Source organism: Glycine max, chromosome 2 (assembly GCF_000004515.6).
Source record: "Glycine max cultivar Williams 82 chromosome 2, Glycine_max_v4.0, whole genome shotgun sequence".
Classification (NCBI taxonomy): Eukaryota; Viridiplantae; Streptophyta; class Magnoliopsida; order Fabales; family Fabaceae; genus Glycine; species Glycine max.
The window spans coordinates 32,172,292-32,244,380 of NC_016089.4; the positions used below are offsets into that span (position 1 = coordinate 32,172,292).

Consider the following 72,089-nt stretch of genomic DNA (forward strand, 5'->3'; position numbering starts at 1 on the left):
TGGGGTGCTTTATTTTTTACGCAGACAACTGAGGATGTGGCTAGAGCTGTTGTCGCTGCTATGAATTCTCAGAGGCCATGTATGGTATATTCATTGAAAAATGATCATGGTGGCAGCCAACTTCAAAGGCTGCAGTATCAAGTTATGAAAATGATAAAATGATTTTCTAGCCCTCTAGAAGTTAAATATACAAATTTAAGTTGGTTGATGTTGTTGGATTTTTGGTCCTTGTTTTTTAATGTTTTTTTTGCTTTGTTCTTCCTTCATCCTAATTGTCATATTCAGGCCCTGCAAAGTCAATGTTTTTTAAGAAAGTTTGAAGGCCCTGATAAATTTAAGTTGGTTGATTCTGTGGGGTTAACACATGACGTGTCATTTGAATTAAACTTTTTCGATAGGTTTAAACTAGGATGGTATGTGATCTTTGTGACATCAACTCCAAAGCAAGGTGTGAGCTTCATTCTAGTAACATTCACTCTGAATGTCTAGCATTCTACATTGGTTATTAGAACGACCGATGTTGAATGTTTCATCGTGAGATAGGAATCTACGACGGTTCAGTACATACCCGATGTAGAATGATGATCATTCTACATCAGTTGTCCTGACAACCGATGTAGAAATCTGGCATTTTAAGACGGGTTTGGAGACTAGCTCGTCTTAAAATGGGCAGATTTCTACATTGGTTGTCCTAATAACCGATGTAGAATGTCAAAATTCAGCATCGGTCATTTAACCATCATTGTGTTTCAACGACTCTGGGTTACAAAGACGCGTGATAACCGATGTAGAAAGGCGCCGATAACCGATGTAGAAAGCCTATTTTCTAGTAGTGATCATCGGCCTTTTAGATTTGAAGTTGCTTAGTTGATGCATAACGATTTCATAAAGTTTACAAAGGAGCATTGAGAGAAAATTCAAAATAACCCTTTCTAGTCTAATAACATGTCTGAATTCACATCTCATTTAAAAAGATGGAATAAAAAGGTTTTTAGATGTATAAGGAAAAGGAAAAGGAAAAGCTTGCTAAAAAAGAAATTGGACAACTTGGATAGAAAATGAAATTTCTCCTTTAATAATGAGATGGATGTTGAATATAAGAGAATATAGGGTGATTATGAGTAGGTTCTAGCTGAACAGGAAATTTGCTGGTTCCAAAAGTCTAGAGCCAGGCGTTTGAGTAAATTGCCAACTATGCAATAGATTCATGATACTGTGAAGCATATGGGAAGCTTGAAAGCCCTTAGCTTAAACAACAACTTTCTGACTTTGGATTGCATTTAAAACACATTCCTTTAAGATGTGATAACACTAGTGTCATTAGTCGTACTAAGAATCCTATCATGCATTCTAGGACAAAGAATATAGAGATTAGACATCATTTCATTAGGGATCATATTCATAAAGGTGATTGTGACATTGAATTTGTTGATACAGACTCACAACTAGTTGACATCTTTATCAAACCTTTAGCAAGAGTTAGGTTCTATCATCTTCGTAATGAGTTTGGCATTTTAAACGAGTCTAATCTCACATGAGCCAATATGAGAGCCTATATTCACTTCATGTACATATTTATTTGCATTTTTATGTTTGTTTTGTGCCTATATTTGTGACTTTATTTTGATACAAACTTTTTGACTTTGTGATGCTAAAAGGGGGAGAAAGATATGAGTGATTTGTGTATGTACCTAGATGCTATGATTTGAGAAGATGGTACTAATATGTTTGCTAAGCATGATGTAAAACATATACAAGGACAAGGAAAACATCAATACACATCATTTGGTTTGGCATGATCAAAACCAGAAAGGGGGAGATTGTTGAATAAAAAATTGAAGACTTGAAGAATAGTCTTAGGTTTATGCTTTTAATCATTTTACAATGCCAAACAAGTTTTAAAAGATGTGCTTTTGTATTAGATGTTTTTAGACAGGCATGATGAGTGATTTAGTCTTAGTTTTCTTATATCCATGCTTAGTTGAAATCAAACATGGTAGATTAATGAATTGATCTCAAAGTTTCTTAGAGAATGAGTTCAATATAGTGTAATCAATTACAAAGTTTAGTAATCAATTGGAAAATATTAAAATAAGCAACAAAACTCACTTCTACTTGAAATTTGGCAAGAACCATCGAATTAATCGATTACCACATTTGATAATGGATTATTCCAGAATCACAAAAGCTTGAGAAGCTCTCTGTGAAATGAGATAATCGATTATCACATTCTGTAATCGATTATCACGTTTTTGAAAATGTAAAACAAAGAGGGATTTGAACGAATTAATCGATTACCATATTTTATAATCGACTAAATCAGTTTTAGATGTTAAAATTATAAATATTTGCACTTGTTCTATCTCATTAGTGACTCTTGATATGATCTTATCTTTTAGAAAACACATTCTAAGAGACATTAAAGTTGATTAAGATTCATCCATTCTTCATCATGAGTTGATATCTAAGGAAGAGTTTGAAGATGTTGTGATCTGCACTTTAAGGTGTATTCAATCTAATTTTGATTTCTTTCTAGATTCTGTTCATGGTTAGGGTTACCAAGGGTTTGTGTGAATTGATAGTGTTTCAACTCTTGATCTTTCTCTTGTATGGTTTAAGGCAAGAGTAGAGTTTTAGGGAATTGCATGTGCATAGTGTTTATACTTGGTTGTCTATTAGTGAAAGTTTTAAGGGGTCTTAGAACAATTGGATGTAGGTCTTCTTGAAAACTGAACCAATATAAATTTTGTGTGTGATTCTTTCTTTCTCTAAACCTTAGTTTTACGAATCAATCTTGGTAATGGAATTGATGTGAAAGGTCCATAAAACTCTATTTTTCATATGTTCTTGTATTCATTGTATGAAAATATTTCTTAACAAATTTTTTGAGAAAACCTTGATTACATGAAGGGGTGGGGTATTTCTTAATTGAATCAAAATAATGATTAGGTAAAAGTTTTGAAAAGAATCTATTCAACCTCTTCTAGATTTGTGATTATTTGAACAACTTCATCCCTTTGTGAGAAAGCTTGGGGGGCCTTTCCAATCCAATTTTATTCTTGGGCGTCTATGTGGTGATAATATAGTTGTAGCTCAAGAAATTTTTCATTCAGCGAGGAAGAAAAGAGGAGCAAAATGGTGGGTAGCTATTAAAATGGATTTAAAAAAGGCCTATGATAAACTTATATGGAATTTTATTGAAGATACTCTGTATGATATTGGGATGCCGAAAAATGTCATTAATCTAATTTAGAATTGTGGCCTCTATAAATTTTATTTAGAATGGAGAAGCTTTGGAAGATTTCTAACCTTCTTTAAGTATCAGATAAGGGGATCTTATTTCTCCATACTTGTTTGCTTTGTGCATTGAAAGGTTGTTTGTTGGATTTCCTCTGTAGTTACTTTTTGGTCCACTTTTTCTTTATGCAAATATGTTCAAGGGAAATCTGGTTTGCTGGAAAATGCACCGGATCGTCAAGTATTTAAAATTAAAACGGATGAATCTGAGTATCAAACTCAGGGAACTAGTCTTAGACAGGGTTATATTCAGAAATAAGGCATTGTTGAAAAAAACATTGCTAATTGATGATTTAGAACAGAATTAAACTAAGTCTAGGCTAAAAACAGTAAAAATGCAAGTAAGTAAGATTAATAGCAGTAGGTAAAGATGTTGGGTCTTTCTAACAAACCAGTTGATGTATATAAAGATGTTTCTCTAATCAATCATGCTTTTATGTTCTATGTTGTGCCCTAAATTACTAAACCTCGATCCCTAGTTAGACTGAATCAATCCAAGCTTCATCCTCAGATCCCTCTTGTTGGACTAGGCTTAATTAAGATAGCCCTCCTAGGTTTAGACTAAATTAAACTAAGCTTCATCCTCAGATCCTTCTTGTTGGACTAGACTCAGCTTAAATAGCTTACGAAAGTTTAAACTAATTTAGCTTAAGCTTTGTCCTCAGATCCCTCTTGTTGGACTAGACTTAGACCAAACAGCATTATTATAACAACATATTTAAAACCAAAACTTAATCCGTAGATCCCTCATTTAAGACTAAGTTTCAATTCTGCTTCATTCAAGTTTTAAGGCAACAATACATTTCCCAATGCTAAAGTCACCTAACCAACCACACAAATGGTTGATCAGACTAAGAGCATACAAAATTTAAGCACTGAAAGAAGCATTGAACACAAGAAACACAATCAATTAGATATTGAAGTAATTACATCAACTATTCTTTAGAAATCCCCAACAAGGGTGTTTAGCCAACCATTACAGAAAAACCCCTAACAATAATGAGATTACAAAACCTAGGTATCTCTGCAAAAGCTGCTCCTCTTGCTGCCTCCAGAGTTCCTTTCTCGAAATAGGCACCGTGGTGTGCCTTGGAATTCTGTGCAAATCTTCTCCTTTTGGGTGTCAAAAATCTGTCTGTAAAATCTCTACCCTAATTCTGCACAAGACAGGCTTTAAATAGGCTCTGAATCCGCGACGTTGCACTTAGAGCGAGTAAGTGGATTTGAACAATATAAACAGAGACATTATGTGTATATACAAAAATAGTGTGTGTATGCTATTTACTTTGACCATTTCAATTCTTACCCAGTGCCTCCCCCAAATTTGAAATATATTTACCTTGATAATTACTCCCCCAAACTTGGGACAAATTTGCTTTGAACCACGCTTCCTGTGATGATGCTCTCCTACAATCTAAGCCAAGGTAGCAGGAGATAACACTGTATAGGCTCAGGGTTCAATCAATCAATAATTCATTCAACTCAAACTGGTTGCAAGGGATAAATCATTCAAGCACATGGTCAGCTTTTTGGCTAAATGGCTATCACAATCAAACATGGCCTTTATCATCCTCAATTTCATGCATTCAGTCCATACTTCAGAGATTCACGCAAAAATCAGTACTAAATGATAGTCGTTTCTCTCAAAATTTAAGGATTACACTCTCACCAGGATACGGTCAATGCATTCCTTCACAATCAATCTAACAAACTGACTAACATTTTCAGTCATAATTCCAATCACATGCTCATTCTCTTCTAATGGCTGCAAGCTTGATCAAAACAATTATCTAATCATTCCAATCCACTCAAATCATACAGTTGCTCATTCAAATCATTCTCAAACACTCATTTCATACAAAACAATCCACTGCATATCGTTTTCAATCAGTTCTCTGTTCAAACAAGCTTTTTTGTACATGCAAACAACTCAAAGTACTAAAATTTAAAGAACGGAAACATAAAAACTGAAATTTAAATGACTGAACATAAATCATAAAATAATTCAAGTAAACTAAAATGTTCAAAATGCACAAATTTAAATGTCCTGCTTCTGTGGTTGCTCTTGTGCATGCTTATTAAGATCCAACACCTGAGCAACTGGTAAATCCTGAGAGGTAGGTTTCTCTAACTCACATGTTGGTGAAGATGGTATGGCATCATCAGGTATAGGTGCTGGGGATGGCTCTGGGATCTGGTCTGTGGAAGTCTCCTCCTCTTGAGCCATGTGTACACTTGCATCAAAATAAAAGGGCTCAGGAGGGGTGAGCTCATCCTCCCCCTTTGTTGCTTCTACTGTTGGCTGCTCTGGTTCAGGCTCCTGGGCTGCGGAGGCCCCACCCCCTCTAGAAGGAGAAGGCTAGGCTCTTGGCTAGGCCACCTGCGCATCAAACTCATCCATGTTCATGATGGATGGCAAGCCCAAGCCCTAAAGGCTCTGCATGATGATGGACTGCCCCCTGTGTAAGCTCTGGAGCATGGAGTGCAGCATCTGTGGTGTAAATGAAAAATCTGAAAGTCCTTCAGATAAAGAAGTTGGGAGTGGTATCTGTGTAGATGTTGGAGGAATAACTGGAGTCTGAATGGGAGGTACTGGAGCTGTGGAAGAAGGAGATGTTGTCTCTGGTGGTGCTGAAGTAGTGAGGACCTCTAATCTCTTACCCCTGGCCTTCCTTGGCCCTCTAAAGGTTACTGTTGGATCATCAAGATTCCAATAGTTCTTCTTAATATATGCCAAGTTAATGACAGAGCTCAAGTTCTCCAGGGATCTAGAATCTGATTGGACTCCTCTGGCCTTGCATAAAGTTGTGATCAAGGAAGGCAGGGAATCCAAGTCTGGATGTATCATGTTGTGTAGAAAGAGAGATCTGGTGGGAGATAAGGTACCCCAAATTCATATCCATCTTCATAATGATGCCATAAATTAATTTGGCTCTGTCTAAGGTGACATCAAAGGTGTGGGAGGTAGGAATTAGGTTAGAGAAGGAAAGAACACTCTATGTTTGAGCTAGAGTGGTCATGTTCTTCCTCAATATCTTCAATGGCTGCTCATCAGCATTTAGCTCGAATCCCCTCCTTGGGATACAAATCTTAGTAGCCAACTCCTGAGGATCAGGCCTCAGGAGTGCAAACCTAGAATAAGCACACAAATTCTCCCCCTCCTCAAGAATTACTAGGGTCTTCAGAAATGTGTTCAAAGTATCCTCATCAAATTTCACTAGATGACCTCTCACCCTCACCTGCTTAGGTGATTTATCCTCGGGGTCATATAGGTTCGCATAAAATTCCTTCATAATAGCAATGTTTATGCAGCTATCAGCAAAATTAGTCAACTTCTCATCTCAATGTCTTCTCTCGAGTTCCTCCTTGAACTCGTCAAACTCAGTGTAATAAACTACCACATTCCTCTCTGGTAGTAGTTTTCTAGGCACCACAATGTCTGTATATCTCTCCCAAGCTTCTTGAGATGTGAACCTGGATCTGTCATATCTGGCCTGGGTAGGTGTAGAAGGTGCCTTCCTTTTCTTAGATGCCATCTGTAAAATATAAGACAAAACACAAGAGATTAGCACAGTTTATTTTCACAAAAACATAAAAATAAAACTGAAATTTTGACTGGGCACTTAGCACAGCAGGCTGAGCTTAGCATGCCTCATGAAATTTTACTCAGGCGCTAAGCGCAACAGACTGGCGCTTAGCCTGAAGATACAGAAAATATTTTTTTCTACAGAATAGGCTTAGCGCACAGCTGAGCTTAGCCTAAGTCTACAATTTTCAAAACTGAAGAGAGTTGGAGCTTAGTGCAGCATGGCGCGCTTAGCTCAGGCTCATCAGAATGACACTCAGGCTTAGCGCACAGGGCGCACTTAGCCTAACTACAAAAACTTAAAAGACAGTGAGAGAGTTGAGCTTAGCACAGAAGGGCGCTTAGCTCAACACATAACAAGGGCTTAGCGCATAGACGCTCTTAGCCTTATTCAAAGAAAAACTTACAGAAGCAAAGTGGCGCTTAGCCTGGCAGGTCAGGCTTAGTGATGAACAAAAATTCTCAAAATCATAATGTCTGAACACTAGTCCCGCGTAGTGCACATACGCGCTTAACGGGCTTATCACTTACGCTCATCAATAGGGATGAACGCGCTTAGCGCGACATGGTCCGCTTAGCGCGTTCATCTGGAAATCCAAAATTTTAACAGTTGTGATGAACATGCTAAACGCAGCAGGCGCGCTTAGTGCGTTCATCGCGATTTCCAAACAGAACCACAGGGTCTTCACCCCTTTCAGCCACATTGCCCTTAATGGGCTTCTAAGTTACTTAAAATCCTACATTGACTAACCCTAAAACTAATAACTTTAACCTAACAACATACAACTAAGAAAATAAGAAGTCATCTATCCTAAGGTTTGAAGAATAAAAAATAAAAATGGAAATGTATCCACTTACTTGAGTTGTGATTGAAATGAAGCAAAGAAGATGAAGAGAAACAGTACATGCACGCATCAGAAAGTACACAATTGCTCAAGGTTAGGAAGGTGTAGAGGTTTGGGTGCAAAGGTAGCACCCAAAGTGCCTTCTGCCTTTGATTTTTAAAAACTGAAATTCGTATGCGCGCTTAGCGCACAGCTACGCTTAGCGTGCCCACGTGACATTTGAGTTTAAAACCCAAGCGCTTAGCCTAGCCATACGCTATGCCCAACTTGAAGTTATAAAGTCCTGTGAGCATCTGGGGCTTAGCGCAGCAGCCTGCACTTAGTGCTTTCTGCAACACGAAAATTTTCTATAATATGCGCTTAGCCTGAGATGTGAGGCTTAGCGTACCATCAAGTTTCAACTTACAGAGAGTAGTTCAGGCTTAGCGCAACAGGCGTGCTAAGCGCACTTCCAAGAATTCAAAACCCGTAAGAGATCGGCGCTTAGCGCTTCCTGCCCCGCTAAGCCCAGCTTAAAAACTAAAGTTATAGAAAGGATCTGGGGCTTAGCACAGGATAGCGCGCTTAGCGCTGCTACAGTAAAAATTTTCCAGAGAAGAAGTGGTGCTTAGCGCATCATCCATGCTAAGCCCGCTGGTTAAAGTTCAATTACCATGAAGATGTGGGACTTAGCGTAGTGATGTGCGCCTAGCTGAACTATTCAGCCAACCAATCAGGGGTCTTTGTGCTTAGCGCGAGCAAGCTTGGCTTAGCGCATGAAGACTGAGCGCTTAGTTGATAGACAATTGCAAAAAAATTTCTGGAGTCTTTTCTGTCTATCTCTTCACACAAGCTTAAAACCCCTTGTTCATTACTAAACAGGCTGAAATTAATCACAATCACAAGCAAGGTATCCTAACTACATGCAAGAGATAACAAATGAAAAATAGAAAAGGGAAACAAAAGTTGGGTTGCCTTCTAGTAAGCGCTCTTTTAACGTCACTAGCTTGAAGCATCGTCCTGTTATCCAGGATCCAACAGAGTTCCTACTTCAAGGACCTTCTTCTCAGGTCTCTTTTCCTCCATCACATGCACTTTAAGACAAACATTTTGGCTAGGTGGATCTTTGTCCTCATGGAACAAATCAAAGTTGATCTTCTGATCTTCTATGCCCATCTGCAATATCTTTTTTCCCATGTCCACCACACAACTTACAGTAGACATGAATGGGCAGCCAAGAATGAGAGGAATGTCAACATCCTCTTCTATGTCTATGACAACGAAATCAACTAGAAATATAAGGTGTTTAACCTTCACCAAAATATCTTCAATGACTCCATATGGCCTTGTGATGGATCTGTTAGCTAACTGGAGGGTCATGTGTGTGGGCATAATCTCTATCTCTCCAAGTCACCGGCACATGGAAAGAGGTATTAAATTGATACTGGCTCCCAAGTCTATAAGAACTTTGCCTACAACAACCTCACCAATAGAACACGGTATCGTGACAACTCCAGGATCTTTGTGCTTGGGTGGAAGAATGCGTTGAATAACAGCACTGCAATTACCTTCCACAACAATTCTGTCACTATGGATGTACCGGTTCTTCTTGGTTAACATATCCTTCAAAATTTTGGCATAAAAGGGCATTTGCTGAAGTGCTTCTCCAAATGGCAAAGTAATTTCTAGTTTCTTGAAGATATCAAGAAATCTGGCCAAATGTCGCTCTTTATCTTTCCGGGAGGGTACCAACGGATAAGGTACCTCCTTGCATTCAATAAGAGTAGCCTCTTTCTTCTTTTCTATGTTAGCCTCACTCTTGCCTTTCTTCTTCTCGGTCTCAACAACCTTCTCTTTTTGTTTTTCATTTTTCAACTTTTTTCTTTTATTTCTTTTTCTTTTTCTTCCTTCTTCTTTATTTTCTCTTGACAGTCTCTTATTGGTGTCTCTCCTTCTTCATCACCTTCTGCTTCCTCAGCAATTTCTTCAAGTTCAACTAAATCATCAACCAGTTCCAACGCCAGCTCATCAGCCAGCTGTTATTTAAATCCCTCCAGCTTCTAATAAGCTCTACTTTCCTCTGCTTGAATCTCCATTTTGCTTCTAGTCATCACAACTTTAAACTCCTCTTTAGGATTTTTCTCTGTGTTTGTTGTAAAGCTGTTGGATGGTCTTTCAGCTAACTGCTTTGCAAGTTGGCCCACCTGGACTTCTAGATTCTTAATTGCAGACTCAGTGCTCTTTTGGTTAGACATTGACACTTGCATGAATTGAGCTAGAGTCTCTTCCAGCTTTGTGGTTCGGTCATAGAGACTTGGCATCTGTTGTTGTGGCCTTGTAGATGAACCACCCCAGTCTCTGTTGAATTGGTTACCAGGGTGATTTTGCCATTTTCTCTGATGTTGATATTGCTAGTTATTTTGAAATCCTAGAAATCCACTTATATTGAAATTTCCTCTGGGCTGATTCCCCATATAATTGACTTCATGTGCAATTTCCTCTTCATCAGGGATACAACATCCAGATTCATGAGCTCCACCACAAATTGTACATCCTGCAACCTGCAAAATAGAAGAATGCAAAGTTTGTGCAGAATGAAGCTGAGTTGGCAACTTACTGAGTGTTTCTGTCAATGTCTCTAGTTGCTTGGATAACAACTTGTTTTGTGCCAACAGAGCGTCCTGTGAGGTTAGCTCCAATAAACTCTTCTTGGTAGGAATGTGGGCTCGGTCTCTCAAAATGGCAATGTCACTAGCAGCCATGCTTTCAATTAAGTCCATTGCGTCATCGGGGGTCTTCATTTTGATCTTACCCCCAGCTGAAGTATCCAAGAGCTGCTTAGATTGTGGTCTCAACCCATCTATAAATATGTTAAGTTGTATTGGTTCTGAAAAACCGTGAGTGGCAGTCTTCCACTTAACGATTCATTTGGAAACTGGTGGAAGGAAGAGATAGCAGCTTTGCCTTCTGCAGTCTTCGATTCAGGGAAATATTTCTTTAAGAACTTTTCTACTACTTCATCCGATGACTTCAGACTGTTTCCTTTGAAAGAATGAAGCCATCTCTTAGCTTTTCCAGATAAAGAAAATGAGAATAGACTCAACCTGATTGCATTCGCAGGCACACCCGCCAACCTAATCGTATTGCATATCTCTATATAGGTGGCTAAGTGAGCATAAGGGTCTTCATTGGGTAAACCATGAAACAAATTATTTTGAATTAGCTGTATCAATGAAGGAGGATATGTAATTGTCTGAGCTTGAACTTCTGGTTGTGCAATACTAGTGAAAAATTATGGCACAGTAGAACTTGAATAATCCTCCAGGGTTACTCTTCTTGGCTCTTTAGCCATGATTGGGGCTTCAACAGGTTCTATATGATAATGCCTTGTAATAGGAAAACTAGAAGATGCCTCGGAAGAGCGAGGTTCTTTTTCTGGAGTTGCCGCTGCTTCTAAATCCTACAAAAAAAATTTGATTCTTTCTGAATTACACCTTCTACAGGTGGCGTTAATCTCCAAATCAATGGGAATCAAATCACCTGCAGTAGATCTTCTTTGCATACAAGAAAATAGAACAACAATTATCCAGTTCAAAAGAACAACGAATGTACGGTAACTAAAATATGAACAAAAGAATCAATGAATCAAAGAGAAAAATATAAAGCAATGTTGTAAAACTGAACTAAACTCTTCTTGAATCTAGATCCTCGACAACGGCGCCATAAATACTTTGTTAGATTTCCCCTACAGTTACTTTTTGGTCCAATTTTTCTTTATACAAATATGTTCAAGGGAAATCTGGTTTGCCAGAAAGCGCACCGAATCGTCAAGTATTTAAAATTAAAATGGATGAATCCGACTATCAAACTCAGGGAACTAGTCTTAGACAGGGTTAAATTCATAAATAAGGCATTGTTGAAAGAAACATTGATAATTGATGATTTAGAACGGAATTAAACTAAGTCTAGGCTAAAAATAGTAAAAATGCAATTAATTAAGATTGACAGCAGTAGGTAAAGACGTTGGATCTTTCTAACAAACCAACTGATGTATATAAAGATGTTTCTCTAATCGATCATGCTTTTGTGTTCTATGATGTAGCCTAAATTACTAAACCTCGATCCCTAGTTAGACTGAATCAATCTAAGCTTCGTCCTCAGATCCCTCTTGTTGGACTAGATCCAGCTTAAATAGCTTACAAAAGTTTAGACTAATTTAGCCTAAGCTTTATCCTCAGATCCCTCTTGTTGGACTAGACTTAGACAAAACAACATTATTGTAACAGCATATTTAAAACCAAAGCTTAATCCGCAAATCCCTCATTTATGACTAAGTTTCAATTCTGCTTCATTCAAGTTCTAAGGCAACAATACATTTCCCAATGCTAAAGTCACCTAACCAAGCACACAAATGGTTGATTAGACCAAGAGCATACAAAATTTAAGCACTGAAAGAAGCATTGATCACAAGAAACACAATCAATTAGATATTAAAGTAATTACATCAGTTGTTCTTTAGAAATCCCCAACAAGGATGTTTAGCCAGCCATTACAGAAAAACCCCTAACAATAATGAGATTACAAAACCTAGGTATCTCTGCAAAAGTTACTCCTCTTGCTGCCTCCAGAACTCTTTTCTCGAAATAGACATTGTGGTGTGCCCTGGAATTTTGTGCAAATCATCTCGTTTTGGGTGTCAAAAATCTGTCTGTAAAATCTCTACCCTAATTCTACATAAGACAAGCTTTAAATAGGCTCTGAATTTGCGACGTTGCACTTAGTGTCACCCTGGCGCTTAGCGCGAGTAAGTGGATTTGAGCTTAGCACCATTCATGCGCTGAGCTTGGCTGAGGACAACTGTTGCGCTTAGCACACTGATTTCACACTTAGCTCGCGACCTTGATATTGATGCTCTGTCAGATTCTTCTGTCACGCTAAGCACACTAAAGCTGCACTTAGCGGTGGATGCGCGCTTAGCCTATTGATGAGCTAAGCTCAACTGTCACTTTTAGCACTTCATGACTTAGCCTCTTTTTCACCTGAAATTGCACATATTTCATCTTTAAATCCAATGGAAATATTCTAGAGACAGCTTTAACAAAAAAACAAGATTTATTTACAAACTACTACGAAATAACCATAAATTGGGGGAACTATACAAGTTTTGAAAAATGTTTTCTATACAAAGGTTAGTAGTATAAGACGACTAACATTGTTCCAACTTATTTTTGTTGCAATGGATGAAGGGGTTTAGAAGCCTATTAAAATCACTCGAGTAAGGCCTTTTACCTCTCTCATCTGGATTTTGGTGATGATTTGATTTTGTTTACTGAGGCGTCCTCAAAGAGGGTTCATTCCATTTAAAATATTATGAATTTATTTTGTAAGAGATCTAGATAAAAAAAATTAATTTAGATAAGTCTAGGATGTTTTTCTCTAAAAATGTTAGGAGAAATCTCAAACAACGTCTTAGTGATGAAATAGGGATCCCTTGGACTGAAGACTTGGTAAATATTTAGGAGTTCCTATTTTTCATAACTGTGCCTCTCAAAGTTCATTCCAATTTATTATTGTTAAATTCAAACAAAGGCTGAGTGCTTGGAAATCTAGGACTTTTTTTTTTCCAGGTGGAGTTATCTTGGCCAAGTTAGTTTTGCAGACCCTCCTTTCTTATATGATGCAAACAACTTTACATCCAATAAGTGTTTGCGATGAGGTTGATAGAGCTTTTCGTTAGTTTATATGGGGTCGATAATGAAAATGGTAGGATGATACACTTGGCATCTTGTGATAAAATCTATACTCTCAAAATCAAAGGTGGATTAGGCCTTAGGAAAATGTGGTATTTTAACAAGGTCTTCATGCTAAGAGCTAATTGGAGAATATGTGGCCAACAACCTCCAATATAGGAAACTATTATTCATTCTAAATATGGATGTGGAAATGGTCAACTTTCTGTTATGAATGATAAAAAGCCAGGAAGTAACTTTTGGAGAAGATTGTTGTAACACTGAAAAATTTCAACTCTGTCTGTGTGTGATTAGTCCTTCTTGAGAAATTGTTTGTGTTTGTTTTGACTGTGAACTGTAATTTAATTTAAAATCATAGTGTTATGTTCTTTTCTATGAAGTAATTAGTCATTAATTAATTGGTTTCTCTGTGATTACACTTACATATCAGTGTTTGCCTGCAAATTACACTGCAGTCGATTAATTTTTTAAAAAAAATAAATAATTGGATCTTTGGAATTTCCTTATTTACTTAAATGAATAAACTTCTTAAGAATTAAGTTTATTAAAATTTAGTTGATAAGTTTTAATTATTAAAGTTGACAAAAAAATATTTTCAGTGCAGGAAAATTATTTTCACGATGTAGGGTTACATTGTGTAAGTTAATTACACAGTGTAAACCACATTTTAGCCATCATTTCATGGCATCAACACAAGTAGGGCTGACCATGCTTGCACCACACTCTCACCCAATCACACGCACTCACCCATTCAATCACTTCACCACTCTCTTTTTCTCTATACCTCACTTCACACATTTACTTCATTTCTTATTTTCAAATCTTGGTGACTTAGCAAAGAGTGAACTAAATGCTCTCTTCTTTCACCTCCTATTTAGACCAAGAAAGATAAACACTCTCATCTCCACCTCTCAATTTTCATGGACACTACAAGGCTAGGGTGATCACACTTTAGTATTCAACACAAGTATTTTGTGGTGTGCAAGACCAAGAGCTTGCAACCTCACTCTCCTCTCATTTTTGTGATCTGAAGCTTAGGGTAAAAGGGCCTTTGTGATGAAATCAGCTGCCCATGGTTGACTATGGGAGGAGGCAACCATGGTGTATTGATCCTTCAATGCATTGCATGCATCAAAGTGCTTTCTTTTTTCAGTTTTTCCACTATTTTTGTAAAATTGTGTTCTTTTCTCTTTTCATGCATGCTCTCTTTATAGTTTTTCTTCATGTTTGTGCTCTAGAAGAGCTCATAGTACAAAGGAGACTCTATCCAATTTTTTTTAGATTTTGAAAAACAAGTTTGGATTCTCAAAATTAGGCTATGAGAAGGGAGGAGGTTGGTTGTAAGGTTTGATCATTTGGACCAGTCTCAGGGTTTCAAGCCTAGAATAAACTCTAACTGTTGGATTTTCATGAAACTTATTTTTTTGGGCTCCAGACACAATTTGCAACAACTTTTATGTTGAAGCTGTTGAGAGAGGAAGTCATTTTGAGGCCCATCTGTGACATGCAAGATGACTGACTTGTTGTGCAAGGAGTGTCTAACAGTGCTCAATTTTTTTTGTAAATTTTGGCTTCTATGGTTATCATCTGAACAAAAGGTTTACTTTTTATGAAACTAGATAAAAAAATATTAATATCCATATAAATTACTAAAATATAGATTTCATCTTCATTTTCTAAAGGTTCAAGTGAAATAGAATTTCTGCAGGAAAGATAGTTTTAGGTCAGGGAAAAGTCTTAAAAAGAAAATTTTACCGGGAATAACATAGGACGAATTTTTGTATAATGTTTACCTTTTTGAAAAGAGGATCATGTTAGCTTCAAAGTGTAAAAAGTATAAGTCTTTTTGGTTTTGGGAAAAGGTCGAGATTAACAAATCTTTGAACTATGTCCAAACTGGATTTTTCTCTATCTCACTGCCTTAAATTTTTGTGTTTTTTTTGAAGATTTTTATGATAGTTTATTTACCTTTTTGGAAAGATGATAAAATTTCCTTCAAGTATGCATAAAAAGTTTTCATTAATAAAATTATTTGTGAAATTTTACAGAGGCTTGAATCTGATAGTTTTCTAAAAGCTAGGGTTTTTAAAGCATGTTGATTATTGTTTAAATTTTGACTAAGTGTGGATGATTTGCCTTGTTAATTTTTGTCTAAGTGTTGTGTGATAATTTGTTGATTTCCTTGTAAGTATAATTTGTTTGTTTACATTTGAAAGACCCAGGAAGTGTGAATCCGGGCACCTGTAACTTTGGAATGCCAGATTTTAATTGGAGATCGGGAGGTGAGACCTTGGACATTGTTGTGACTTGGTGTGCTTGCAATGGGGGATGGTAATGATTTGTGTGTTAAGACCCGTGTGTGGTAGTTATAGTGATTCAGGCACAAGTCCAGGTGTCGATTAGGATCTCGTTCTAGTGGGCATAGTGCATCTCAAAAGATGTGCACCTTTGTGTGTATAATGCAAGGACGAACTCAAGCAAGAGACCCGATGTTTACTAGAACCCTATTTTAGTGGATGTTGTGTGTCTCGAATGGCGCACAAGTTTGTGTTAGTTCACAAGGACTCAAATATGAGTACCCCCATGTAACTATAGTATTTTCTCCGAGAGACCAATGCGCTTGAGAGACATGCAAGGGGATGTGGACTTGCGGTGGAATGCGAAGAACTCCTTCAAGAAAGTCCTATGGGGGGGCATGCTGGAAGTTGTGAGAGTTTGTTAGACGATTATCGATTGGTGATTTCCATTGTGAGGTGTGGAAGGGGCCCCTGTTGCTGAGATGTGAAGTTTGGATGATTCTCGAACTTGGTTCGCCTTTCAATGACATTTTGTACCTATGCAGTTAGGCTCCACAATGTTGATAAAGTAAACCCTTGGTGAGGAGTGGTTGAGGAGTAAGTCCTGGGAGTTAGGATTGCCTTACAAAGTGGTACCTGGGGTATGTTCATTGACTTGTTGTTTCTTAAGGATATGATGCTGAGTTTGTAGTCACATTTTCCACAATGTCGACTTAGCAATTCCGACAAATATTGTGAGGCATAACCAGTCAGTGAGAGCCTTGCCATCGTACCACAACATAAGGTGTCCTCTCGACAATCATTCGAACTAAAGAGTTGTAAGACCATCGATTTTTGGGACTTCTAGTGGCAGCTAGCCAATGTGATATATAAACATATATGTTGAGTTAGTGAAAAGGTGACGCCTTAGAAATGCGTGTGAAATCCGGTAGATAACCACATTGCAGTGGTTAGTAGTCTTGTGTGTTTTGATTTGTGTTTAGGTCTTTTTGTGTTTTGGCTGACGAAGCGGAAAAACTCACCATTATGTTTTATTTATTGGGTCAGATGGAGTTAGGACTTCTCCTCGAGCTTGATTGTGGGATTGGGAGATGGTTTCCAGACATGACACAGGGTGTTGACCACTTTATCAGGTACCTAAGGTTCACTATGATGTCCCTTTTTGACTTCGAGGAGGCATTAGAGTTTGTGGAATACTTTTATATGGTGGGTGCAGCCTACACCACCCTACTATCGCCATGTCATTCCTATGGAGATCATAGAGGTCTCCTCTTTGTCATCTTTATGTTCTTCATCATCTTCTTCAAATGCACCGGACTATATGCCAAGGCCACTTGATGCCAGGGAGGATTACGAGAATGCAATGTCAACCTTGCTCGCCCTAACACCCATAGAGGAGGACGATGAGATCGAGGAGGACCCATAGATGTTAGAGGAGGAGCTACTAGAGGCGACAGATGAGCCTCTTGATCTTATCATGGAGGATGGTGCAACGGTAGTAATGATAGTCAGTGGGGAGCTTCCCCAGGGAGGAGTAGGGTGGCTTGTAAAGGAATGCAGCAAGGAGGATCCTAAGGAGGATTCCAATGAGGATAGGTGGGGTGTTTCCTCTAGGGAGTCCTGTTGTTAGGGACCTCTTAACTATTGATTATTGACTCACCTCTCTTTGCGTACAGTTTCTCTCATAGGATTGGGTTAGTGGTGACTACTCTGGGACTGAATGTCTTTCTTTCTTTTGCATATGTATGGGTAGACTTAGGTTCCAGATATTTTATATGTACTTGTGGTCATAAGCTTTTTATCAATGTATTTTGGGACTTACCCACGCTCTGGTGTATCCTCCTTATCAAACTTAGTACTTATTGTAATGAATCGCTCTTTATTATATATTTCAATAGCTTAAGTTTATGAGACTTCTCCTTTTCTTCATTTAAAAAAATGTATGGTTTACTTTTGAAGTGCATTTGTTTGTATCGAACGATTTATATTTCCGTCATGACTTGTATGCATAAAGGATTAAAAAGAAAAATCAATGCTCACATTTTCTTTCCACAAATGGATTAATGAGCATCATTGCATTAAAAATGAGTTTGCTTTAAAAGAAAAGTGTTTGTTTATTTATAATAAATTTTAGGATGTAACAATTGTGCTCAACATGGGTTGTTTTCTGCAGCAAATGTTGTTCTCCATAAAATTTTGGAAGGGCAAATGGCTTCTTGGTAATGGAGCTTTGACTAGAGCCTTTATTGCTTCTATCCCAGATTGTATGTTAGATGGAAATTTGGTTGAGTACGTCAGCACTAATAGAAATTGAAAGATAGACAGCTTTAGACATTACCTTTCTAACCACCTTCTTTCTCAGATTTTGTTAATGATACCCCTGAGTATTCATGCTAATTGTGATGTTTTTTCTTGGAATGGGACTAGTGATGGACTATTTTCTATGAGAACAACATATAAGTTAGTAATTGTGATGTTGTGCCTAATCAGCCTCTGTGTAAAATGAATGTGAAGTGGGACAAGCCTAAAAGAATTAGAACAATACTTTGGAAGATGAATCATGAATGCTTGTTGTACTGTCCAAGACCCACAAAATACACGTGGCATCCTACATGACACTCTGAGACACATGTCAATCCTCCACGTCAGTCTTGCAACAGGAGCCCAGACATTCAGCCTTTAGCAATTGAGCTCCCTAACTGACACAGGTTATCTCTAACCTATTAATATTTGAATATATTTGAATAACTTTATCTATTAGCAAGTAGTTAATTATCTACAAAACCACACATTATCTTATAGCTTTTATCTATAAGGTACAATTTATCTCTAACATTATCTACAAGCTCCCGACTATTATCTATAAGCCGAAGATTATCTACAAAGACTATAACAACCCCTACAATCAAAGACCTATAACTACGCTCCACTCCTATAAATAACAGGTTCCATCAAACCCACAACACATTCACTCACAACTTGAGTTTACGCATACTTACTCTCATACGCATGTACTTCCTTTATTCTCCTCACTCATATACTTATTAGAGCGTCAGAGTCCTTTGTTTTGCAGGTCCTCCTTCCTGTCCTCCTAATAAAGGTACCTCTCAGACGTGTGAAGTCCGAAAGCCCACCTTAACCACGTCCATCCTAACGCGTGCCAGCTCCGGATTTTGGTAAGTACACTTGTTAACTAATTCTAGAAGAATTCGTTTGGGACTCTCAATGGATAACTCTTGCACGGTTTGCAATAATGCGGTGGAGACATTGTTTCATACTTTTAGAGATTGTAAAGATGTGTTGCTGGTTTGGTAATTTTTTATTTGGAGAGATGATGGAGTGGACTTTTATGAGTGAAATAATTGGTCTGAGTGGCTGCTGCTAAATTTATCTAAAAATCATGCAGTTCATGGTGTCTCATGGAACTCCCTCATTGGCGCAATCATGAGTTATATTTGGTGGAGGAGGAATCTTATAGTTTTTCAGCAAGAGAATTGGTCTCCTATGCAGGTTTTGAGCATTCCATTAAGCTGGCTACTGCTTACACAATGTCCTGGGAGGTGCTTTGACCTCTTTCCCATGCTAATCAAGTTCATGTGCCTACTCATGGTATTCGGTGGAATTTTCCCAGTTATGATGAGATAGTCTCAATTGTGATGGGGGTGTTTGCAATGCTGGAAGCAATGCGGCTTGCAGTGGAATTCTTAGAGACTATACTGGTGCATTTATATGTGGCTTTGGAACCTATATATATACGAGTTGCATCAGTGATTCAGGCCGAGCTTAGGGTTATTCTTCTGGGTCCTAAACTTGCATGGTCAAGAGGATATAGGCGGATAAGCGTGGACTCTGGTTCCCTCAATATGCTTAAAATGTTATGAAAATAATGTAAATAAAAGACAAAAATATAAACATGCAGAGACGTTAGATGTAGGGAAAAAAAAAAAAAGACAGCATGACAGATATTATATAACAATAACATTTTTGTTGTTTTGCTGTTATTGAGTGTTGGTAGTTGTTTTCACATGACAGACTAAATAACTAACAGGTAAGATAAAACGTTAATTTTGCAATCCCTAATTTTAACAAAAACCTTTATAACTATGAGAAGGATAATAGGTATATTAAATATAGTATCTTAAGAATTAATTTTTAATATGAAAATAATTAATGTATGTTTGCCCTTAATGTTATTAATGTATAATTATATAAAAATTAAATAATATTATATATTATATTTATTAAATATAATATTTAATTAAAATTAATAATATTATTAAATATAATAGTTATGAAATGTAATATATTTTCAAAAATTAATAAAGGCTTATCAAATATATAAATTTCCATATAAACTTGTTTATATTAAAAATCTATTATTGAATAAAATATAATTATTTCAAAATCACATACATATGTATTTAATCATTAAATAATAATTTTAATTATTTATTAAATATAATGTATAATTAATATTACACAAAATTTATTAATATAGTGTATATATTATATAATATTAATTATTATATTTACTAAATGTAATATATAATTAATATTATATACATGTATCTATTTAACAAAAAACAATGATATTTTTATCATATTTATTGAATATAATATATAATTAATATTACACTGAATATATACTTAATATTATACACTGAATTAAGTAATATTTAATGTATGTATTTAATTAATATTTAATATTGAGTTGATGCTTGCTTAAAAAAATCTGTACATATTTTTTCTTAAATATTTATACATGTATAAATATTTATCATATGTTCTTAAAATCAAATTCGTATTAAACAAAACTAATTATATCATATCTTTATTACAAGTAATTAAAATAAATGTAATAAACGATGAATATTTTTTCTTTTTCTTTTAATTGTTTTTGGTGAAATTCTTTTTATTTTACTAGTAACTACTCTCTCTACTTAATTATAAGATCCTTTTAGATATTTATTTATCTATTTTATAAGACTTTTTTCTAATTTTTAAATGCATTAATTATTTTTTTCTTACATACCTTTACTTAATTATTTTTTCTCTTGGAAACGTTAATGATAAACAATTAAATGGACAAAAGAAAATGATAATTTTAAAATAATAATACAAATAATTGACAAATTTAATGTGATTAATTACTTTTCTTAAGAAACATGAATTAATTGAAAGTATCTTATAATTAGATATAAAAGATGTATAATTTTTCAATTGATTATATCAGTCTTACTCAACTTATGCACGTGTGGTTTATATAAAAAAACTTATGCTTGTGTGATTTATATAAAAATAAATTTACTGTGCTTAAGGATGAAGTGTTAGATTTATACGCATGCAAAAATTTCTCCACACGGTTAATGTAATTAGAATAAGACTTAAATATTATTTCATCTTTGTAAAATTTACAAATTTCATATTTTGTCTTGCAAAGTTTTTGTTCATTTTTCATACTCATAAAATTATAATATATTATTTTTTATCCGAAGCAAGGTTTGATTATATTCAAATTTATGCATATAATTTTTTTAAGTTGATTACATATAGAAATAATATGCCTAACTAATATAAAAAAACATCATTATATTTTGATTCATCATTGTAGGTTTGAATACAAGCTCCAAACAAAAAATGACACCTTATAATTCATAAAAGTTTTAGATGTTCTCTTTGAATGCGAGGGTCCAGAACTAGCGAGGGTCCGTAGTAGTTCGAGAGTTGTATGCTAACTTTTAAGGATCCAAACAAAAGGTGACAGATGCCGCGCCACCTTGGGGTTGTGAATAAATAATAATGAAGATTCTTTTTACTCTTTGGCCAATGGCCGCCTTCCTAATCACCTTCTCTCTCGATATGTCTTTGACACTCTGTCCCATTCACTGTCCCCATCGTACCATACATCTGTCCCCTCTCCTCTTGTTTTCTTTTTCCTTATATTCACTCCATCATCCTCAATATACATTAACTTGCTCATTATAGTCATTAGTTATTACTATACTATTCCTCTCTCTGCATACTACATACTGTTGCAACAATATGGTTCGTAACGAAAGCAGCAACAAAGAGAAGGATAAAGACCTCGATCAGTTTTTGTTTGATCGGAACGACGATGATTTGGTCGATGAAGAACAACAGGAGATTGAAGGTGTGAAGTACGAGAGTGAGAGTAGTAGTGATGGTGACGACGCAAATCGGAGAGCACAGCCTGACTCTTTCTCTTCTCAGCAATGGCCTCAGAGTTACAAGTATATATAATAATCCTCTTAGCCATTTCCTTATCTTTTCGCAATTCAAATCAATTTGATCTTTGAAGTAAGAAAACTACTCATGTGGTCCTAGAAGTGTTAAAAACCATGCCGAATAGTTTGTTGAATATTGTTGAAAAGTCCTTCAATTTTGTCCATGAATTTTAGGGACTAAATAGATGAATATTCAATAATCAATACTAAAGGAATACATTAAAAATTGTAATATTAAGGGTGAGCCCTGGCACACCATTAAAGCCTTGGCGACCAGTTGGTCATGGGCTTGCCTCTTTGCATATGCAAGGATATAAGGTTGAATACAATGACTCTCCCCAATACCTTTGCATAGCGAGGAGCCTTCTGACACGAGAGGGTAGGTTAGTTTTTCTTTTCTTTCTTTTTCTTAAGAAAGAAGGTGATCGGAGGACGAAATTTGTGGTTTATTCAATTTGAATATTGTTGACTCTGTTTCTGTCACTCGTGATGTTATAATTTCTGTTTTCTGCTACTTTTGTTGTTACCTTAATTTAAAAGGCTCATTTCAAACCAAATTCATAGCAAAAACCTTAGTTTATAATTTTAATATTGCAGTGTTAGCAAAAACCAGATTTTTTGTATGTTTATTTTATTTTTGCTTGATTATTCTTATGTGGCAATTCGAGAAATTGTTGTATATTCTGGAACTACTACATGTCCATGGTTCCGACCAATCTCAATTTCAACTTGACTCATGATCAAATTTTTTTAACCTTTTCTTATAAATTAAAAAATTTGACTGTCACGTGGAAATTTGCTAGAACTGTAGACACATGATGATCTAGACCATGAATTAATTTTTTGTGGCAAAACCTTACATCAAATTGTGATTTTATTACAATTTCCACAAGTGAGGGCTGATTTTTTATTACTATTAGAAAGTCTCACATTGTCTACTTCAATTCTGAGTGCAGATTATATATTTGTTAGACAACTTCACTTATCGTCAATTGATTTTAAGATGAAATCTAACATGATATAAGAGGTATAGACGTATAGTCCATCTTGATTCTTGCTTATTCTAGTAGGCTCGCTTGTTCAGGCAGACATCTGTCTAGGATGTTCTTTCTTTCTCATAGTAACCTTAATGAGTTCAGATATTCTTCTCTTATTGTTTTCCTCATTCCCTTTCTTATGACAGAGAGACTACAGATTCTTACACGATAGCTGCTGCTCCAAATTTTGAGTCAGTTCTACGGGGGCCAAGTTTCATATATTCAAGTTTTGACAATCGTTCAAAGAGTAACTTAGACATCGATGGAAAGACACCTTTTCTATCTGCTGCAGAAGGCATTAGACAATCAACTTGGTGGGAGAAAGCCTCGGTACAACGGCTTGTTTCTGGAGAATTGCCCATTGGATATGGATGCAGCTTCACTCAAACAATTTTCAATGGTACTATGTTATTTGATTGCAATCTGTTACTATGCCCGTGAACATTTAATTTGTTAAGTGCATTCTGCTCTGTATAAACATTGTAAATTCAGTTGATCGCAAAACCATTCTCCAATTAGGCAATATATATATATATATATATATATATATATATATATATATATATATATATATATTTTGGACAGTGGAACTTTTAAACATGTAGATGTACTAATGAAGGTCAGGGCAGCATATAGTATTGCTTTAGAGTGTCTCTAGTGTAAAAAATGGGGATTATTATTATATGTACTTCAATTCATTCTTTCTTACTGCTTAATAATGTTTGGGATTGTGTGTGTGCTTGGATTAGCTTATTTTATGTTCAAAATATCTGACAATCTAAGGCGTACAAAGATAGTTTTCTGAAATAAAAAAAAAGAAGGTAAAAATAAAGCTAATATGTTTTATAAAACTTGCTATGAAAGCGTGACTCTTTTTTTCTAAAAAATGTGTTGATAGGTTAATGGAGTTTTATTCTGTCTGATTGATCCACTCCCCTTATGAAAGTTTTTTCTTTGTCTGCAAATGTCTGACCCTACTTCCGAATTTCTATTTCTACCTGACCATTTTATGAGACATGGTGTACCTTGTCAGGCATTAATGTGATGGCTGGAGTTGGTCTTCTATCTACGCCATACACAGTAAATCAAGCTGGGTGGATGAGCATGGCAGTGATGCTTCTTTTTGCAGTTATGTGTTGTTATACAGCCACCCTTTTGAGATACTGTTTTGAAAATAGGGAAGAAATCATTACCTACCCAGATATAGGAGAAGCCGCATTTGGGAGATATGGTCGAATTGCTGTCTCGGTTAGTTATATTTCTTTGTTTAAATTAACTTAAAATTGTTGTGCAATCCTTGTTACATGATGAATGAAGTTTTTCTTGGGCTATTTCCAAATGATCATTATGATTTTGTTCTTTAACCATGGCCTTAGATGGTTTTGGTTCATTTTGACCTTTGGTCTTTATATGTATTAGGCCTCTCGCAAAATAGACCATACTATAGCATCATTTCTTTCTGTTGTTTAATCTAAATCCGCATCACAGTAGTAAGAAGCAATACTGAGATATAATATTTTTTATCTATGAACAAATTTGATGTTTTACTAAGCTATGCTTACTTTGTTGCAGATCATTTTGTACACTGAACTATATGTAAGTACTAAGTGCTCTACCCGTTTCTTTTGTTTCCTTTGAAAACACCTGCATTTTGTTGCTCTGCACCAACGTATAAGCTCTCTTCTAATGGTTGCAGTCATATTGTGTGGAATTCATCACCTTGGAAGGAGATAATCTCACTAGTCTGTTTCCTGGTACATCCTTAGATTTGGGTGGTTTCCAGTTAGACTCGATGCATTTGTTTGGAGTTTTGACAGCACTTATTATTCTCCCAACTGTTTGGTTGAAGGATCTTCGTATAATCTCTTATCTATCAGGTGCTCCAAAGTCTAAAAAATATTCCTTCTATTTTCAAAATTTTCTACTTAGCATGTCCTTATTGGAACTTGTATTGTGATCTGCAGCTGGAGGGGTTATTGCAACAGTTTTGATTATTATTTGCGTGTTTTGTGTTGGAACAATAGACGGTGTCGGATTCCATCACACGGGTCAATTGGTAAAATGGAATGGCATTCCATTTGCTATTGGTGTCTATGGATTTTGCTTTGCAGGACATTCGGTTTTCCCAAATATTTACCAGTCTATGGCTGACAAAAAACAATTTACCAAAGCACTAATAATATGGTATAGTACCTAAGAACTTCTCTGTCACCGGCAAAACATAGCATATTTGATTTTTTTTTTTTCTGATTCATCAACTCATTTCTTTGTGTACAGTTTTGTTTTGTGTGTTTTGATATATGGAGGCACTGCAATCATGGGATATCTCATGTTTGGTGATGGCACTTTGTCTCAGATAACATTGAATATGCCACCAGGCACATTTGCTTCCAAAGTTGCATTGTGGACAACAGTGAGTTTTGAGATTTTTTGGGTCTCTTAGCACTATTTTTACTTTTGTAGTTTTATTCTAGTGACCGATAACTTCCCCTCGCTAATTTTTATGTTTTGTGTTCTTCTTTCAGGTTATTAACCCGTTGACTAAATATCCTTTTTGCCAAAACTACTTAGCTTTTGAAAGTTTAAAAATTTGTCATGGTTTGATAAAAATGTACGAGTCCTTTTAGTTTATTTTTTCTTAATAGTAAACAAATATGCTTTGTTGATGAACCCACTGGCAAGGAGTCTAGAGGAGTTGCTGCCAGATAGAATTTCATCCTCATATTGGTGCTTCATTCTTCTTAGGACAACACTTGTTGCATCTACCGTTTGTGTTGCCTTTTTGGTTCCCTTTTTTGGTAAGTTTTAGACTTTATATTTGTTATTGGATTAATTTTAATGTCACCTCCAATTAGTTGAGGCCACTTAAGAAAATGATATAACTTTAGTAGCTTTCTGTCCATATACTGATAATTCATATTTCCATTTTCATTTTTGTTTATAAGAAGTGGGAATATTCTTACATGTTGTATCCTTCACCCTTTTGGTTTTGTTATATTTTGTTTCTCAACCACAGTCAAGAAGCAAACTGCGATGAAGTTTGCTTTTCACATATTTGAAACCAAAACAGTCAACTCTGTTAAACTGGCCTTAAACCTGTTAGTTTGGCTTGATTTAATTTAACAACAGTCAGAAACTTTTCTTACTGGGTGATTTCGTCCATTAATCAAACGAACATTATTGTATTCTGTCAAAAATAATTCTTCATACAAGTCACATAGATCTGAATTCTTGCTTACTAGTGATCTCAATTAGAATGCTTTATTGGTTTTCCTCTATTTTTCATATTTTAGCTAACCAATTTATCACCTATTCCAACTGGTCTTCTCACATTTCTAAATCATCTTCGCTATGTTTAATTTTTCAAAACTAATGATAATTTTATTATAATTTCAGGGCTTGTGATGGCTTTAATTGGTTCTCTCTTTAGTATACTTGTGGTAAGAAATGCATTTGACTCTCTCTGTATGTGATGTCATAATTCTGTTAGGATGCACATGCCTTAGACAAAAGGCCAAATGCCTCTTCTGTTAGGATATGATGTTTCATTGGTTAGTAAAGGATTTTTTTTTCATGATGACATCCTGAGTTTATTTAGTTCATGATCTTCACCTTACACACACACATCAACTTAGTAAAACTATTTTTATAGTTGTAAACAGAAAAGGAAAGATGGAGAAAGAGGGATTAGTTTGTTGTGCTCTCTTTGGCTTCACTTGTATCATAACACAATATAAATTTACATACCACATATTCAAATGCTCGTAACATTGAGTTGAGACAGCACGACTTGCGGCATACTTTTATCTGAATTTATCTCTTTATTGCATATGACAAATAGACATGGTTTCTCAAAACTTTTGGGGATGACAAGTCAAGCATTGAGTTCACGTGATTTCTTTTTGCAGTACATAACTTGCATTTATCTTTTCATGTTTTCTAGCATCAACATGACCTGAGCTAAATTCCTCTGCAGTCCTTTGTGCTTTACCTTACTTTTATTGATTCAGTTTCTTGCAAGGAATTAAAATGAAACCACTATCTAATTTGAAGAATTTTATTCCTTTCAGTCAGCGATAATGCCAAGTTTATGTTTTCTGAAAATTATTGGGAAAAAAGCTACAAGGACACAGGTAACAGCACTGCCGATCTTGTATTTTTCTTTTCCTGACAAAATCTTTCTAGTTCAGAGTAAAATTTCAGAGTTGATATTAATAGTGATACTGAGCCTTTAGTTACTATATCCAGCAACACTGAGCAATATTTAGAAAATGAAATTTGCATTATTACATTTTACATGCAATAATTTCTATAATCAGCAGGTGAATTACATTCAACACAATGATGGTAAACACTTCATGCATCAGAAGCTCATATGCTTCGAATGTTTTCCTATCATATTCATATCATCTGTTGCAGGAGGAAACCACCCTAACTCATCTGTATTTCTTTTTCAAATATAATTTTGAAGCCTTGTTTTTTCTTTCAGCCATGAATTGCTAACTGCATATTACCAAACACCACATATAATTGAATGACAATTATAGAATCATAATGCAATATTATCTCAATTAGTTTTCCTATTCCTTCTCTTTTACTCAACTTCTCTTTTTGCTAATAACATCAGGTTGTACTCAGTGTTGCAATTGCTGCATTCGGAGTCATTTGTGGAATCCTTGGAACATATTCCTCTCTGTTGAGTATCGCTGATAGTTACTGAGAGTCTGAGACCTTATAGTCTTTCTGTACTGGGAGGTTATGATGAGTGTTAACCCTTTCTGCATGGAAGTACAGCTCTTTGGATAATACTGTGGTGACAAGTTAATTTAGTTATATATGCGTTTCACTTGTACTGAGGTTTTAATAAACGCTCCGCGACGGTGATCAATATTTAAAATCTTATATATGAGAACTCATGTATATTTATGAATTTAATAAAGTAATTGTTAAATAAGATATAACAAGTTAAAGCTAATGAAGATATTCAGTGATACTTTAGTAATTAAAACTAGATATAATTATTGAGTTGCTTATGTGTAGAAAAAAAATGGCTATATGTACTTGTATGCATTGTGCTAGGGCATATGCAGAGCATGCAAGGAAGTATTAAATCAATTTGCTAATATATTAGGCTTGTAATACTAACTAAACACTTTCTGGCTTATTGTTTGCGTATATATGATCTGAGCTTTTATTTTAATGCAATGAAGAGAGATGACTGTAATGGCTTGATTAAAATTATTAGTGAACTTAGCATGGGAACATGATCAATTTAAAAATAAACATGCAAAATGTTTATAAAAAAATAAGTTTCATCAACGTGTTCAATAATGACCACAAAATATAAATATTTTATTTTTACTTAACATTTGTATTTTTCTACTAGTTTTTGTTGACTAACTTTTTGTGTTAACATAATCCCCAGGTCTTCATATTGCAAGGGTGAATTGATTATAAAAAAAGTTAACACAAAAATCAAATGACCATGATCAGTAAGAAAACATTAGCAAATATCGTAATCATACACAAATATTCATTAGTCCAATATACAATCAACAAGTAGTCATCTACCTTTTATAATTTCAATCAATCATGCTCAGTATGATGCATGCACCTAACCTCAACTCTCAAATACAATGTGGTACCCTTCATCGGGAAATAGTCTAAGTGTGTTCACGTGACACTCACACTTAGGAAAACTAGGCAACAAATGTCAAGGTCATCTTATCGTGCACATGCAACTTCCTCCCCCCCCCCCCCCCGGTGATCAGCCTGAGTTTCAAGGGAGTTTCAAACCAAATGACATGCCCCCAAGTACAAGTATTCTCTCTCATGAGAAACTACAAGTACTTATTGACAAAGTTTATACTATTTTCATGCAATATGAAGTATGAAACATGGACACCATAAATGCACTGATCGTGGATAATTAAAGATTCTAAGTCATCCCCCTCTAGAAATATTTAAAACTATTTAACCACTCTATTTCTCTCACCAAGGATATCCGTCTTGGTCACTGCACCCCCCATGTACACACACAACATAATCACATTTTCAACATCAACATCTCATCTGAATGTCATTATCAACATCATATCATCTCAATAACATTATCAACATCAACATCATCTATCCTCAATGATATTATCTACAACAACAACATCATATCATATCAACATAATCACTAATAACAACATCTTCTCATATGAATTATTATCAATATCATCTTCAATAACAACATCATACTCTATCAACATTATCATAAACAACAACGTCACCTTATACCAATTAATATCATTAATAACAATATCATCAGTAAATCACATTCCGCCCATGCATACATATATAGTTTATGCTTGAGATTCACACTCTCAGGTCTTCAAACAACATAAGTCTAATAAAAGAAATAATGTCATTTATCAATAACAGGTGTATCACATCCTATTAGTTGAAAACATTATTTTTCTTGAAAACCAGCATACACAGGGAAAAACATACATTCCCATAATTGGGTTCCAATACCCTAATTATGGTATTGGAGCCATAAAATTTTAATAAACTTCTCTCATCTATCATGAGCTCTCTATCAGCTCCTCTTTTCATTGCTCAGAGACCTCTCTCGTTCACGTTCGTCAGTCCAAATACAAGGTTCTATATACCAAATCGAAGAAAATTTAGTATAGATTTCAAAACCAAGGTTAATAACAACATTCAGAGACAATTACCCCTGTCAAAACATAAAGGGCTAAGGGTTGTTTCGGATTCTACTACAAGGAGATGTCATTTTGATATTTCGATCACGCCAATGTAACCGAGGTTCAGTGAAGGTCACAAAAATAACATCAATATTATAAAAAGATTATAAGATGTTTGATTAATCAACTAAATCACTCATGGTTTACCACTCAAAAGATTAGATGTTGTAGACTAATCCCTAGAAAAGTACACTTTCAAACTTTTGACCTTGATATCATTCATTCAAGAATCTCACATTGGCAAGTTCCAGTGCATTTCTCTCATACTCCTAATTGGATTGACTTTTTGTAGGGTGTTACATTTTGTGCCTAATATCTTAGTTTAGCCGAATGTATCATGTATGTGCTTTGCAGTGTGAAGATTTGGTTGGCTGACAATGACAAATTGTTGAAATCATCAAAAATGGATCAAACTTCTTTCTCATTATTGAAGAAGGTACTTGCTATGTATTTTCTGCATCTTTTCATTTCTCACTCTTTATTGTGAATAATTACTTTATGAAACTTTCATTCCAAAATAGGTTATAATTTTCAATGATGTCCCAGTTTTTGTACTTTCAGTAACCACACATGTTCAATACCCTTCCAAGATGCTTTTAGCCACGGACAAAGTTTCTGGTTCATCTGAAATATGAATATGTGACATATCTTCTAAGGAATTTAATAAGCTTGGTTCATATAATGCTCATGATTTAGTTGAAAGTTTTTTCCCTATTTTATTTTTAAATTTTTTGAAAGATAGTTAGGAAAAAAAATGCCATATTCCTCTTCTGATTTTTGCATTTTTTAATTTCTCAAGGTTACAGATTGGGCTTGGGCATTTGGTGGAAGATTTTTGTACAGCTGTAGCCAGGTTATAATCTTTTCCTTAGGTGATTTGATCATTTTCCTTTCAAAGTATCGTTGAATTTAACTACATGGCAAAAAAAGAAAATCATAGTTATATGGACATAAATATGTCGCATAATCCTTATTAAGTTTCCTCACCATTTGTGTAACGATTCATCTTGTTGCTACGATATCACTACTCTAAACTGCAAAATTTCAATTTTTTTTAATGAAAACTCCATTAATTTGCTTGTGAAAAATGAGAGTAAATTTTTTTCACAATATATATTCACCAAACAATGCACAAATACTTACATGAATATATATATATATATAAACTCAATACACATTATTCACATGACTGAAAGTAAATTAGTTCGTACATATAATTAAATATGTGATATACATTCTCAATTCAAAAGAACTATAGAACCAACTATGGAGGAGTTGATTAACAAAACATAACTCTCTCCCAAAATAATCCCAACATCATGACATCAGCTTGGCGGCTCCACAAAAGAATCTCACTTCACGTAATCTATTGCTGTCCATCTGCTCCCATGAATGAAGGTTCATGATCATCATAGGTACCAAGCACACGGTACAAAAATTGCAAGGGTTAGTTGATTATAAAAGAAGTAAACACAAAAATTAAATAACCATGATTAGTAAGAAAACATTAGCAAATACCATAATCATACACAAATATCCATTAGTCCAATATACAATCAACAAGTAGTCATCAACCTTTTATAATTCCAATCAATCATGTTCAGTATGATGCATGCACCTAATCTCAACTCTTAAATGGAATGTGGTATCATTCATTGGGAAATAACCTAAGTGTGTCCATGCAACATTCACACATAGAAAAGTGTCGAGGTCACCTTATCATACACAGACAACTTCCTCCCCCCCCCCCCAATGGTGATCAACCTGAGTCTTAAGGGAGTTCTAAACCAAATGACATGCCCTCAAGTACAAGTATTCCCCCTCATGAGAAACTACAAGTACTTACTAACAAAGTTTATACTATTTCCATGCAATATGAAGCATGGAGCATGGGCACCATCAATGTACTGACTGGGGATAATTAAAGATTCTAAGTCATCCCCCTCCAGAGATGCTTAAAACTATTTAACCACTCTATTTCCCCGACTAGAGATATCCATCATGGCCATTGCACCCCCCATGTACATACATAGCATACACCATCCAACGACATTTCAACATCAACAACATCTCATCTCAATGTCATTATCAACATCAACATTATTTCATCTCAATGTCATTTTCAACATCATCTTATCTCAATGATATTATCATCATCAACACCATTTCTTCTCAACATTATCATCAATAATAACATCACCTCATGTCACATTATCATCAACAACAACAACATTCTCATATCAATATTATCACCAACAACAACATCATTTTTTATCAATATTATCATCAATAACAACATCACCTCATATAAACATTATCATCGATACCAACATCATCAGTAATCACATCCCACAAATTCATACATATAATTTCATGTATGAGATTCACACTTCTCAAGTCTTCAAATAACATAAGTCTCATACAACAACAATCCATAATATCGCGTGATTGATATTTTAGGGAAAAATTCTAAATTAAAGAGAACTATGGTTTACAAAACAAACTCTTATTCCCATTTAAAATCTAATAAAGAAGTAAATAAAAGAACAAATATCAAAATTTGGGCAGAGTCTCCTCTGTAATTGGGACCTTTCCCAAAAATTTCAATCGTTACAACAACAACATCGTTCACAATTTCATTCATCAATAACAAATATATCATACCCCATTAGTCAAAAACAAAATTTTTCTTGAAAACCATAATGCAACAAGGATAGACATACATCCCCATAGTTAGGTTCCCTGACCCCAATTATGGTATCAAAAGTCATAAATTATAATAAACTCCCTTCATTTATCGTGAGCTCTCCGTTAGCTCCTTTCTACGTTGCTCAAAGACCTCTCTCGTTCACATTCGTCGGTCCAAACGCAGAGTTCTACATACGAAATCGAAGGCAATTTAGTATATATTTCAAAAACAAGGTTAATAATAACACTCGGGAGTCAATTACCCCTGTCAAAACAAAAAGGGCTAAGGGGTGTTTTGGGTTCTATTACAAAGACATGTCCTTTGAAAATTCTAATCACGCCAATGTAACCGAGGTTCAATGAAGGTCACAAAAATAACATCAATTTTATAAAATGATAACTTTTACAATGTCTCATTTTCTAGGGTTTTTCAAAGGAAGTGTTAAAAAAACACAAGAGACACTAAGAAAAACTCAAACTTCCTAAAAAAGAATTAAGAGCTTGTTCCCCACCAAATCCTTGAAGTGGATTCTGAGGATTTCGCTCTAATTAAAGTGTTCCTCTCCGTGTGGTGGGCCGGCTGCAAGCAACGACGGCTCATGGTGACCACTGGTGGTCGTGGGTGGTGGAGAAGAAGGTATTAGGGTTTGGGTAGACGTTTGGAGAGGAGGAAGTGAAAAATTATATTTTTCATGCTGAAGAACGTATTTATAATCTACAGATCTCGCTTAATGAGCTCGTCTCACTAAGTGGGAATCAACTTTTGGAACTAAGTGTGACTTTCCGTGTTGAGTGTCATTCCTCTCAGGTTGGGATTTGTGCTGAGCGCAATATTTCACAATGAGCGCAATTCCTCTTCGGGTTGGAATTGCACTTATGGGGATTCTCGCGCTAAGCGAGATGCCCAAAAAGTGTTATTTTGCAGCTCCCAATGGTCAAACTATGGGGAAACGGGTTAGGAACCTACAATACAAATTTGAAGGTGATCCAACAGTTAATGAGTCTGAGATCACAGTTTTACCGGAACAAGTTTAGGTAAAACTTAAAATCTCATAATTTCAATCTAAGTCAATAAAACTCCACACAATTCAACATCAACATCAAGCAAATCACACATAGCTAGTTCACACAACACCTTGACTCATCCAAATCAATCAAATACATAGGAAATACCTTAAACATCAATTTACAGTTAACGAAATTTTAGGGTGTTACAATTTATATCTTCTTTTTAATTTTCTACCAGATACAATCTTGATTTTCATTTCCGTGGTTAAACTTGATTTGCTAATTGTTATGATTATGGATTCCAATTGGGTCCCTAGTGATTATAAATTAGAAAGATAAAAGGAAAGGGATGGTAGAAATACGAACAAAATTTGGAAAGTGTAAAAAGAGTAATTTACTATGTTGTATGTTATTACCACACACAACACTTGTATTTATAATAAGAATGGGTACATAATAAGGGAAACCTAATAATGAAGAATAAATAAGGAAATCCCTAATTTTTAACTATTCAATTAAAGAATATCAATCATATCCTAAATATATATTTCACACCCCCGTCAAGTTAGAGCAGATGTCATTTGAATCAAGCTTGTTACAAATATCATCAATAGGAAAGCCCTTGAGGGATTTTGTGAGCAAGTCTACCAGTTGATCTTTGGAGCTGACAAACTCAATGGTGATTTCTCCTAAGTACCTTTTCTCGCACAAAATGACAATCAATTTCTATGTGATTAGTCCACTCATGAAAGATCGGGTTTGAAGCAATGTGGAGAGCAGACTCATTGTCACATAATAGTTTTGTATGTTGAATACCTCCAAATTTTATTTGTTGGAGAAGTTGTTTAAGCCATGTGATCTCAAATGCAGCTGCTGCCATAGCACGATACTTAGCTTCAACACTAGATCTAGCAATGGTTTTCTGCTTCTTGCTTCTCCATGAGGTCAAGTTTCCTTCATTAAGGACATAATATCTAGAGGTGAACCTTTTGTCTGATGGTGATCCTGCCCAATCAGCAACAGAGTAACAAACAACTTTGCAGCATGCACATTGCAACATTACAATGACTATCAGTTAGGTCTTTCATAAACTGACTAAGCACATCGACTGCAAAAGTAATTATGGGTCTAGTGATAGTAAGATAATTTAGTCTGCCCACCAAACAATGATATTTTCTCGGGTCTTCCAATGGCTCCTTCTGACTTTGGAGAAGCTTCACATTAGGATTCATAGAAGTATCACTAGAGCGACAATCAAGCATACCAATCTTGGTTAAGATATCTAGAGCATACTTCTCTTGGGAAAGGCAATGCCAAAAGAGGATTGGACAAATTCAATCCCTAAGAAGTATTTGAGCGGACCCATGTCTTTTTTTAGTTTGAAACTAACTATGGAGATGAGATCTAAGGTGAAGAATACCATTAGAATCATTGCCAGTTATGAAAATGTCATCAACATAGATAACAAGGTAGATGCAACGTCCAGATGGAGAATGAATGAAAAACACTGAGTGATCAGCCTCATAATGGGTCATTCCAAACTGGAGCAGGGCAAAGCTAAAACGACCAAATCACACACGAGGAGATTGCTTCAAACCATAAAGAGAATGACGGAGTTGGCAGATCAATTGAGAGTCATCTAAAACTGTAAAGCTAAGAGGCTGATCCATATGCACTTCTTCTTACAACTCACCATGCAAGAAGGCATTTTTTATGTCCAGTTGGTGAAGAGGCCAATGTTGAATGGCAACCATAGCAAGAAAGAGATGCATAAATGCAATTTTGGCCACAGGGGAAAAGGTGTCCTTGTAGTCAAGACTGGAAATTTGAGTGTATCCTTTGCCCACCAAGTGAACCTTATAGTGATCAATACTTCCATTTGGTTTGATCTTCACTCTATAAACTCAACAACAACCCAGAATGGTCTTGCCAGTAGGTAAAGGGACAAGTTCCCAAGTGTTGTTGGCGTCTAAAGCAGCCATTTCCTCCAACATTGCCTGTTACAAGTGTGGATTAGTCATGACTTCAATTTTTGACTTAGGGATAGACACAGAACCCAAATAAGAGACAAAAGAGAAATAGGTGGGAGACAAATGACTATAATTAAGAGAAAAGGCATATAAAACATTAGGGTTGCGAGAAGACTGAATACCTTTTCTAAGAGCAATAGGGAGGTTAGGTACAAGCAATGTTGGTGGATGGAGGGTTGGAGTAGGTGATGATGTTGGAGGATTAGGAGAAGGCACCATTGGTGGAGGTTGTAGACATCTGAGATAGACCATTAGCGGAGGTGTAGTAGATGCAACAATTGGGGTTGGCACAATAGGTGGAATACCAGTGTGAACATCCAAAGGAATATCTTCAGTAGTGGAACTAGAGAAAAAAAGGGTATTCTCAAAGAAGGAAACATCAATAGAGACAATATACTATTGAAGTTGAGGACAAAAACAATAATAACCTTTTTGAAGACATGAGTACCTAAGCAAAAGACACTTTAGGGACTTAGCAGAAAGCTTATCTTTACTTGGTGTAAGATCATGGACATAACAAGTGCAATCAAAGACATAGAGAGAGATAGTGTATAGAGGCTGTTTAGGGTACAAAATGGAGTAAGGGACCTGATTTCCAAGAAAAAAGGAAGGTATGAAGTTGTAAAAAGTGCATCACCCCATAAACGATGTGGAACATTTTAGTGAAGGATAAGAGTATGAGTTGTTTCAACTAAATGATGATTTTTCCTTTAAGCACCACCCTTTTGTTGTGATGTGTGGGTACATGAGGTCTCATGAAGAATTTCCTGCAAGGTTAGAAAAGATAAAAACTAGGAGGACAAATATTTACGAGCATTATCAATGCATAAAATCTTAATGAAAACACCAAATTGATTTAGAATTTCACATGCAAAATCTTGGAAAATGGAGAACACATTAGAACGTCTTTTCATTAAGAAAACCATACTACATTTGGAAAAATCATCAATAAAGGTAACAAAATAGAAATACCCCAAGGTTGAACAGACACAACCCAAAATATAGATTGAACTTAGACAAAAGTTGATACAACACGTTTATTGACATGAGAACTATAAGTATGATAGACATGTTTTCCTAACTGACACGACTCACATTAAAGGGACTTAAGAATAGAAAGACTTGGAACTAAAAGGTGTAGTTTGTCAAGACTAGGATGATCGAGACACGGATGAGCAAGTTCTAGAGAGACATAGGCCATTGGCGGTGAAACTTGTTATAATCCTTCAAACTTATGTCCTGCTCCAATAGTCCGTCCAATGCATCAATCTTGTAGAAGAATGGAATTGTTAACAAACAAAATCGAATAGTCAAGTGAGCGAGTAAGTTTGCTAATTGAGATTAAATTAAAAGGATAACCAAGAAAAAAAAGACAAAATTTAGGGAAAAGTTAGGAAGAGGGTGGGTTTGTCCGATGCCATGAATTGGGACCTAAGAGCCATCTGCGAGTGTAACAGAGGGCAGGGAATTTGAAAAGGAAAAATGAGAAAAAAGGTTTCGGTTACAAGTCATATGATTGGAGGCACCAGAGTAAAGGATCAAGGGTTTGAGAAAAGGGAATGGGAGATAAAAGCTACAGGATTACCAGACTGAGCCACAACAGTAACAGGTGATGCAGGTGGTTAGGTTGCTTGAAGCTGAATCAAGTCATTGTACTCAATAGCATAAATAGTAAAATCTGCAGGCAAGGCAGGAGAGGCGACTACAGCCTTGGCAAGGAAGGCGACTTGAGCCACATTCACTGACTTCAATATGACCATAAATGTTGCAACATCTGGAATGTCAACCGTGATTAGAAGAATGGGAGACAAGAGCAAAGAAATCTCCAGTTGGTGTAGAGGATGATCCAAAGGCATGCGGAGTAGAGAGGCGAAGAAGTTGTTCATTGACCGTGTCATAGGAAAGAACAACAGAACCTGACAAAATCTGATTGCGCACTGCCTCAAGTTCAATTGTAAGCCCAACAAGGGCAAGAACCATAAAGAATTGGTTGCGCTGCTTATAAAACATTTCTACATCACTCATAAAAGGCATGAGAGTGTTATAATCAGCAATTACACTTTCAAGCTTACCAAGGTAGATTTGCATATCCATGTTCTCCAATTTCGTGTTCATCAAGGCAGTTATGACGTTGTAGAGACGATGAACATTGTTGGAATAAACCTACTTAGCCTTATTCCATACCTCATTACAAGTGGGAAAAGCTTGAAATTGTGGTTGGAGGTTGGGAGCAAGAGTGAACTAGAGGACATTGCACAATGAAGCATAAACTTGCTTCCAACGGGCTTGTTCTGAGGTAGGAATATACTTCACTTGAGTGGTCAAGTGATTGGCATGACCTTGGCCTTGAAACCAAAGCTAAACAATGGCGGCCCATGTGCTGTGATTGGCTATCCTAGTTAATTTTTCGCACAAGATCAATGGTACATTGGTGAAAGTCATAGCGGAGGAAGCTAAAGTAGAATCAGAAGCTATGACAAAAAATAGGAACCAAATAAGGCAAAGAAAAAAGAAAAGGTGGCCAATAAGCACCAATTGTGACCAAACAACACAAAAAAAAGAAGCCAAATGGGCCAAACAGGTGTGCTGGAGTAGGGAAGGGTGGTGAGTTGGATCGCTGATCATGTGCATGCTAGAATCTGAGTCACACGCCGATCTCATCCATGCATGTGAGTGTCATGTGCAGGTCTTATGGTGGCGCATGGGGCGGGACATGCAGTGATGGGTTTGCTGGAGGAAGACGGTCCTAGTGGTGTGGTCACATTGGCGAAAAGAGATCAAAATAGCGATGAGGAAGGGCTTGCCACAGTTGCGGTACTGTTGACATGAAAAAAAAGAGAGAAGGGGTTGTGACTAAAAGAAAAAAAAGAAAGGAGAAGGGGATCGAAAAACCTAAATTACTGATACCATGTAAAAAGACTAATATACCGTGTTGTATGTTATTATCACACACAATACCTTTATTTATAATAAAAATGGATACATAATAAAGGAAACCTAATAATGAAGAATAAATAAGGAAATCCCTAATTTTAGCTATACAATTAAAGCATATCAATCATATCTTAAATGTATATTTCACAGAAAGTTACTTAATTAACTGCATAAGTTCCACATATATCTACAGAGACAGATGTCGGGTTTTCAAGTGTCTGAAGTCTGTTACAACAAATTCCAGAACCTTAGAAGTTAGAATCTTATATAATTAATTGTGGTTAACTAAAACAGCTATACGGTTGGCATTATGCATAACATGAGCTACCCAAAGCTCTGCGACAGTATGCTAGATATACTCCATAATTACCCCCTCAAACTCAGGTTGGGTGAACAAGTACAAGCTTGTTAAACACTATTTGTTTCTCATGAAGGGACAACAAACCACAAAAGAGTTATAGCTTTAGTAGTAAGAGTATTTGCATATTAGTCTGGAGATGGAACGCGACACACTAACATGCTTTTATTTAGGACCTTTTTGCTCATAAAAAAGTGCCCAATTTCATATGCTTTGTCCTGGAGTGCCAAACAAGATTGTGTGACAGATTGTACTAAGGTTGTAATAGTAGATCTTTGGAGTCTGAAAAAACTCAGAAGAGATTGAATCCATAGGATTTCAGATGCAGTACTCAGCCTCAATTCTGGACTAGGCCGCTAAATTTTGTTTCTTGAGCCACTATAAAATTAAATTCGGGTTAAGATATATACAAGCACCTAAAGAGGACCTTTTATCAATCATCTATTAATGAGGCCTAGTTTGCATCACATAATGCAATAAGAGATGGTTGTTAAGTATGAATAGTTTGAATTAGTAGACCATGGTTAACAATTCCTTTAAGGTATCTCGAAATTCTCTTCACTATTTTTGAGTGCTTCTCCAATTTCTGGGACAAAAATTGACATGCTTTGTTCAATGCAAAGCTTATTTCTAGTCTAGTGATAGTGGCATACTGTAGTGCCCCCACTAGGGACCTGTAAAAAGTGGGGTCTTCCAACATAATTGGACCCAAAACAAGAGAGTTTGTTGTTACCTAACGTAGGGGTAGAGATGCCTTTTGCCTGTCATCTTGGCTTCCAGTCATTGATATACTTGGATTGGGATAGGAGGGAGCCATCACAAAGATGCTGAACCTCAATCCCAAGGAAATAGTCTCTAGAATCCACACACAGACACACTTGTCCCTTATGAGAGATGGAGTAACCTAGGAAGACACATCCATCCATTTGAGCTAAAGGACATTTTATAAGGTCTGAGTCTGAAAAATGGAAATCAAGTGCAGCCAAAACACCTTTAAGAGTGTGTAATTAGGATATTGATTATAAAGTTTGAAATTTGGGGATTGTGATTGAAGTGCAGAACATGACACTTTATTAATAAAATTGCGGTGAGAATCGAGAAAGGCATGAGCCAGGAGTAAGAGACTTGTTTCTACTATATGTATGTGTCTCCTTTCTACTGACTCATTTCGAATATGAGTGTGGCCACAATTGAGTCTGTACAATTTCCAAATTGAACAGAAAAGGACAAAATTCCCCACCCCAATCTGTTTGAATGACCCGAGTTTAGTGTTAGACTACAATTCAGCTGTAGATTTAAACTAAGAAAATCATTGGAGTGTGTTAGATTGTGTTTTGGAAAGATAAATTTGCATGTGAGAAAATAATAGTGCCACTAGATGACTCAGTGGTGCTCCCCATAAAATCAGTAAAGAGGAGTTCAAGAGGAGCACTATAAACAGTAGTTGAAGCAGTAGAGGGCAGTGTGCCTTACCAAAACAATATGAAGGACAACAATCATTCAAAGTTTTATTAGGTATTGTCTTGTTACAAGTTTTGAGAGCTTCCATAAGGCATCATGATGTGGATGACCTAAATATAATGTCATACAATTTACTTGCTTACTTTTCTAGAATTTGAAACTCTGAACTCATTTCATGGCTTCAACCGATTTGCTTTCATAATGAAGCAAAAATTTGGTATCAAGAATGATTAGTTTTATGTTTTATATTAACTGGAGAGTTATAAGATTAGTTTACTAGATTATACATTAAATTCTTTATGCCAAAAGACTGGTCTTTTACCTTTTTTTTTTTCATTTTAGTTCTTTATCTTTTAAAAAGTTTCTATTAATTTATTATCTTTTTAAGTTAATTCAAGTTGACTTTTTTTTTCCACTAAAATTTGATGCCGTTAATATTTAAAAATATTAACAGTTAAAACTAGCGCAAAATATATTTTTTGAGCTCTTTCCTTCTCCTCCCCACAAACCGAGAAACTCAAATTCTTCCCCCAAATTTCTTTCCCCTAAAATGCAGAAAAAGTTAAATAAATAAATAAAGCAGTTTGTTCAACTGCCCAATTTCCACGTTGGGGAATTTGGCTCTGAAGACCTTGGCAGCTCAATTATCGGAGCGAGCTCAGATCATACTTCTTCACGAGCTCTGACTTTGCCAGCGCCACCACGAGTGGCGGCAACAGCAGCATGTAGGTGATTCTATACTTCTCTATGGCCTTGAGCATCCCTTCGAAGTCGAACCTCTGCAGGAAGACGAGCGTCTCCCTGATGGTAATGGCTCTAACCAGCATGAAGAACCCGAACACGTGTAACAGGGGTTACGTGAAGAGCGACACCAGGTGCGGGTCACCATCCACCACGTTTCTGAGGTGATAGAACCCTCCAATTAGTGCAATAAAGTTGCTGTGCATGAGGAACATACCCTTCAAGTTCCCAATGGTTCCTGAGGAGAAAAGAATCACCGTCGAGTCGGACTGACTCACTTCTTTGACTCGCTACCCAGGCGACGTGAGTCGACAACGGCGGCAGTGTCGGGGTGAGGCGGTTGGAGAGGATATAGAGGGCGTAGCGAAATTCTGGGGAGTTAGGATTTTGGGGAAAGAAATTTAGGTAGAATTTTATTTTTTGGGTTTGTGTGGGGAGAAGAATAGGAAGGAGAAGGGAAGAACTGAAACAAATTTTGTGGTGGTTTTTCGCTGTTAATATTTTAAATTATTAACTGCGTTTGACCGATTTGACTCAATTTAGCAAGATAAAGAACTAATAAACTCTTTTTAAAAGATAAAAGATTAAAATGAAAAAAAAAAAAGATAGATACAAATAGGTCATTTGACCAACTTTTTACCGTCTATAATACAATAATACATTCAGCAAGATGTTGCTTTACACTCTTTCATTTATTTTTGTATGGTTGCTAAGATGTCTTCTAATTTTTTTTGGTGCTTTTGACGTGCATAGATTAGATGTATTTATGATGAATGAATTGTTGTTTAAATTTGATAGGATAATTTAGTGCGGAGCTGGATTTTGCATGAGAATCGTCTTGATGAAGTAACCCTTGTTTTTGATATGCCTCATAACAGTTCAATCTGCATATGTTATTACTGTCCTTTTTAGTTTCTATCTCCCCTTGTCAGTATGATCTTTTGTTTTTTCCCTACTAAATCATTTTTTTTTTCTTGCAGATTTCAAGAGATGCATTTGATTCATGTTTTGGTGTGGAAGTGTCCCATGGAAATCTTGTCATTGCTACTGTATGATATTTTCTTTCCATTCTAGCTTTATGCATTTGTATATCAATCCTTTACATATTCATATATTTTAATGCATCAAAATGATGTCGTTCATAGATGTCTAGGAAACTAGGAAACTAAAGAAGGGGATAAATTCACAAAGTTTATCAGTAGTCAAACTAAAGAAGGGGGGATATATTCATAGATGTTGATGTTTGATTGTAACTTATTATTTATTCCTCTGTTCTGTGTAGCTAATAGGTGACTTTGTAGTTCACCATTGATTCCTTAACCCTACTTAAGAGAGAGCCTACAATTTATATTAATCTTAAGTTCCAAACTGCTAAATATGTTTAGCTTTTTTCAAAGAAGCATTATGTTAAATGGGTTGATTTGCAATTTCATTTTCAGTTTTAATATCTTCTATTTATTTATTTTGCTCGGTCTAATCAGTGCTTTGCTGGCTGTTAGCTATGTATACTCACATGAAATTCTTGTCCTTGCTTTTGCTTTGACAAGTGATTATTATTGCATTTTCAGTGTTTTTTATTTTCAGTTTAATCAGTGATTATTATTGCTTGTTATTGCTGGTTCATTGTTTCAATGTTGAGAAACTGAATCGAATGTATGAAGGAAGGTATAAACATGATTTTCAAGTTATCATTTTCTTGGCTTCTTTTCCTGGTTGAGTATGTTGGGAGACAGAGTGAGAAGGGGGGTTCAGGGATAAATGCATTTTTTTTCCTGGTTAATTATAACTTGGCACCAATTGGAAGTATTTTCATACAAAATTGCAACTCAAGTCACTCCAGTCCAAAGTAGGAAAAGGATGCCAACGGATAGAAATCTTGAATATTTACAATGATTGTACTGCCATTTGACCTTGAAAGTTGAAACAAAAAACATTTGTAGCTTAATGTTTTCACTACGCTTCTGTAATCTTATCTTGTACCCTTTGTCTTTTCCTAAATATAGGTTTCATGAAAGAAAAATTACAAATGTTGAAATTTGACATTCTTCTTGAACTTTGGATTCTGAGGGCAACTACTGAATACTTTTGGATTGTTGGGCTACAAGTGGATGCTCAGCTGAAATCTCCCTTTTCATTTTACATTGGAGAAAGAGTTAACTTCTTGGGGAACCAATATCATTTGGTCTTTAGACCAATATCATTGTCATGATAAGCCTCTGGTTCTTTAAGATATAATTGCAGCATTATCATCATTCAAGGAAAACAATTTAAAATATGCAGAACATTTACTTATCAGGTGGATCTTATCATCTTTTCTACAATTAGATATGGATCCTCCTCCTGGAAAAGTTTTATCATTCTTCTCTTCAAGCTTGTCAGATATTCCTTCTCAACTACTACACTTCTCTCAATATAATACGTAGATGTGTAATGTTAGTAGAGCTGGATGCTGATCAAATAACTAAAATAAACAAAAAGTTTCAAAAGCTGGAAGATGTATGTCCTGCCATGGAAAAAAAATTACTAAGTGACTAAAGTTCTTCTAAGCAGTGAAAAGGAGCTCCGTGAAAGGCTTGTGGGTTTTAGTTTTTCTGCTTTCCGAACTAGCATGTCCAATCAAGAAGCAAATCCCAAATCTGGTTGTTGGTATCCTGTTGGACTAGCACAGATGGAACAATTGATTGGTTTAGATCAGGAACATTTACGTGACCAGTTGAAAGTCATTGCACCAGAAGTTAAGCATGAGAAAAGGTACTTCTTAGATTTTAGATCTTGTTTCTTTTTCCTATGTCTTACTGTACAAATTATTTTTCATAGCTTCGTTTATGCACAAAAAACTTTTTTTGTCCTGGAATTGAGGATAACCAGATGTCAATCTGAGTAACATACATTAGTATTGTTTCTTTGACCCTAACAAAATGGAATTGAATTTTAATTGTTTATACCTATGCCTTTCAAAAGATTGGAGTTCAAAAGATTGAAATTTTAGATATAATTATAAATTTACTTATACAAGATGTCCTTTCATTGAAACAACACAATATGTAGAAACTACATGAACAACTACAATCCCCAATTAAAAATCAAAGAAACAACATAAAGAAAACACGGTTCACCAACAACATGATGAAGATTATATTTAAGATAACAAAACCTAAACCCTAGATAATCAGTCCTAACCATGTCCCACACATGAAACCGATTAAGCTAGTGCTTATTCTAAACCAGAATTGAAAAACACAAACTAAAAATTTAAGTAGGACATCAACAATGATAGATCTCATATGAAGAAATCAAAAGAACCCAAAAATAGATCATTCTCCATGTGTATGTCTCATGTGTTTCAACTTTATCTCCTTCAACATCTTATGGTACTTCTCGAGTTGGGCATTGCTCATGCTTTCAATTGGCACATCCCACCAGATGTGATCCTTCGCAGCCATCAACAAATGGTTTAGATCCTCTACACGTTGCTTCTCCGCGTCAATTTGGTTGGACAAACAGTTGAGGTGTGCTTGGAGCTCACCCTCATCCATGGTGCAAGGGGCCTCATTGAGGTCTTGGGTGAAGAGGGGAGGTGGGCCCTCTGTCGTATAACGTTGGATTACAGAATCCACATTAGGGCTACCGAAGGAGTAAACATGGTTATTGGGAGAGAACATAATCACAGCAAGGTCCACACCACAAAGGGTGGCAAGCTCACTCGCTTTCTTGAAAACTCCAGTTCGATGCTTTGAAAATGTCACTTGAAGGCTACACTTGTTGGCTATCGTCTTCATCTCTATCTTTTGCCGACCTTTGGTCTTCTTAGTGACGTCGCTCAAGTTTGGCACGTTTTCTGAATCCATGGGTATTATATGAAATATGAATATGAGGTGTGGCATAGAAGAAAGGTTGAGTTCAATTTATAGAACTACAGAGTCTAGTTTAGTGGACCAAAGTTTGATTTGACAAATCAAATGCGCGCCTTTGTGGACTTTCTAGCTTGTGTTTTGACCGCATTAAAGTAGTTTCTAGATTAGCAATTCTGGGAATCTCATTTGAAGGCCTTATATGGTATATACATTTAACCTTCTATATTCAGCATCTGAGGTAAATATATGCATATTTGTAGCTGAAATTTTTCATATACTTTTCATTTACACTCTCTATCTTATCATTTATTTGGAGAAAAATGTTTAATAATTAATAAAGGAAACCGATTGGTAATTGTTTACTAGAGAAGTTCTAGGAACACACTCCTTTTCATATACTTTTCATTTACACTCTCTATCTCTAACACACCCCTTTTAAGTTTTAACACACTTTCTCTAAAGAGTTAGAATTTATTGATTTATAAAATCTAGAGAGAGACCCGTTAAATATGATATAAGTCCCACAAATTTTTTTCATTTTCAATAAATTTTAACAATAAAAGAGTGTATTTCTAGCATTTCTCTTGTTGACTATATGTCAAAAATCTTTTTGGTGCACTTAACTTTACACCCCCTTGTCGTTTGCATCGCTAGTAAAAATATAGTTAAACTAGCTCAAGATAAAAGAGCAAAAGGAAATTCTTGTCCAATGGGTGCAACTAGCAAGACTGGAAATGAGTCATATCGAGTTGAACTTGTTTATCTCAATTTTACTCGATATGAATTGGTTTTGTTTGAAGCTAGACTTGAGTTTAATATTAACTTTTTTTTCAAGTTCAAACATAATTTAATTCAAGCTCATGAACAACTCGATTTAGATCATTAACTCAATTCAATTTGAAATTATGATTATAGGGTAAATACTCATTTTCGTACTTGAATTTATTAGGCATTAACAATTAGGTCTTTGAAAGATGGAAAATTAAAATGATCCCAGATTTGCAAAATGTGCAATAAATTAGTTCTACCATTAGTTTTCTTCGTTTCTAATTGTCAAGTTTTTTTAATGGTCTTTTCATCATTAATATTAGTCTATAAAATAGATTAATTAGTTAATTAATCTAACATTATATACATATTAATAACATATAAGATGATAACTTGATTTGGGTAGAAGATATCTTATTAGTAGTGTCCTGTATATACCACTTACTATTGTGATGTAATCACTTGTAAATTAGTTTCATATTTATAGTAAAATTTAAATGGTAGGATTGCAAAAATAATAAAATTGAGAGAATATGATAATGTCTATACTAATAATTTCATGTAACATAAGACTTAATTGAAATTTGAAAGTGCTTTCAAAGACCAAATTAATAGTATGTGTTAAGTTCAGGGACCAAAATATCAATAAGTGATTAAGTTCAATGACTAAAATGCCAACAAGTTATTAACTTCAGAGACCAAATTAAAAAGTAAATTTATTGACACATGACAACTAGGTGAATGACATGTGACAATGGTTAGTTGTCACATCATCACCAAAGGTGTCACATAGACACAACCATTTGAGTTAATTGATGAAACTTAATAATATTACAAATTTATTGCACTTTGTACATATTCGAGGACAAAATTTTAATTTTTCATCTTTATGGGACTTAATTGTCAGCGCCTAACATATTTAAAGACGTAAATGGGTATTTACCCAATAAATATATTATTATATATATGTGTTTGTTTGTTTGTCTGTTTATCTATCTATCTATCTATCGAGTTCATTCATAAACCAAACAAATCTCATTGTACATAGCTTAAGTTCAGTTCATATCTATTTATCTATCTATTGAGTCGATTCATAAAACAAATAAATCTAATTGTGCATTGCTTAAGTTTAGTTCATTTATATAACAAGCTTAATCTTTAGCTCAAGTTCATCTTATTTGGTGCATGAACCAATGTTAACAAATTAATTATTGATTTGAGTCTCAAATTAATGTCAAATTGGTTTGGTTCATTGTCAGCCCTAAATACAAGGGTAGGTATAAAATAATGTACTTTAGATATTTGTAGAATTAAGATTAAATAAATAAATAATACATGCATTAATCACGTAAATAATTTTTATATTGTCATTCAATTACATAATTTCATGTATTTAAGTTGGTTGCCTTTTATAATACTATCCTAATAGCTGGTTTCGTGGGAAGATTTGATAGGATAAAAGAGCAAGAAAAGAACATGATAGAATAAGAGCAAGATAAGCTAATATTTGGAGTGCATTGAATAACAAATCAAATAATAATAGGATCTAATATAAATTATATTTAAACGAAAAAAATTACCATTTCATTAAAATTACGTATAATTTTATAAAAATTAACTTTTGATTATTTTTTTTTTACAAATTATGAAAAATATAAAAAAAATATAATTTAACTAAATTATACAAATTTATATTTTATTCACGTGGTCAATTTTTTTAAATTATTAAAAAAATTATATAATATTTAAAATTATAATTAATATTTAAATATGATTTGTATTGTAATTTTAACTAAACATGTAAAATTCATGCTATCTAATCACAAAGAACCAATATACTACTCACCACTATCTTACAACTTGGGAATCATGAACTATTTTAATCTTTTAAGGAGTCAAGTGAACTTATAATTGAAATAAATCTTCTACATTATATATGCTACATATAAATAAGTTAGCCAAACCAAACTACAAGAATGATTTGATTCGGATTTAATATTAAATTCAAATCAAATCAAATTATATTTTTTTATGTTTGATTTGGATAATTTTTTGTCCAGAAACACGTCAGGTCCACGTCCCACGCTGAACATAGATGCATTGGCTCTAGGCCCAAGAAGAAGTGGGGCCCAAAAAAAAGTTAGTGATGATATTTTTTAAAAAATTAATAGGATTCATTTTGATGCTAAGACTAGAGGTTTCATCCAATCTACTGTTTGAGCTTATCCTTCTCCACTTCTTATTTTAGGTTCCCAAATTTCAACCTCGAATTTCAATTTTCAAGCTTCAAATTTATATTGACCATTCATTTTCCATCGAGTTATTTAAAAACCTGCACCAGTTTCTAGCTTTGTGACAACGGCAATACTTTTGCTATGATAAATGTTGGACAGTAACAAACTAAGGCAACGAGAGCCAAGAAAAAAATAGGAACCGTGATACACTGAATTGAATTGAATTTGTGAGGGAACAATAATCTTATTTTATTGAATTGAATTTTCTATCTCATACTACAACCTGTGTTTGGATGAGGGATTAAAAAATTTCAAAAAAATTTAAATGCACAACATTTTAATTATCTTAATTTAAATTCCTTTCATTTTATAAATATTTTGTTTGAATGAGACAATTCAATTGCTTGTCTTTTAATTTCCTTATTTGGATAAAGTAATTCAATTTCAATGAAATTCAAGTTTTCATTCTTAAATATTTATTTGAAAATTAAAATTTTAATATTGAATGAAAATAAATATGAGTCATTTTTAAATAGTTAAATATTCAAAATAAATTTAATGTTATACAATATATTATTATATTTTTTTAATATTTAATAATTAAATAATCAAAAATAATTTTAATGCTAAACAATTTTGAATCTTACACAATATTCTTGTAGTAACACAAAAAAACTTGGATTAAACAATACTGCAAAATTAAAAGAGGAATGATATGTAATTCCTTATTCTTGTTAAAAAAATTAATTACCTAGTCTCGCAATAATTTTAAAAAACATATTAGAATTAAATAATTATGTAATTTAAGGACAATTATCTCATACAAAATTCAAATGATATTAATTTCATTGTTCTTAAGGGAAGAAAATACTTCAATCCATAAAAAACCTAAAATCATATATCATCAACATTGATGTCACTTCACTTATAATATTCAATAATTCACGAATTATTTTGCAAATTAAAGGATTCAAAACAAAAAACATAATCAAACAATTTTAGAATAATAAATTTTTTTTCTTGCTTTGTAAGAATGCAATTCCTCCCTATTCCTTGCTCAGAATAACCTGACATGGAAGAATTAAATAATTTTATAAGTGATTTAAGGACAATTATCTCATACAAAATTCAAATGATATTAATTTCATTGTTCTTAAGGGAAGAAAATACTTCAATCCATAAAAAACCTAAAATCATATATCATCAACATTGATGTCACTTCACTTATAATATTTAATAATTCCCGAATTATTTTGCAAATTAGAGGATCCAAAACAAACAACATAATCAAACAATTTTAGAATAATAAATTTTTTTTCTTGCTTTGTAAGAATGCAATTCCTCCCTATTCCTTGCTCAGAATAATCTGACATGGAAGAAACAAGATAATATAAGTCACAATAGGAAATGCAAATAACTATAGTAAAAATATCACTTCAACTAGACATAAAAAAGACACAATTTTATAATTTGAAAGTTGAAATTGGAAATGTAGACAAAAGGTTACTCACCAAGTTTCATTCTGCAAGTTGTGTTAAAACATAATGTCTTTCTGTGAATTGGGAGGACTTTCACGGTAGCTAACGACTTTGGATCGTCAGCTAACCATTTAATAGCTTTAGCCCATTGTTGTCTATTAAGACCATGTATCAAAGTCGTCTCACGTAACACTTCTCGAATATCTTCATCCATCCATTTTTTCTACCATTCGGTTAAAAGAGTTGGTCATCTTATCCAAAGAAGCTGATATTCCTTCTTTTTTCTCCCATCTTCTCTTGTGAGAATGTGTGCCTGAACAAGTTGAACCTTGTCTTTTTCCTTTTGTATTAGAGCTTGGTTCTTCTAAGTCTATGGTAGCAGTAACACCTAACCCGATGCATTCCACTTTATTTGTTTCTCTACTCATCGCTTCATCAGCATCCATAGCCATTTCAGCTCCATGACCAATGGCTCTATCTTTAGCACACAAATCCACTATATCATCCCAGTTTTGAAGCACCTTGAATCGAAACGGTTTAGCCGATTTATGCGACTGGAAAACAAGAAAAAGTCAAATCCAATCTACTTTGAATAACAAATAGCAACATATTAAAGAATACTTACAGTGCATTGTTCATCCCAAGCATTTTCATTCTCAATTGTGATCATGTGCTTAGTGCCATACCAATTAAACCCATTCTAGACAAGGATGTCACTTACAATACCATTCCACGATCTCCATAATTTGATACGGTTTTTGACATTATCTTAGGTGACATTAACATTGAAGCTTGTAGACAACGCTACGGTTGTAGCATTCAATGCTGACCTTTTCCAACCTCTGTCACCCTTGTTGCCCAAATTCCTTTGATTTCTAAGTACATCAACCAATACACGTTCCATCTCCAAATTTCATGTAAAATAACTTTTTGTTTCCTCGTTATTTTTTCCTAAAACTTTTCTTTTGCCTGTCATCTTTTCATTAGATGACTCCATTGAAGTTAATGTCACTTATTTAACCTGCACATAACAAATATTAGATGCAACCTACTTTATTCATTTGACTAGTCCATTGCACACTCATAAAAAATATTTCAAGTAGAGTTTTTATGCAATAGCAAAGTACATAAAAGTCTATCTTCAAAAGTACAATAGTAACAAAGCACACAAAGTTTGTCTGCAATAGCAAATTACATTTAAAAAAGAACTATCCCTAAGCAAATTTTCTTCTAACTTGATAGTTAGCAAACATATTCATAGCTAATGTATCTCAAAATCTTGTCCATTCCTTAGTAGCTTGAATAGTTATGATATCATCTATGAGATTATTTTGAACTCCTTCCCTTGATTGATGGACTAACTCTTCATAAAAAACATATAAGAATTCTAAGTCTTGAACTTCTAAAAGTTTATTAGTTTGTTGCTTGTCTCTTATGAAATTGTGAAACACAAAACAAGCATTAATAATTCTTATTTTTGTCTTTATATCAAAAAATGAAGGAGTTCTTAATATACTCCATCTTTTTTTCAAGATCCCAAATGACTTTTCTATTGCATTGTGGGCACTTGCATGACAAAGATTAAATAACTTCTTGTAACTTTAAGGGGTGTTTCCAATCCACTCATTGAGATGATATCTAGTCCCTCGATATGGTGCTAAAAACCCCGGACCATTGGTATATCCCGCATCCACAAGAGAGTACTTACCTACCATGTTTAAAATAACGAACATAGGCTTAAACTAGACAAAAAAAAAAAAAAAAAATTATTTCCAAGAAATATTACCAGTTGGAATTTCAAGTTTGTTTTGACAACGTAATGCATCTCGTAATACTTGAGAATCTCCTGTAGACCCTTCCCACCCAGGTAACACATAAATAAACCTTAAATTTGGACCACAAGCAGCTAACACATTTGTAGAGACATCACCATTTCTATTACGATATCTAGGTCTCTCATCAGGAGAAACTGTAACCGGAATATAAGTCCCATCAAGTGCTCCAATACATCTCTACAAACAAGACAATTTTTTTAGATTATAAGGAAATTTTATAATTAACTAATCTCTCCTAACAATTGATAAACTTACCTCAAACCAAATCCACTTGTTTGCTTCCGCACCTTCTAAAGTACAGGGTTGAAAATTCAAATAGTCTTTGCTCAGTTTCATTACCGCTCTCAAGACATCATTGAATTGCCTACTTATGGTTTCCTTATATCTACAATAACTAAATTGCACTACCCTATGCTTTAGGTTGTGAGCAAGGATATGTAAAAACATTGCTACTGCTTTAGTTGTTGGAACATTTCTTGTTCTTACTAATCCATCCTTTTCTTGTAAAATTCTACAAAGGTTAAAAAATGCATTTTTACTAAACCTCAATTGTTCAATGCAATCTTTATCGGTCCCTCTATAAAGATGATTAAGGAAGCTGTGATGTTCTAGTTTCCAATTACGGGTTGGTTCCTTAACAAAATAGTTATTATGATACCATGTCACTACACCAATGACCATATGAACAACACAAGCATAAACTAATAAGATTATATTCTTATACTCTTCTCTTTTACGTTTTCTTGAAGTAAGTGCAGTGTCAACAATACTAGGATCCATTTCTTCTCAATCCAAACTACATGATAATGATATAAGATAATATTTTGAGATTTAAAACAAATATATAGGTAAAAGATGTAAATAAGCTCTAAATTTTAATGCCCATATCTTATTTTTTATGTTTTAAAATTTAACCTATGTATTTAAGGTGTAAGTATAACTTGGCTGATAACATAAACTCAAAATAAAAACTTTAATATATCAAGAATATAATATAATAAAAGAATTATTAGAAACTCAAAATAAAAATTATTCATTTATTAAAAACTTAAAATTATTAGAAACTCAAAAAAAAAGAATTTTGATTTCTCAAGTATTTTAATTACATTCACACATCAATGTCAGCAAGACAGGACTGAGGGGATTACTCGAATTACTCTCAGCTACGTTATTTTCTAATCAAATATTGTGGTATTATTTTGATTTTTTAGGCTAGCAATATGGAAAATGGTTACACTCGGTGACAAAATTTTTTAGGCGCTTATTATACATTTAACCGCCATCAGTGTCCTACAGTATGCGGACGACACAATCTTCTTTGGGGAAGCGTCTAAGGAGAATGTTGAAGCTATAAAAGTTATCCTAAGGTCCTTTGAACTGGTCTCAGGCTTAAAGATCAATTTTGCTAAAAGTAGTTTTGGAGCTTTTGGAGTTTCAAACCATGGGAAGCAAGCTGCGACCAATTATCTGAATTGTGGTTTGATGACTTTTCCTTTTGTTTATCTTGGCATACCCATAGGGGCCAATCTGAGGAGGTGTCATATGTGGGAATCGATTATCCAAAATTGTGAGAGAAAGTTGGGAAAATGGAAGCAAAGGCACATCTCATTTGGGGGGAGAGTGACATTAATACAGGCAGTACTAACATCAATTCCTATCTATTTCTTTTCTTTTTTCAGGGTGCCTCAATCAGTGGTTATTAAGTTAGTGAAAATACAGCGCAGATTCCTATGGGGAGGTGGTTCTGACCAAAAGAAGATTGCATGGATTAGATGGGAGACTGTCTGTTTACCAAAAGAGAGGGGATGCCTTGGCATGAAAGACATCAGTACTTTTAACCTAGCTCTGCTAGGCAAATGGAAGTGGCATCTTTTGCAGAACCAAGGGGAGCTTTGGGCTAGAGTACTGGAGTCGAAATATGGTGGAGGGAGGGGGCTGGAGGAAGAGGGCAGGGCAGCCAATGAGTCAGTCTGATGGAGGGACTTAAAAAGAGCTTTACATTACCCATGTCAGGGTAGAGCCCTCCAAGATGGGTTTAGATGGAAGGTTGGAGTTGGGGAAAGGATCAAATTTTGGGAGGATAGGTGGCTGAGTCAGGGGATATCACTAGCAGAAAAATACCCTAGAATTTATCTCATTTCATCACAGCAGCACCAGTCTATCCGACAAATGGGATTTCACAATGTTAATGGATGGGAGTGGCGTTTCCTTTGGAGAAGACCGTTTTTTGACTTCGAAATTGACTCGGCTATTAGTTTCCTTGGAGAAGTTGAAGGTAGATCCATACAGCAACAAGGAGATGATGAGTGGGAATGGATAGGACACCCATCAGGTATATATTCTACACATAATGCATATCAGTTTTTATGGGAGGAGGGAGCAGCTGGAAGCAAGGAGGAAGGTTTTGCGGAGATATGGAAGTTGAGGATCCCCAGAAAATATGCAGTATTTGCGTGGAGACTTTTTAAAGATAGATTGCCAACAAAGAAAAATTTACAGAGGAGGCAAGTGCAGATTATGGAGTTTTTATGTCCTTTTTGTGGCAAGGTGGAGGAGGAGGCATCTCATTTATTCATTCACTGCACTAAAATTCAGTCTATTTGGTGGGAAACTTTGTCGTGGATGAATATTAGCAGTGTTCTTCCTTTAAACCCTCGCTGTCACTTCCTTCAACATTCATTTGTCCAGGTGGCTGGCATAAGGGTTAAGAGATGGCAATGCTGGTGGGTGGTTGTGGTATGATCCATTTAGCAGATGCGCAATAAAATTGTATTTTCAAATGAAAGCTTCAATGGAAACAAGCTGATGGAGGATGCAATGTTACTAACCTGGACCTGGCTTACAAATTTCAAGAAAGATTTCACAATTAACTTTAACCACTGGTCAAGTCATATTTGACAAGGCTTTTTGTATCAGTAGAGGGTAGATTTTACTAGGGCTTTAACAGATGTATTAGCCATAATATGGTTCCTAATTAAACTGTATTAGTTTTTTTTTTTTTCTGAGGAACCATATCTATGGGATCCTATCTATGTACAAAGTACCTCTGGTACTTCATCCCTATTTACATAATGAAATATATATATATTTTTGCCGATAAAAAAAAATACATATAACCGCCAAATGACTAATGGATCTACTGTGAAAAATGGTAGTGTGCCAGATCTCAGCCAAACTGCTACTGAAATGCCATAGTGCAGAGCCTTTCTCATGGATGGCATCTGGGCTCATAGTGGCATGGGGTTATGGTGCTGTCCGATGAAGGCCTCTGAAATTGCAGAGGCTAATGTGGTACCCGTGTTTTGGATTATATTGGAGTTTTAAATAAAATTTCAAAGAAACCATTGAATGGAACTAAATGCCTAATTAGTCAAATGTTCCCAATGCTCAGAGGGAACAAATAACAAATGTCATTCAGCCTCCAATGAATTTAACTTCATCATCTACTTAGTAGTGGTCCACATTTAAGTAGTAGCATAATAGGTCAGCTGAGATATTGAGTAGTAGCATAATAGTCTCATGCTTTACACCCTATATTTGTTTCTTAATTGCCGTTGTGTATAAGATTATAAACGCATGTTGTTACCATGGCCCACCTTTCTTCCTTGGGTAAGTCAAAGTTTCGGGTACTCTTTTAAAATTGATTTCACTTGGCGTGCCAGTTCACTCTATTTCTATGTATAGTGCATTTGGTTTAGACTTTTTCATGAATAGAGAAATAAATAGTCCATATAATAATAAAAAAATCAACAGGAACAAAAACACAGCAAATAGTTACAAACGAATGTCTAAAATTCATAGCTTATAGTTTGTACCTTTTCATCAACACAACGAAAATGAACAGAAAGATAGAACTTGTTGTTTTCAACCAGAGCTCCAGGAGTTGATTTTGTCTTTTCAACTAATTGTTGATACACCTAAAAATTTTGTATCCAAAATAAATTACTTTTAAAATTCAAGAAACAAAATCCATTTGGATAACTAAGAAAAGGGTTAATATACTAGTAGATGAACCTCATCTATCATGGGAAGAAAATCACTGGCAAGTTGACAAAGGATTGCCTCAACTTTGCTATCCTATATAAATAGACCACAACAAATGCAAAAAATATTAGTTCTCAAAATTTGAAAAAGATAGGAGTTAGGAATTAAATATATGCACCATATTATTAATAAGCCGTACATACACTACATCTAACTCATTGTAGAGCAAATTTGAGGAGGATAAAAAATGTCTGCATAAGGTTCACAGTGGGTTTTTTTGGTGGATTTTGGGTGTGGTGGGGTGGGGTGGAGGTAGTTATGTAGTCTTGAAGTTCAATTATCCCATAGCTCTGAAATTTAAAACAAAAAGTTCATTTTATCATTCCAATTTTGTCGAAATTATTTGTACATTTGGTGTAGGTGGTAGTTATTGAGTTGTATGACTTTGCAGGGTTGGAAATGCTGATCAGCCCCTTTCTGTCCGTTATTGTGACTGCATTTTGGTCATTTTGGCAACATTGTTTAAACTTGACAATATCTATAATTGTTAGATTATTATTTACTCTAAACATATGCAAATTAAAGAGAATGATTTGAAACCTTTGTATGCAAGTAAGTCTGCACAAGTGTTCCACATTTAAGTAGTAGCATAATAGGTCAGCTGAGATATTGAGGAGTTTACAAATATCCTGAGTGCCTTACTTTTTGCCTAACCATCTTTTCATCAATTGCTAGTGACCTTGGCCATAAGTTTTCTTCATTAAATTTTTGGTTAATTTATGGGACTAAACAGCAGCATAGGGGATCCGCTCCTTTTAACCTGAATTTTTTCTTCTAGAAATGAGGAGGATTGCAGGATCAAAGAATTGAGTATGTTCTATCTATGGTTTCATCTATAAGGAAGCATTTTAGAACATAATAAGGTAACAGGCTGCAACAATAAGAAATAACTACCATGATTGATATTGATGATATGCAAATATCAACATCTTTTATTACTTACATCTGTCCAAAAGTCAGTACATTGGGTAGCTTCTTGCAGCTCATGAATGATTTCAACTTTTAAGAGAATAACTCTAAATTTAACAAGCCATTTTTAGTTTCTTTTTTCCAATAATAATGTCAACAGGAAAGTTTGAATTTATAAACCAAATTAACAAATCTACTAACTCTAACTTACAATAATGCAATAAGCGCGTATTTATAGTTTTAAGCCATGCTGGCTTTTCGTCTTTTGACTAAAAAAGTTTCCAAATAAGTCAAAATGAGTTTCTAAATAAGCTTTGTAACACACCCTTCTCTGTTCTGCAAAGAATGCCCTCTCTCAAGCACATACTCAATTCTTTGATCCTGCAATCCCTGGATGGTCCAGGTAACACTAGCTAGCTAGCCAAGGCTGCACAAATGAGCGCCTTATCTTGAAATATGAATGCTCAACACATGAGGAAAGTCCTCCCTCCATAGATGCTAAAGCAAATCGGAGGCATGGGTGGGTTACAAAGCTTGATGAATATACACAGTGAAGAACAAACACAAAGTGAATAAACCAAAGTTCTTATAGAAGAATAAATACAAGCACCTACTGTGCAGGGTCTGTTCCTAACAAATTTGCGAAAATGCCCACGGTACAAACGAAATCAAACAATGAGCAATGAAATCAAACAATGAGTACCCACAATACAAAATCAATGAAATCAAACAACTAAATAAAAAATAAATCACAAATTAACGAAAAAAATGAACACACCGTGGCACAACCAAAGTGTGGGTCAAAATTGCAAGGGAATGAGACCGTGGGTCGAGATCGGAGTTCTCGGAACCTCTGAGAAAAGATCGAGAGAGAGGAGTGAGTACCTGCAGAGAGATGAGTTAGCGCTGGTATTGGAGAGAGGAGTTCTCGGAACCTCTGAGGAAAGACCGAAAGAGAGGAGTGAGCGTTGGTATGGAGAGAGGGGTGAGTATCGGCAGAGAAACGAGTGAGCGCTGTTACGGAGAGAGAATTTTAATTTTTTTTCTTTTTGAAGGAATTTGAACTTTTGTGTTTTAAGTTAACTAAAATATTCGGTTAATATGCTTGAATTTTAAATGCTTTTTAAATGTTTTGTTCAAACAGAGAAATTTACCACATAGCATTTCAATTTCTTTAAAAAATGAATTATTTGATTCAATTTCCACATCCAAATGCACAACAATTGTTTTCTAACGTAGAATTTATCCTCCTTTTCTTATCAACTTGGAATTGTGTTGTGTGACTACTTTTGCAATTCTTGGTTGATATACTAATTAGAATCAATATATTTATTGATAAGAAGAAACAAATACCAGCTCCTTACAACAGAATATAAAGATATGTGTAGAGTTATGTAGTGCACTTAACCTCTAGCCGCTAAACCCATTTCCTTTTCCTCCCAATTTGTAGGTGAGTACGTATTACAGCTCATCGGGTAGTACAATTTGAATAGTTATCGCATATTCACATTGATATGATAGACTTTGAGTAATTGTTTAATTAGAGAAAGATGAGGCATATATAACAAAAGCATAATACAAGGGTGCACGAGATATGTTATAGCCTAAATGCAATGTACGTTATAAGATAAAATTAGAAGTTGGATTTTACTTATTATCATTAAACAATGATATGTTAAATTATTTGTGAAATTATTACATTCTTAAAACTATATCGCTTGATTATTTTTTTTGCATATGTTGCTCGATGATTCTGAAACTATTATTTTAAATCATTTTTTCTGACTTGCTCGGTGACACTAAAAGTCACATAAGCTATTACGTCACTTGCAAAGAGGATGAGCAACCAACTGTTTTGAAATTAACAAACGTGTGGTATTACATGTTATTCACTTGTTATAATAATAATATTATTTTTACAGAAATTATGTGTTTATTTTTTATTATAATAAATATTTATATTTTAAAATATTTATATATGACACTCTTAATGTGTTATTTTGCTCTAGGCCCATAAAATGTCAGAATCGATCTTAGAACAACCATAGGTGTTCATGGTTATAGGATCAAAATTTTTTGTTTGTTTTTTAATTTTTTATTTAAACTAATTAAGTAGCACTACTACAAATGATGACTTTCACATTGCTAAGTTAACATCGGTTTTACGTAAAACCGATGTTAACAAAAATGCGGTGACAATCTCATAAATACCATGAGTTTGTTAACATCGATTTTTTGTAAAACTGATGTTAACACGAGTTCATTAACATCGGTTTTTTAAAATGTCGATGTTAACCAACTTTAATAACATTGATTTTACCAAAAATCGATGTTACTAAAGAACGTAGAGAAAAGTCAGCATCGATTTTTTGAAAAACAGATGTTGAGGTTACTTCGTTAACATCGGTTTTTTTTAATAAAAAAACCAATGTTGTGAGATCTTTTAATCATTGTCTGGCACTAAAAACCCTGAAGTTCAATAACTTTGAAACCTCTCACTTTCATCATCCTCACTCGAACACTTTGGCACTCTGATTTGCAACCTCTCACGACACTGTAACTCTATCACCTCTGACATTGCAACCTCTCACGACGCTGCAATATCACTGTCGCCCTCAGTCACGACATGTTGCAACCTCACTGTCACTCTTGTGGTTTTGCAATTGTCGGTCACAAAAGGTTAGGTTTCTTCTCCTTTCTTCGTGTTTCTGTACTTTGTTCTCTTTCTCGCATTGCTATTTGAAATCCTTATTCCTTTCTCAGTCTCACAGAACCCACATCATTTCCTTTCTCTTCATCCTTCGTGATAGTCTCACAGGACACAACATAAAAGAAGTGAAGCCTCGTAAGTCTTTCATATATGTGTATATATATATATATATAGTGTTTACAACGTATTTAATGAAATGTACATGTGTATGTGTGGATGACAGTTTGTATGTGTAGCTGGTTTATGAAGCAACTGATTTTGCATATTGATTCCTAGACCATGAACTAGTTAATGGTTAGGATTGAATGTTGTTGGTTTATGAAGCCTTTGAGGCAACATGAAGACTTCTTCTATTATTAATTAACCTCACTAGCTAGCTATGACTATAAGTATATATATGTATATATGTTTGATGCATTTTCTTTCAAGTTAAAGTGCATTTTCAAAAACTGGATGCAGGTTCCATTCATTAGGCATTAATTGAAACTAGATGCATTTTCAAGTTACGATGTATCTATATGTATATATGTTTATAGGAATGATGATTGATGCAGGTGGTGATTGAGTTGTTTCTTGGATTGGTGCTCTATTTTTGGACTGTGTTGACTGCGTCGGGGAAGTTTATACCCATACACCCTCACTTTGAGGAGAAGAGGTAACTAAGTTAATGCTAGGATGTTGTAACTTGTAACTGTAATGAGATGAATATGAACTGAGGAAAAACTGTCTGTGAATTAGCATGTCTTCGTTCTATGTGGTGTACTTGTTTGGTGTAGAGGTGGTCAATGTTATTCTATATCAATTTGATTGGTTAAATCATTGTAAATTAGCTCCTAGCTACAATAGCATCTGCAGCAGCTAAAGGTTTGCCTTTTTTTATTCTTTAATTACATATGCCAAAATATAAGAAAGAAAGTTGAAAACTTTAATCATATAATCATCACAGTGAGTTCAACAAACTTGGTTTCTTCTAATTTCCACTAGATTTGATTTGTCCTAGTTTTGCTATAGTACATGTTTGATTTTGATTATGATTTTTTTCCTTTTCTATTTGTATGATATGTTGAGTTTAGTCCATATGGATAATATGGATTTTGGGTTTAGCTGTTCATTTTCTTTTTATTTGTGTTAAATGAATTTAGAAATGGATAAATCAATTGAAATTAAACATTAAAAAGAGATAAGATGAAGAAGATAAGTTTTGCTCACCTAATTGAAAAATGAAAAATGTTTGTCCCATAATTAGCTTATGGATAAGTTAAAATCAACTTTTAGAAGAGTTAATAAGAGAGAATTTCTACATATTAGCTTATGCATAAGATAATTTGAACTTACAAAAAAATTATTTCAGTTTTTACTTCTTTTTTTCTTTCAAAAGTGGGTGTATATTTTTGTTAATCTTGTAGCTGACATTATTTAGTGGGATAAAATTTTATTGGTTGATGGTCAGTGGTCATGAAGTTGTTGCTTAACAGTTGTTAGTTAAAGATGTGTAATCTTAAATGTAATTTGTAAGCACTTTTTCATTTTGCTGTTTGCATCGTGATCATGACATTCATTGTTGGACATTATACTCATCATCATCACATGTACATTTGTTTTTCATAAAGTTTTGATGCTCTTGTTTGTACCAATGCTTTTATTAGTTGTTGACTGTAATTAATGAGTATTGATTTATATACAAGTTATGTTCATGATGAATGAACCTTAGATTCCCGTTTGAGATTGAATACAATGATTCTTGCAGACAGTTTGCATTAATTGTTGTATTGAATCTTGAATTATCCGTTTGAACAATTTTGGAAGAGTCATGTTTTTTTAGTACATTCATGTGTAAAGGTTAAGTTTATTTTCTTAAATTTGATGAAATTTCGGTACAATGCATTTCTCTTTGTCCTCTGAGTGCATACTTGATTGTCATGGAATTAATCTCACCGCTTTCATGTCATGTACTTGGAGACAAATGCAAAATGTTGCCAAAATTTTGTCAAATTTAAGAAAAAAGACTTAACCTTGACGTATGAATTTACTATAAAAATATGTCTTCCTGAACGGGATAGGGCCACACCTTTAATGAAAAAGTGAGATTTTCATACATCGAAAAACTTTGCGAGTATCAGAGTTAATAATTAGATGGATCAAAGTTGGATGAACACAAGTCGCAAAGCCCCACGTGTGAGGAAGGCGTGGAACAATTCTTGGAATTCACCTACGAAAGAAGTTGATTGGATAAGGATGGAAAATATTTTTGTCATTGTATAAACTGTTTGAATGGGAGACGAACCCTACTCGACAACAGATGGAAACATCTACTGTGTGATTGGATTAAGAAGAATTATATGACATGCATATGACATGATGAATTGACAGACATGCAGAGGGAGTCCCAATCTGAACCAGTTGATGTACAAATGGGAGATTGTTTAGAGGAAATGATGTTATCTTGGACAAGAATCTTTTCAGCAAGCACATGCCCCTATGTATGATACATTGCAAAGTGATTCGAAGAAGCCTTTGTATCTAGGGTGCAAGAAGTCTTTGACGTTGTTGTCAGCAGTGTTAAGTCTGGTTAATGTCAAGGTTAGATATGGGTGGAGTGACAAAAGCTTCACTTCACTTTTTCAGGTGATGTAGGATATGCTTATAGAGGAAAACACGTTGCCAAAAAGTTACTATCAGGTGAAGAAAATACTATGTCTAACGGGTATTGTCGCAACCTACCCTTTAGCGGGAGGGCGAGGCGAGATTCAAGGGTGCACCTTCAAAAAACAAAAACACGCGGGAGTTGCCAGCAAATTTTATTTGAGGAAAACGTTAGAAAAAACCAAAAAGGGGTATGCGAATTTTAAGAATAAGGGTTTGGGAGTTGTTTACACGTGGGGAAGGTATTAGCACCCCACGTGTCCGTCATAAGGGACGACAACCTTTAATCGAGTGTGCAAAAATCATGACTTTTATGTTTATTTATTTTCCCTTTTTTATGTTTTTTACTTTTTGGGGTCGACAAGAGTGTTACCCTTGCTCCTACGTATCCTCTAGTGCGATGAGGAACTCAAACCTACATAGTTCTTTAAAAGCAAGAAAGTTGTGCATTGAGCTGATTTTAAACTTTCGAAAGGTTCATTTTAACCAACAAAAATAAAAGAGACCATTAAGGCATTGGACCTTGAATGGATTCAAGCAACTTTTATGGACAAAAAGTTCAGTTACATGTTGATTTTAACTTGGTTTCACTTATTAAACTTCAAACTCATTAAAAGATGATTGATGACATAAATGACCAGTCAAAACTCACTTTACCTGAAGATGTACAAATCAACAAAGAGGTCCCATAAGGGTGAATAGATTGTATTCAAATACTTCAAATAAATACTAACTGGATGACGAACGAAGAACGTCGAACAAAGAACGATGTGGAAATCAATTACGGTCATGATTCGGTAGCGCCTCAGCCTCATTTTTCTCTTCTCTCTTCTTCTTCTCTTCAAATTTCACTAAATCCTTTTAGTGTTTGAAAGTTGAACCCTTTCTTCATCCCCCCTCACGCCTATTTATAGGAAATGAGGGGACTTGGTTGATTTGCAGTCGCCCAGGCGAGCTGTTGCTTCAACCTGACGTAACCTTGCTCGCCTAGGCGAGCTGGTTACTTCACCCCTAAGCTATTTGGGGGCCCAGGCGAGCCAGGGTGAGCCAAGGGTCAAAAAAAGCTTCAAAATGACCCTTTTACCCTCCCTTTTGGGTACTTTCCTCATTCTTTACCGAAACGTCAAAAAATCTTTCGTATTGCACCGCATAGTGGTCAAATAGGAACATTTTCTTCTCAAGACATTTTACTTTTTTACATCATGTGGGAATTAGAATTAATTCCCGTTTATCTACTTTTATCTATGTGGGGTGGAAAAAAATGTTTGTATTCAGCTACAAAGTTTATTTTGTACACCACGGGAAGTTTTGTTTTTTTATTATTGGGAATTTTGGGAATTGGTGTCAAAAAGCTCAATTCGGCTAGCGATAATCAAAACATTAGCGAATGATAGTCCCCAGACGAAATTAGGGTCGGACAGTTGTCTCTCTTTACTTATCTTTTATTGAAAATGAAAAGGTAAGTAAAGATAAGGACACTAATTTCATCCCAGTGATCTTGCTATCCAACCGGCAGCTGGCGAAAAACCAAAGCAATGAAACCTATCAAAAGAATAAATGCATAAAGTATCAAGAGTACCAAATAAAAGACTTTGAAGTCTTGAAATGTAAAAAAGACTTTGATAGTCTTAACAAAAGACATTGGAGTCCTTGAAATGTAAAGAAGACATTGAAGTCTTGGCAAAAGACATTGAAGTCTTTGAAATGTAAAGAAAACTTTGATAGTCTTGACAAAAGACTCTGATAATCTTGACAAAAGACTCTGATAGTCTTTGAAATAAAGAAGACTTTGATAGTCTTGACAAAAGACATTGAAGTCTTTGAAATGTAAAGAAGACTTTGATAGACTTGAAAAAAGACATTGAAGTCTTTCAAATGTAAAGAAGACTTTGATAGTCTTGACAAAAGACTCTAATAGTCTTGGAAATGTAAAGAAGACTTTGATAGTCTTGATAACAAACTCTGATAGTCTTGGAAATGTAAATAAGACTTTGATAGTCTTGACAACAGACTCTGATAGTCTTGAAAATGTAATGAAGACTTTGATATTCTTGACAAAAGACTCTGATAGTCTTTGAAATGTAAAGAAGACTTTGATAGTCTTGACTACTGGACAAGAGACATTGAAGTCTCTGCAAGACAAAAGACTCTGATAGTCTTCAAAAAGTAAAGGGCATATGACATTGATAGTCTCACAAAAGACTCTGATAGTCTTTGAAAAGTAAAGGGCAGATGACATTGATAGTCTCTACAAGACAAAAGACTGATAATCTTTGAAATCTTTCACTAAAACATGAATATGCTTAGCAAAGAAATGAACCCCCAAACCAATCAGAACAATATACATTTTTTTTGAAGAAAAACAATGTGACTAATGGGAAATGAAAGCATGCAGATAGAATTTCTCATAACCAAAATGAGATTTAAGACATTAGCATTTCGTTTCTAAAAGAACATTAGAAGAAACACTGGGTCCAACCGAATAGAGGAAAACCGCTCAAGGTGTATAAAGTCTCACACATGCAAGTGTTTCATCTTAATTCCAAACCACAAATATGTTATGAATTGACTTTGCAAGTCATTTCCCATCAAATCAAAGATAACAAGCATAACCATCATGGATCAATAGGACTTTATAAGGTCGGATTTCGGTAGGAAATTTGGCTTCGATTGTTCTGGCCTTTCCCTTTTTTGTTCCCTTTTCCCTTTTGTTTGGTGTGGGACAGGAGAGCAGACACAAGGATTTGGTTTGTAACTAAAGAAGGCGGTCACTTCACATCCCCATGTCTTAACCAAGTTACTATTGCTCTTCTCTTTTATTTTTCTTTCTGACTATTCTGCACATTGTTCAAACATTGTCTGGTCCAAAGAACTTGTGTTTCTTTTCTATTTTCCTTTGCTCTTCTCCATCTCTGATTGATTAATTCTTTCTCTTTCTTTTTTTTTCTTTTGCTTCCTTTCCTTGTTGTTTTTGTTCTTTGTGTTTTTTTTTGCTTTTCTATTTTTTTTATGAAAACATCTAAACCAAGATAATAGAAGCATCGCTTGGAAGACTCTCCTGCTTTCTCATCCTAAGGGAAGGTTGGAAATTTCCATCCTAGGTCAAGGTTATGGCAAAAAGTCGATGTTTGGCTCAAAAGGCCTGCAAAAGGCGGGACATAATGTATGTCAGGATATCTGTTTAGCCAAATGGCTTAGAAAGATGGGAATGCCCAAATCATCTCCACGAAACGCATATAATGATAATTAGAAATTCATGCAAAATTTAATCATAGCACACATCCATGCGAACACTAAAATATAAGGCTTTGTGGTCATGCAAACACTAAGGATTAGGGTTTGTTTCCACATTCAGGCCAAACCAGCATTTCAATGATTGGTTTTTTTTTATCAAGTCATACAAACATCCGAGTCCATTTTGGCATTCGGGAAAATCTTTTGTTGTTTTCACCCTCTAGGTGCACTTTTTTTTTTCAAATGCATATTAGTTTTAGATTTTTTTTTAGAAAAAGTTTGAATCCTAGGTGAAGTTATAACCTGAGACCGCACTTATTAAAGGGACAAAGGACGTGAGAAAGAAAGAAAACCATACACAAATCCCCTTTTTGTTTAGTTTTTCCGTCTGCTTCAAACAAATCATCACAATGAAATAACACGACAACATGCTGGAAGCGATAAACTAGAGACTAGTTCCATCACAATGAAATAACAATGTCAAGACATTGGAAGCGATAAAATAAAGTCAAGTTCCATCACAATGAGATAACAAACAAATACTGAAAGCGATAAAAACAAAATAAAGATGAGTTCATAGTTTTCAGCGATCCTAGTCAAGCGGCTCAACCTCCTCAAAGGAAGAAGGCCATCACATCGACCATGTCCTCGTCTTCCTGAGCTTCATCTTCATCAACGGGGGTCCCTGTGGGTCCTGCCCTTGCCTGAAAATTGGGCCTATCTCCAGGCCATGCAATTATGGCCTCGAACTGCTTGGGAGTAGGCCATGAGTAAGGATTGGGATCCTGGGTCTACTGATGCAGGGTGTAATTGTAAAAGCTCTCATTCAATTGTGCCTGACCCCTACGATTGGCCACCTGCTGGTCGGCCACATGCTGCATATAGAGTTCCATACTCTGCATGTGAGCAGAGATGGACTCTAGAGATGGTGGCTGCTGTAGAGGTGGCGATGGTGCATCTGTGTCTGGATGGATAAGCTTTGTGGGTGTAACCGGCACTACTCGCTTCCGGCAAGTGCACTGGATCGCACAAGTAGTATAAAACGGTAAGAATCGAGTATCAAACTCTCGGGGAACTTGTATTATTTGGTAAGCTATTTTAGCAAATAGGTGTCTGGCGTGTAAAGATAAGTGTGAATATGAACAAGTGTGTAAACTATCTGTGCAAAAAGGAAAATCACGCTAGAGAAATGATGTGTAAAAACAAGTAGAAAACACGTTGACCTTCCTAATATGTGCCTAATGCTAAAAAGATATTCTCTATCTAACAATGCTCATGTGTTCTTATGGTGTCTCCTGAGATACTAAACCCCGGTTCCTCATGATAGTTTAGCCTAATCCTGATCAAGCATTATCCGCAGATTCCTCTTGTTGGACTAAACTTAACCAGGACCGTATTAAGACACACCTACACAACTAAATTATCGCACCCCGATTCCTCGTGATAGTATGACACCTTAGCCCTGTACTATCAAGGACTTTAGAATCAGACCAGTTTCCACTGTTGAATGACCCTAACAACGCATGCATCTACATGAGCAAGATAAAAGTATACTGGAGTGAAAAGCAGATAGCACCGAGAACACACAAAACATCATTAAATAGATAGAAATATATTTACATAAGGTACCTACAGGGAAGATCCAACAGAGGATTTAGCTTTCCATAACCAGGAAGCCTTCTTTACAACAAAGAGAAGAACAAGATGAAAGATTGCCAAAATACAAGTGGTGAGGATGTCTCCTTCACCTCTAAGATCCCACAATCACTCACAAACTCATCTCAAGCTCTCAAACCGGCTCTTGCTTCAAGCTCTAGTTTTTGCAGATCTTCACACAGCAAAATCTCTCAAAACTCTTTGGAACTTTGACCTTTCTCTCTCTAGAATCTCTAGACATGCAAAGCTTTGAATCCCAGCCCAACTTTCTTCACAAAATCTGATTTCTGGCTTAAATAGGTGGCCTTGTTCGTGCTCGTGTGCTTACCACAATTATGGACCGCTTAGCGCACATTAGTGAATTTTTGCTTAGCGCGTGCCTTTCTCGCTTAGTGGATGGACTGAAGCGATGCGCTTAGTGAGATGAAGCGGTGTGCTTAGTGAACCTGTACAACTCATCTTCTTCTATAGTCTTCCTCGCGCTTAGCCCATGAGTGTTGCGCTTAGCGGACACTCGCTAAGCTAGCAGATTGGCTTAGCGAGAAGGTGAAAAAAAAACACTTTTCAAAGCTTGCCTAATTAACTTTAAATTGAGAGAAAATGATTATTAAACACACAAAATGGAAGTACTAAGTATTTATTACCTATACTTAACAGAAAATACTTATAACACTACAAAATAACCATAAATTGGAAGAGTTTGATACGATTTACACAAGTTTTATACATAAAAGTTAGTCGTATTCACCGACTAACAGGCACCCCATAGAACTGGCAGAGACTCGTGATCAAGGCCGAAAACCCCAGTGCTCTATTGGACTTTTTCGGGTCCACTGGATGTCGAAGAGGTGCGATCCCTTGAAATCGGTAAATGGCATCCGAGATTAGTTGGGCCACATGAATACTAACTTGAGTCAAGATGGCGTAGACCAGCTGGCACTTCGGCAAGGGAATATTAAAATTATGATCGCTGGGGAGGATGTTACTGAGAAGCAGTGTCATCCATTTCTGTGTCAGGGTAGTCATGCTAGTATGCATGATCCACACCCGTCTCCCCGTCACACTTTTGGTGAAGTCCTGCCTCGGAACACACAGTAGCTAGCCGATGGCCTCCTCATTAAACCCCGAAGCCTGACTCCTTCTTTCGCTAAACTCGCAACGTTGCCCCTCCTCTAGGACCAACAGATGCCCCAAGAACTGATTAATGTCATCATCATCAAAGGAGGCCTGTTGGCCCTGCACCCAGGAGTGCTTATCCCTAACTGCTTCCTCTATGGGCCATGCGTTACTGTAGAATTCCACGACTATTTCCGGGTCATATTTAGCCATGGGCCCTGCGAGTTGAGTCCATTGCCTCTTGGCAATTTTCTCTTGGAACTCAGTGTATTCTCCCTCTCTCAGCTGGACCCATCTCTCCTTGAGGAAAGACCAACTCTTGATCGCTTCAAAGCGGTGTTGGTGTTCCTCACTTCAGAACTGGTGTCCGTCAAATTCTATATCCGCTTGTGGGGCCGCACTGGATCCTTCCCCTATGGCATCCTTCCTTGCCTTCTTAGAGAGAAGCTTCTTTGGAGCCATTTCCTGTAAAGACATATCCATAAAAAGTTAGTTTGCATGTAACGCACAACCATCATTCCATTTATCTTAAACAAGCAAAAGCCAAACAATTTGGACGGTGTATGTTTCTTTTTACCAATTGCAAGTGTTATCGCGCAATTAATTAAAACCAAACATACATCGATGCATGTATTATTTGTTTAAAAAACATTTTAGCTACCTAGATGAAAGGTGCCTATCATAGTGTAGCAAGCTCAACCAATAATTAGGCTAATTCCAACCAATCACTTTCTCATATTCATGCAATTCATGTATTTTGCATTCAAACAAAGTTTAGATTTCTTTGCCTAGCTCATGTTCTTGGAATTTTGATCTAACCACTAAGTTGCCCATGCATTCCAAATGATGCCTGTATATGTGCCAACCTCATTTCACAATCCAAATTTCACAACAACACATGCAATGGTCATTGAGGCATTTTATCGAACGGTTGGTGGGCACATGTTTAAGCATGTAAAAATAAGGAAATTAAAACAATATGACATGCCAATCTACATTAGGATCAAGGATAGGCCTAGGGCCATCCATTGCAGCCCCTAATCAAACATTCAAGTCATGGATTCATCATGCAATCCTCCCTAGGAAGGGACCAGTCACTAGAACCATGAGCAAGAGGCTCCAAGAAGATTGGGCTAGAGCTGCTGAAGAAGGCCCTAGGGTTCTCATGAACCTCAGGGTAGATTTCAGAGCCCATGGGCCAAGGTTGGGTCCAATTATCTTTGTACATATTAGACTAGGATGTCATTATATTTGGTCCCTGTATTTAGGGCTCCATATTGTAGGTAGGGTACCCTAGAAATATAGGATTTTTTCAGCCCTTGTATTTTAGGGCACCTAGACTAGTTTTTGTATTAGGGGTAGTTTTGTAATTTCACATGCACTAAGTGGATATTTGATGTGTGTGGTTGGAAATAAATTTAATTGAATTGGTAGAAGCCCAATCCAATTAAATTTTAGAGGGAGAGGTGAGCATTTGCTTACTACACCCCATTGCCACATAATATAGTCACAATTTGTGCATGTCCTTCATGCTTTTCATGCCTCATGACACCTAAGCACACTTAGTGGAGAATCTTGGAATTGATCTTGGATTAGTGGGCTGAACCATAACTAAAATTCACTAATCATAATTAGTGAAATTTTGGCTCCACAAATTCAATTTCAAATTCAAGTGAAATTTGAATTTCCCTCCAATTTTGTGAGACACTTAGGCTATAAATAGAGGTCATGTGTGTGCATTTTTTAAAAACTTTGATCATTTGAATATTAACTTCAGATTTCAGAGCTCCTTTAGAGCACAAAATTTCATGCTCTTCTCTCCCTCTCCCTTCATTCATCTCCTTCTTCCTCCAAGCTCTTATCCATGGCCTCCTATGGTGGTGAGCTTCTTCTAGACTCATATTCTCCTTGAAGTGGCGTCTCCTCTCTCTCTTCCTTCTCCATTCCACTGCCATTCATCTTCCAAGAAGCAAAGGAATCCATTGATGAAGAAGATCCTAGGCCTACAAGCTCCAATGGAGCTTACATCAATTCACACACAAATCATCTCAAAAAATTGCAAAGAACATAACAAATAAAGCACCAAGATACCACAATGGAAAGGTAAAATTTGAATGGAAATGGTACTTACTTGTGTGAGATGAAAGAAATGTGAAAAATGAAAGCAAAAGGGCACAATGGAAGCTTGGGGCTGCTTGCAAGGGTGGCTCTCGTAAACTTGTTGGAGGCTTTGAGTTTTGGGGAAGAAATGGGGTGAAAATGGCTTCAACCCTCCCCTTTTTAAATTTTCACGTCAGACACGCTCACCCAAGCGAGCTGATGATTGCTTTTTCGCAAAAAGATCTTTACAAAGTTGTGTTGTTCATTGTTATTTTTTTTTTTGTAAAAATCCTATAATCACATATAAATTTAGGCGAATTCAGGATATAATTCAAGGAAACGAACAAGTATGAAATAGGAAATTAAAAAGCAAAGTTAGAGATACTAGGCTGCCTCCTAGGAGCGCTTCTTTAACATCTTTAGTCGGACGTGGGGTGACGATCGATCGATCCTTGGTCTAGCACCAGCTCGTACTTGCCCCTAAGCTTGGACAAAGAAAGTGTCATCCTGCAAAAAATGTGAAACAATACTACAAGATCCTTGTATTACCTTTCACCTACCCCAAGCGCTTACCCAAATTGGTGTGGTGCTGACCATCACTCAAAATGACTCTTTATTCATCTTCCAATTTGCAAGATCCCGGATGATAAGATGAAAATGCATGCATGTGTATGATCGGACGTTAAATGTAACAATTAAACAGGTGTTATCATGTTCAATTTTATTTAAACGCTTACAACACCCCGTTGATCGAGCCAAATGGCTCTGGATTCAGTGAGCAAGATCGAGAGTGTATGTTCTTAAAGACAATGAAATGTAAAAGACACAACACAGGAGGTTGAGATACAAATCATTAACCCACATTCATTAATGTTGCGATTTATGGTTTACAAAAGATTTCAAGATTTGGAGATTCTAATGAGTTTGTGAGGAACAATCATATGTTGAGCCTTCTAATTGCTCCAGGCGCTATGCGTAATATTGCTTGACGATATCGGAGTTCACAGGCGAAGGTAACTCTTCGTCATCCATGTTTGTAAGCAACAATGCTCCTCCTGAAAAAGCCTTCTTCACAACAAATGGTCCTTCATAATTCGGGGCCCATTTCCCTCTGTGGTCCTTTTGAGCCTGTGATACTTTCTTTAGGACAAGATTTCCCTTGCTGAACTTGCACAAGCACACGTTCTCGTCAAAAGAATTCTTCACCTTACTTTGATACAGTCGCCCATGACTCGTGGTGGCCAATCTCTTACCCTCGATAAGATTTAACTGATCAAAGCGAGCTGGGGCCCATTCTGATTCTTCCAACCCGGACTCGGCTAGGATTCTCAAAGAAGGAACCTGCACCTCAAATGGGAGCACAGCCTCTATCCCGTACACCAAAGAGAAAAGGCTTCCCAGTAGACGCGCACACCGAAGTTCGATAACCATGCAATGCAAAGGGGAGCATCTCATGCCAATCCTTGTACGGCACGGTGATCTTTTGAACTATCTTCTTGATATTCTTATTAGCAGCCTCAATTGCCCCATTCATCTTAGGCCTATAAGGCGTGGAATTATAGTGTTGGATCTTGAAATCCTCACACATCTCCTTCATCATCTTGTTGTTCAGATTGGTGGCATTATCGATGATAATTTTCCTGGGCAACCCATATCAGCAAATTATCTCCTTCTTGATGAAGCTAATCACCATACTCCTAGTCACACTAGCGTATAAAGCTGCTTTGACCCATTTGGTGAAGTAGTCAATGGCGACTAAGATGAAGCGATGTCCATTTGAAGACTTACGCTCAATAGCTCTGATCACGTCTATGCCCCACATAGAGAATAGCCAAGGTGATGCCAAGATGTTCAAAGGTATGGGTGGAGCATTGACATTATCAATGAAGGCCTAGCATTTATGGCATTTCTTTACATGAATGCAACAATCACTCTCCATACTGAGCCAGTAATACCCCGCTCTCAAAATTTTCTGGGCCATGGCATGGGTTCCAAAGGATCCCTCATGCACCTCTACCAGCATTTTCTCAGCCTCTCTAGCATCCACACATCGAAGCAATACCATGTCATGGTTCCTCTTGTATAGGATACTTCCGCTCAGGAAGAAGCTGGCCACCAACCTTCGTAACGTTCTCTTGTCGTTGTCAGAGGCCTCCTGCAAGTACTACTTGTCTTCGATGTATCGTTTGATATCGAAGTACCAAGGCTTACCATCCTTCTCTTCTTCTATTAAGCAGCAATGTGCAGGCTTGCCAGGACATCTAAATTCGATGTATGGCAAATCTCCGTGCGGGCTTAGCTGAAACATGGATGCTAGTGTGGCAAAGGCGTCGACCATCTGATTTTCCTCTCTAGGAATATAATGAAAGGATATGTCATCGAAGAATTCTATCAACTTCCTGATGTAAGCCTGGTAAGGCACCAATTTATGGTCTCTGGTCTCCCATTCACCCTTCAGCTGGTGAATTACCAAAGTCGAGTCCCCGTATACCTTGAG

At 35.5% G+C, this 72,089-nt stretch overlaps 2 protein-coding genes and 2 long non-coding RNA genes across 6 annotated transcripts in view; 2 read left to right on the forward strand and 2 right to left on the reverse strand.

The window, feature by feature from the left end:
- Nucleotides 1-21,698: 21,698 nt before the first annotated feature.
- Nucleotides 21,699-27,990, forward strand: LOC100790344 (amino acid transporter AVT1A). The gene is made up of 12 exons (XM_006575175.4): nt 21,699-22,005; nt 23,183-23,436; nt 24,070-24,284; nt 24,609-24,632; nt 24,733-24,913; nt 25,001-25,220; nt 25,314-25,449; nt 25,562-25,581; nt 25,689-25,834; nt 26,433-26,476; nt 27,107-27,169; nt 27,664-27,990. Exons 1-12 carry the CDS (start codon nt 21,797-21,799, stop codon nt 27,754-27,756), a joined length of 1,605 nt encoding a protein of 534 aa, XP_006575238.1. The 5' UTR covers nt 21,699-21,796; the 3' UTR covers nt 27,757-27,990.
- Nucleotides 27,991-40,517: 12,527 nt separating this feature from the next.
- Nucleotides 40,518-45,923, forward strand: LOC121174340 (uncharacterized). Of its 2 annotated transcripts, XR_005890386.1 has the most exons (4): nt 40,518-41,416; nt 41,992-42,060; nt 43,015-43,762; nt 44,435-45,923. It is a non-coding gene; the product is annotated as an uncharacterized lncRNA (long non-coding RNA). The 2 variants fall into 2 exon arrangements; XR_005890385.1 differs by having other exon boundaries at nt 40,520-42,060.
- A 3,142-nt stretch (nt 45,924-49,065) lies between these two features.
- Nucleotides 49,066-57,227, reverse strand: LOC100791399 (uncharacterized). 2 transcript variants are annotated; one of them, XR_001385121.3, is made up of 6 exons: nt 56,912-57,227; nt 55,195-55,257; nt 54,996-55,097; nt 49,971-50,366; nt 49,379-49,899; nt 49,066-49,233 (listed from the first exon to the last, which is right to left on the reverse strand). It is a non-coding gene; the product is annotated as an uncharacterized lncRNA (long non-coding RNA). The 2 variants fall into 2 exon arrangements; XR_413201.4 differs by having other exon boundaries at nt 57,019-57,225.
- Nucleotides 57,228-71,756: 14,529 nt separating this feature from the next.
- Nucleotides 71,757-72,089, reverse strand: part of LOC102664629 (uncharacterized protein Mb2253c-like) — a 564-nt gene continuing 231 nt past the window's right edge. Inside the window, exon 1 of the mRNA XM_006575927.1 lies at nt 71,757-72,089. This exon is cut by the window's right edge and continues 231 nt beyond it. Coding sequence (XP_006575990.1) covers nt 71,757-72,089 — 333 coding nt within the window.

Coding starts and splice junctions, on each gene's coding strand:
- LOC100790344 (XM_006575175.4), top strand. CDS start 21,797: ATGGTTCGTAACGAAAGCAGCAACAAAGAGAAGGATAAAGACCTCGAT. Junction 22,006..23,182: donor CAATGGCCTCAGAGTTACAA/GTATATATAATA, acceptor TTCTTATGACAG/AGAGACTACAGATTCTTACA. Junction 23,437..24,069: donor CACTCAAACAATTTTCAATG/GTACTATGTTAT, acceptor GTACCTTGTCAG/GCATTAATGTGATGGCTGGA.